The 72089-nt window shown below is 43.5% G+C and overlaps 1 protein-coding gene across 1 annotated transcript; it reads left to right on the top strand.

Annotated features, from left to right (window-relative positions):
• Window positions 1–36460: 36460 nt before the first annotated feature.
• Window positions 36461–70518, top strand: Tnfaip8l3 (TNF alpha induced protein 8 like 3). The gene is made up of 2 exons (XM_016004717.3): window positions 36461–36738; window positions 68103–70518. The coding sequence occupies exons 1-2, from the start codon at window positions 36660–36662 to the stop codon at window positions 68663–68665; spliced, it is 642 nt and encodes a 213-aa protein (XP_015860203.3). The 5' UTR covers window positions 36461–36659; the 3' UTR covers window positions 68666–70518.
• Window positions 70519–72089: the final 1571 nt, after the last annotated feature.

Genomic DNA, 72089 nt, shown 5'->3' with positions numbered 1-72089 from the left:
GATTTTAAACAATGTACCATACCTTATCACCATCATCATTGTCGTCGTCGTCGTTGTCATCATCATCATCATCATCATCAGCAGCAGCAGCAGCAGCAGTTATAGGGATCAAGCTCAGGGCCGCATATGCACTAGACAAGCACCATACCATTGAGCTACATCCTCAAACCCTTACTACGTGTTTAGTTGCAGGCTAGTCACTGAGCCTCAGCACCTTTTCGTGTTTCAATCAGACGTATTTCCTTTTTTTTTTTTTTTTGGTGATTTTTTAAATTCATCTATTTATTTTACATCCAGGCCACAGCCTCCTGCCGCCATCTTCCCCTCCCAGTCCCTCTCCACCATTCCTCCCTCCGACCCTCCAACCCCGTCCTCTTCTGTCTCCATCGAGGAACGTGCAGGTCTCCTCTGAGTGCCAACAAAACATGGCATATCAAGTTGCAGTAAAACTAAGCACCGGTCCATGTATTAAGTCTCAGTAAGGCCACCCAGAATGAGGAGTAGGGTCTCAAAAACTAGTAAAAGAGTCAGAGACAGCCCCTGTTCCCACTGCCAGGAGTCCCACAAGAGACCAAGCAACCCAACTGCGACATATATGCAGAGTGCCTAGGTCAGTCCCATTCAGGCTCCCTGGTTGTAGGTTCAGTCTCTGCAAGCCCCTGTGAGCCCAGGTGAGTTGACTGTGTGAGCCTTTCCGTGGTGTCCTTGACTCCTCCAGCTCCCACACTCCTTCCTCCTCCTCCACAAGATTCCTGAACTCTGCTGTGGGTCTCCGCATCTGCCTCCATGAGTTGCTGGATGAAGCCTCTCTGAGGACACTTGGGCCAGGCACCAATCTTGTCACAGGAGATGGCCAGTGCAGGCTATTTATCTACTATTCTAGTTGTCTAAGCTGGGGTCCTCCCCCATAGACTCCTTGGAGATTCCCCTGAGCCAGGCTTCCACCCTGACCCTAAAATGCCAACCCCCTATCCCCACCCCGGTCCCCCTCAGCACTCTCCTCCCCTTCTGCCCCCCTCAACCTGATCACTCACGTTCCCATCCCCACTTGCCCTCAGTCCACTCATAAAATCTGTTCTATTTCACCTTCCCAGAGAGATCTGGGTGTCCCTCATGAACTTTCCTTGTTGCCTAGTCTCTCTGGGTCTGTGAATTGTAGCATAGTGATCCTTTATTTTACAGCTAATATTTTTGGCAACATTTTTAAAAGCATTTTTTCAGTTCATATTTCCTTATAGCAGAGTTAATGTAGTAAGGAAAAAGATTACACAATAAAGAAAGATGTTGTGCTCTCTAGTTTTTATGTCAACTAGACACAAGCTAGAGTCATCTGAGAGGAGAGAACCTCAGCTGAGAAATTACCTCCATAAGATCAGGTTGCAGGCAAGCTTATAGGGCATTTTCTTAACTAACAATTGCTGTGAAGGGGCCCAGTCCATTGTGGGTGGTGCCATCTCTAGGCTCATAGTACTTGGTTCTATAAGAAAACAGGTTGAGCAAGCCATGAGGAGCAAGCTAGTAAGCAGCACTCTTCCATGGCCTCTGCATCAGCGCCTGCCTCTAGGTTCCCTCAGTGATGAACTGTAGCACAGAAGCAAATAAACTCTTTCTTCTCCGAGCTGCTCTAGGTCACAGTGTTTATTCACAGCAATCAAAGCCTAACAAGACACATTAAGGAAGATAGTTCTTCACCAGTTTTACAAGCTTCAACATCGTCCCCAGATTTGTGTTTGCCCTTTCTTTTTAAATTTTGAGTATTATTCTATGTATATGTGTCTTAATGACTGTTCTATTGCTTTGAAGAGACATCATGACTAAGGCAGCTTATAAAGAAAAGCATGTATTTGGGTGCTTGCTTACGGTTTCAAAAGGGAAGCCCATTTCCATCGTGGCGGGGAGCATGGCAGCAGGCAAGCAGGCGTGGTGCTGGAGCAGTAATGGAGAGCTCACATCTGATCTGCAAGTTGCAGTCAGAGGGAAGGGGAGACCAGGCCTACAGTGGGCTTCTGAAACCTCAGAGCCCCCCCCCCCTCCCCATTACACATCTCCTCTAACAAGGCCACACCTCCTCCAAATAGGCCACACCTTCAACTAGGTCACATCTCCTCCAACAAGGCCATGCTGTGGGATGCCTTTCTGTATACTGTGAATATGTGTGACTCCCATTGGATAATAAATAAAGCTGTTTTTGGCCTATGGCAAGAAAGCTTACAGCCAGGTGGGAAATCCAAGCAGAGATACAGAGAGAAGAAGAGCAGAGTTGGGAGAGATGCCGGGCACCACACAAGGAACAACAAGATGCCTGCAGACTAGTAATGCCATAGCCACGTGGCAATATATAGATTAATAAGAATGGGTTAATTTACGATGAAAGAGCTAGCTAGCAAGAAGCTTAAGCCATAGGCCATACAGTTTGTAATTAATGTAAACATCTGAGTGATTATTTTATAAGTGGTTGTGGGATCTCAAGTGGGAGAGATTTGTCCAGATTGCTGGGCAAGACAGGGCCAGAGAAATATCCCTCTACAAGACCACACCTCCTCTAACAAGGCCATACTTCCTCCAACAAGGCCACACCCCCATCAAGGCTGTGCCTTCTAATCCTTCCCAAAATGTTCTATTAACTAGGGACCAAACATTCAAATATATGAGCCTATGGGGGCATTTTCACTCAGACCATCATAATATTGGTCCACCATCATATAGTAGAACTTACCATCACAATATGCATCTACCATCATGTAGTAGAACTTACTTATTTGTCTGTGTAGTTTCTTAGAAGAGTTTTCTCCATTCTGATGTTAGTAAGGCCTTATTTTATTATTTCAAATTTTATATTTACATATGTAATTGATATGAAATTTGATCCAGTTGTTTGAGCGATCTAGTATCAACAATATTATTGATTTAATATCCAAACACAAATCTAGGTCGAGTTTGTACCACCATGTTTTAATTACTAATGTTTCAGTATCTGGTATAAATAGCTCCTTCCCACTACCCTTTTTAGTTCTTATCAATTTTCTTTCCAAGAATGTGCTTGCTTGTTTTCCCATGTGAACTTGAGATCCAGTTTACATGTTTCCTACTGGATCAGTGGGCATGTCAGTACATACATGTAACCTCGGCATTTGGAGAGCTGAGGCAGAAGGATTTCTGCAAGTTTGAGGACAGCCTGATCTACATAACAAGTTCCAGGCTAGTCAAAGCTATGTAGCAAGACTATTTCTAAAATATAAACAAATCTAAAAGAAAGACATCTGAATTAATTTAGAGAGACATGGCATCTTTATGATGTTGAGTGTTTACCAGCTTGGAAACTCAGACATAGGAGGTCTTTTTATTGTTTAAGTTTTTTTTTTAATGTCCCCATTTTTTGTGTAGTTTAAAATATCATCTGTGATGGTTTATACTGATTGACCACTTGAAAGGATCTAAAATCACCTTTGAGACAAATCTTGGGCATGTCTGTGAGGGATTTTGTATATTACATTAATTGAGATGGGTAGATTCAGCCTAAATGTGAGAGGCATCATTCCCTGGGCGAGGTCCCTGATTGCATAAAGGAGAGGATGCTAGCCAAGCACGAGCATTCACGGCTCTCTGTTTCCTGACTGTAGATGCAGCAGAACTAGCTGTCTCCTGACTCTGCAGGCACACCTTCTCCCCATGACAGACTTCTGCTTGAACCATAGCCCCAAATGAACTCTTCCATCCTTCAACTGCTTTGCTCAGGTGGTTTGTCAGGAAACAGAAGGAACTAATAAAGCATTTTCAATGTTTTCACATGAGCCAACCACTGCCCAGTCTTGCCCTAGTCCCTCAGAGGCAACCCTGAGAGAGATGGAGAAGATAAGGGGGAAAGAGGAAGCAGGCTCCCTAAGATGGGGCAACTTCTTGTTCCCAGATGAGGAGAGAGAGCAGGAATGCACAGGGGCTTGGTGTCTAAATGGGACCAATAGGGAAGAAGGAGGACCCAGATGCCCTAGAAAACACCCAACTTAGAATCTGTTCAGCAGACTCCCACCCCTCGGGGAGCTGTTGTCTGCTTCAGTTAGCTGTTGTTTTTGCTGGCCCAGGCATCTAGGTCTTGTCTTCCCTTGACCTTCAATTCTTTGTCTGTCCCACACTAGCACCCCCGTTATGGTACCTATTTGTTGCCTGGACATTCTTTTTTCAATAATTCAACATGGGCACAAATTTTTGGATAATTAGTTCTATAAAAAGGTAGACATGTACTACTGTCCCTCTTCATCCTCTTGTGTCCTGAACATGTTAAAGCGTAAAGTAGGAAAATAATATCTCTGGTGACCCTGAGAAAGTTGGTACCATTTCCTGGCATGCTGGGCCTTCGGCAGACACAGGTTATTTGGAGGATATTTCATCTGTTTCATCATTACAAAGTGTTCTTCTCTCCCATCACATCTACCTCGTCGTAGCTTGCGCATACTTAAGTGGATTTATAGGGTCATGACTTAACGGGAGGAAGAGGGTTTGTTCCTTTCCTGTGTCAATCAAAACCCCACAATGAAATTAGTCTGTGGGTTAATAGCAAGCATGATGAAGCATACCTTTAATCACAGTAACTGTCAGGTAGAGGTGGGCAGAGCTTTGTGAGTCTGAGGCCAGCATGGAATTCATAGCATAGTGAGAATCTGTCTCAAAACAAACAAACAAACAAACAAACAAACAAACAAACAAAAAACCAGGGCTGCATACATCAACCCTAGGTCAAACCATGCACACACCTCCCTACCCCCGTGATTAAATGAAATAGAACATTCTACAAACTGGGTTTGGATTGCTCTTACAACAGTATGTAAACACTTTTTAAAGTGTTTGGCTTGCAACAACTGTATCAGCCCTGTTAAAACCAGCCAGGAGATAGTGAGAAAGGGAGAGCCCCAGAGGTGAAGCCTGAGTGACTTTGAACTGCTCCTCGGTTTCACACTGCCACTCAGGTCATAGACGGCATTGCCCTTAAAACAAAACGGCAATGCATAGTTCCCACTTGATTTTTGAGATCATAATGTTATTATGTCGTTTCTCCTTCACTTCACTCCCTCCAACCCCTTTCATCTATCCCTCCTTGATCGCTTTCAAATTCATGGCCTCTCTTTTCACTAATTGTTGTTACAAGCATATATGTGTAACGCACAGTCCATATACCGTTCCTTGTATGCACGTGCCTTCAGAGCCAGCCATTGGTCCTGGATAACCCAGTGTGTGCTCTTCCCTGGGGAAGACTCTCTCTCCCGCTCTCAGCATTCCGTAGTGGCCATAATTCTTTGTGTAGGGTTGAGGCCACCTGGTCTTTCCCCCTTCCATTTTGGCCTGTCTGTTAAAAACTACTCATCCAAAAGGAACATTTCTCACGTAAGACTTTGAAATGAAAGGAGGAGACGTGTGAGGAAGTGAGTCCACGCAGCCTGAGAAGTGGAATGGCTGTTGAACAGATGTAGCTGGAGACGAAACTGGAGAGTCTGGGAAACTGGAGAAAAACAGGAAATAACGAAAGCACTGCTCTTCCTAAACCGAGAGTCATCGCTGCGGCCCCGACAAGTGTCCTCAGTCCAAGTGCAGAGTAAAGGGACAACGTCACCTTGACTCTCATTTCTCTCAAAGGTGGCAAGGAACTCTTTAATACGGCCTGAGGATATCCAGTCTGGAAGAATTTAAAGAAGAGAGAACCTGGAGCTAGGCGTGGCCCCTGGGAGGATCATCAGGATTCCAAGGTCATCCTCAGCTACATGTCATTTCCAGACCAGCTTAGGCTACATAAGACCCCACCTCAAAAAAAAAAAAAAAAAAAAAAAGACCACTTTTATACTTGGCACTGTGTTTAAATGGCATCGGAAAGCAATCAGGTCTATTGAACACTTCAAATATGTATGTCCTTTGACCCAGACATTCTCTTCTAAGAGTCTAGCGTATGGGAAACACACATTCAGGAACACTGTACAGAAATATTGGCTGTAACATCGATCCTGGTGTATGATTGGAGGCGTGCTCAGCATCTAGGAGTAGGGGAGCTGTTAGATACAGTTCTGAGTACTCATGCTGCACAACTCCACAGCCTCCATCAAGGGATGACACAGGGCTGTGTGGAATGTGGCTATCATGGGTGAAAACAGCATGCTGCAGAACATTATTTATAAATTCATATTTGGCTTATTTTTCCAGAATGAGATTAAAGTGTTTTGAACTAAATACACTTGATTTCATAATCATCAATTACACAGTTAATTTTCATCAAAGTGGTTATGCCTGCCTGTTTGCACTATCCCGGCACTTCCAGGACCTGCTGGGACATTACTTGAACAACCTTCCTTTAAACAGCCCGCTGTGTTGGACTTGATGACTTTGATGGCCTAAGATCCTCTCTTTCCGTGGTTTGCTTCAATTTGGAAAAAAATGGAAGCCCCACAGTGACAAAATGGTTATAACTACACTTAGTGATATTTTTATCTCCAAAAATTGCCAAGTGGCCATGTGCTAAGTTGCATCCAGCTCAAAAGGCAAATTTCAAAGAACATTAACAAGAGAAGCCAGTGCCGGTAATGTTCACAGTGCCCCAGAGACTCAGACGCTCTCCACAGTGTCCTCGTCATCAGCCTGGCTTCCAGACAGCTCCATCCCACACATCTGCCATTAAAGACCCGCCGAACAGTCTCCTCCAGTCTATCTTGTTCACAGACTCTAAGTTCATAGGAGAGGGGACCACATCTGTCAGCCACAGTCTTTGGCAAATACTAAGTGCTCAATTACTATGTTGGGTGAATGTGTGTGAGATCATGCTTGAGGACTAGGGATTAGACTAAGAAGTGCTAAAAGACTAAGTCATTCTTTTTCAATGACCTTGCTCTAATCTAAGTTTAAAAAAACAACTCATGGATTAAGCAACCACCATCTAAAAGCAGGACTGACCAGCTTTGTGGCAAGCATGCTACTGCCCAATGGAAGATGTGTTTTCAGGGAAGTTACTCCTTCCACCAAGGAAACCGAGTACAAAGGCCCCAGTACCACCACCTGAGAAGTCTGACAGGGAGTGTTCAAATTACAGAGACGTTGAAGGAAGACTGCAGGGTCACAAATAAGAAAAGAAAAACCATCCAGGACATAATAAGTAGCTAGCAGTAACCAGTTACCAAAATCGTATTGAAAGTTGCAATTGCTTATAGATACTAGCAATAGAGGCCGCTTTTAAAAGAAATTTCAAGCAAGTAAAAGCAAGTTGTTTCTAAATGTTTTTAAAAGCAGTTTCTACCATAATTTTCTATATTTGTTCCTTATTTCCTTTTATACGTTATTTATCATGACTTGAGGTTGTTCTAATTATTTGTCTACCTATGTTTTTTTCTTTCTCTCTCATAGACTAAAATCCATAGACATAGGGACCATATCTGTCAGTCACTCTCTTTGTCAAATAATTGGTACTCAGTTAATTTGTTGGGTGAATGTGTAGATGGATTAAAAGCATTGTAAGGATCCACTTAAGATCTCAGACCAGCTAAGCGTGAAACAGAAATAGAATGGAAACTCATTAGAGATCAAAAAACCCTGCAGGTCATAAAAGAAATTTATGCCAGAAAGGATGGAGCATGCTGATGCCTTTTAATGGTTCCTTCAGAAAGAAAAATTGCAAATTAATATCTTAATTTGCCTGATTAAGTCAATCCGTCAAATCTATAAAATGTTATGAGCAAATATATGCATAAGTCACAGAGGGTCTCTAGCTCATAAGGTAGGTTGAGTGTACGCAAAGAGCACAGGTTGCTGGGAACATTAGTCTCACTATGGATTTTTGATCAGGTGAACATGTGCGGTCCTGAGTCAAACAAACCATGCACAAACACTTAGCTGAGGTTGAAGCTCTATATCATATATGATATGAAGTATATCACGTAGGAGTTGCTCATTTGGGTGGTATATGCTTTAAGCAAGTCCTCACTGGAGACACATGAGCATTGGGTGGGGTGGGATGGAGTTTGCAATTTGCTTTAGAGTAATCAGGGTCCAGGCTGGCTAGCATAACAAATAAAACAAGGCTGATGGTGAGCTGCTGGCCCCGGAACTAAGATTGGGTATGTGGTCCTTCACTAGTGTTCCATCTCTAATGCTGGATAGTTAAAATTTTTATAATCAAAAGCTAAAAATAAAAACAAGTCAGTATGTATATATAGGTTAGGTTATCAGTACCTGAACGGTGGGGTAAGTTTCTAAACTTCTCTCTGCTCTGCTTCATCTGGGATGATAATTCTTACCTTACACGTTGCTGTAAGAGTTAATGAAATGCTGGTATTTGTGAAAGCTTGTGAATATTATCAGAGAGGGAGACACATAGATAAAAGTCTTCTTGAGGCAACTACTTTTCCCAACATTTTTACATGCCATAGTCCAAAGGCAAACCCCAAACCCACATCTCCAGTCCCCACATCTATCTGTGCTTTCTCCTAGCTGCCTGGGGTGTGGGTTGAACTTGGCATACCCACTGTCACCTGAAGTTAGTTTATCCACAGTGGTATACATCCTTTTTCTCCCCCACAGTAAAACAACAGCTCTTCTCATCCCTTGGCCTCCATTCTCCAGCATAAAATCCTCATGTCTCCACCCAGAAATCAGTTATATTAAGCAATATCTATGCTGTAATCTCTCAGGTGGCAGGCAAATGCGAGTTCAGTCAAAGAACATTCCAGGCAGGAAGGCTGGCATGAGCATTTGATCCTGAATGCTCTTTGGCTGAACTTGTATTCACCCTTCAATGCCCAATCTTTGTGACATTTTTTCCGAGGCCTCAACTTATAACCTATTGCCTTATAAAAGATAGCTACTTATTAAAAAAAAAATAGCTACTTGGTAGGGAAGAGACGGCTAACTGTCCTTCAGTATTTTCTATCCTTTTCCCCTACAATAATAGAATCTCTAAGTGTCAGCCCGAGAAGTGATATCCCAGAATAAAGAATACATTTCCCAATCTCCCTTACATTGCTTGTGACTGTGTGAACAAATTCATTCAATGGGACATAGATGTCTAGGGAAGAACTTGAAGGGAGGGGTTATGAGCAGCTCTCCTCTCTGTCCATCCTTCTGATTTGAGCAGAGTTATAGCAGTAAGCCACGTAGGTTCAAGCAGATGAGGACAGCTGGCACCCAGAAGGGAAAGGATGCTATGGCAAACCTGGGTGCCTTGCTCTTGATTGTTAAGTAAAGATAACAAGATGTTTGATTTAGGCTACCCTTGTTCTGTGTCTCTGTAACACACAGCTATATCCATTTCTTAAACTATGTACTTGCCTACCTCCGATCCACACTTCATGTCTGCATAATTCTTGAAGGGGTTATGCATGAAAATAGAGTCTCTGAATGATAAGATGAAGAACATGAAGCATGTGCTATAATTCAAGATATAATATCACAAAACTGTCAAAACCCTCAAAGCTTATCCGTGGTTCTCAATGTTCCTAATGCTGTGACCCTTTAATACAGTCCTTTGTGTTGTGGTGACCCCCAACCATAAAATTATTTTGTTGCTACTTCACAACTGTAATTTTGCTACTGTTATGAATCATAATGTAGATATCTAATATGCAGAACATCTGATATGTGACCCCTGTGGGGCCACTGGCTTAGATTCATGAAACTGTATGATCAAAATAGGACAAATTCAAAGAAAACCACAATTATCAAATCAAAATAAGACTGATGAAAATCCAAAGATAAGATCTTGATGGCAAAAAAAAGAAAAGAAAAAAAACTTACTTATTTGCCTAGTGCTTGGAAATAGAGCAACCCCCAAAGAGATATTTCTTCAATGAACAAACAATGGCTCATGGGAAGTTTGGTGGAGTAAGACTGCTTTGTTGCCCAGGCTGCTGGGGTAGACAGTGCTGAAGTGGGCACCAGGAGGCCCGAGTTCTAAATCCAGCCTGTCTTAATTAGCAGTAAAATTAGACTACTGACTTCTCCCTCCAGGCCACTCTGTCCTTGCTGCAAAATGAAGGCACTGGACTTTGCCCTCAAAGATGGCAGAGTAGTTTATTGAAGATCAACCTCACAGAGGCCTGAAAATGCTAGACAAGATTACAAAGCCATCAAAAACACTAAGTTAAAGGCAGTGGAGAGATGCAGGCAGCTGACACCGAGAAGACGAAGTCTCAGAGAGAAGGGAGCATGCAGGTGTGCACTGGGTATTGTGGGTACGCACTGGGTATTGTGGGTACGCACTGGGTATTGTGGGTGCGCACTGAGTATTGTGGGCACCTTCCTCCACAATATAGTTCCTGATCTGAGTAGACAGGAAGCCGAGGAGACATGGTACCAACAGTCCAGCAGCTAAACTTGGCTTTCGGCAACTTCACAGGTGCTGAGGGAAAGCTAAGTGTGTGTTCTTAAGTATTTTCCTTGCCCTGGAAGCAATAAATGTATTATTTTATGTACAATCTAAGAAGCTAGGGATGTGTATTGGTAAGCTCTGAGATAATCACTAGAAGAAAAGCAAAATAATGTATAATTAACCAGCTGTTGGGGAATGGAAAAAAACCACTTGATTTATCTATAATCCATAGAAACACTACAGATTTGTGGTTACCGGGGGCAGGGAAGAGGAGACTAGGAAGCAACTGCCCAAAGGAAAGTGGGGTGCGGTGGCCTCTGTATATGATACCAGCATCCCAAAGACGAGTAGCAAGGCTGAGTTTGAGGCCAGCCTGGGCTACATAGCGAGGCTTTATCTTACAACACAAAGGGCTAGGGATGTAGCTCCGTGGTAGAGTGCTTACTCAGTCTGTACAAGGCCCTTGGTTCCATTTTCAGTACACAAAAGTGGGCTGGATGTGAGATCTCCTTATGGGATGATGAAAATGGCCTGGAACTAGACAGAAGTATTAGTCATAAACACAGAGAAGGTACCAGACGCTGTTGGGTTATTCATTTTTAAATGGTTCAATTTATGTTATATAAATTTCACTTCAATGAAGATTAAAAATATAAAAAATAATATTAGCGCTATCCAAAAGAATCAAGAAGAGAAAAGGGGAGAAGATGGCAGTGGCCATAGGCGTTGAAAAGTCTCTGAGACTGAGGCTGGGGAAGCAAGTCCACTGCGCAGAACAAGCTACAGATTCCAGTTCTACAAACAATGGTCCATGTCTAAGGGTGTTGACTACCATGGCGACCCATCCAGTCAAGCAAAGGGATAAAGAACCCTCGCTGGGGGTGGGGGGGGGGTACCACAGAAGAAGAGGCAGCAGTTAGGGTACAGGGTCTCTAGGACAGACGGACACTCCAGTAAAGACGATCCCCACACTCTACCCAGGGGTCTTAACTCCTATCTCGAAGATAAAGGATGCAACTTTATCTCGGCGGAAAGCTACATACACTACATACAGGCTCTGTCACTTTGTAGTTGGCCTGATGGTTCAAGAAAAGGAGAAATATGCAGTGTGTCTCACTGGTTTTGTCATGTTCAGCCTTACCCAGACATCAGGCAACATCTGTCTAGTGTTGTCTTCATCAAGAACAGACTGGATGCTAACTCCCACTCGAAGGCCCTGCTGTGCAGCATTAGAAGCATTACATTTTTAAATGTAAAAATTCAACTGTTATCCAAATCATGATCACTTTACAAATGATCTCATATTTATAGGTGAAATTTATTTTAATAAAAGTTGCAAATCAGAGGTTCAGTCTTTAGGAAAAAGTCACCCTGCCAGTGGTCCACATCTGGTTATTTACTTTTTTGTGTTTTTAAAATTCATTTTCCTCTTAGTTATTTGTGGTAGTTTATTAAGGCCTATGATAAATTATGCTGAGGATAGATGTGGTTTAAAAAAAAAAGAAGAGAAAAAGTAATACAGAACAGGTGGAATAAAATAGAAGAGAAAGTATGTGGGTAGCATTGAACTCATGTATCAGTAATTTTATTGAATTTAAATGGCCCTAATATAGCAATCAAAAAGGCAGAATTATCACAAAGTCTATGCTTATTAAAATAAGTTTCAATACCATCCACGTAAAGGAGGAAGATGACATGACATATAAATAGAAACCCAAGAAAAAATGCTGGAGCTGAACCAGTGTCAGGCAAGTTAGACTCTGAGACAAGAAGCATTTTCAGAGATAAAAGGGAAACACTATTTCAATAAAAATTCAGCACACCAGGAAACTCTAATAATTATAAATCTGACTGCACCAAAAAAAACACAATTCCACAAATGCAAAGCAAAACTTGACAGAATAAAGAGAAATAGACCCCAGAATCAGGAAAGATTTAACAAATCTCTCCAATAATTCCTAGGTGAAGCAGTAAAAAAAATTAATTAATTAATTAATTAATTTTAAAAAACTACTAAAAATATTTGATTTAAACACAATGATGTATAAACTTGACTTAATTAATTTATAAACTATGGATCTAAGAGAACATTGCATTCTACAACTTTAGAATACATATTATTTACCCCCTCCTTTTCAAATCCTTCTAAAATCGGAATTCATGAAGTCATAAAACCAGTCTCAACACAGTTCAAAGGGCTGAAGCCATGCAATAAATATGCTCTGACCATCATAGAATGGAGCTAGAATCAATTTTAAAAGAAGGCAAGTTTACGGATCTGCGGCAATCCATGGTGATTACAGTTGGTAGCACTGTATTGCATTCTTGAATGTCATTAAAGGAGACTTTGCATTTCCATCTTCAACACCATTTTTATCACTAGAGAAATGCAAGCCAAACCCTCCCTGAGACCACACCTCACACAGTTGTGCAGTCAGGTCATCCAGATCTGTGCATTCATCTAACCTCTGATTTGAAAGACTCTTTAAAAAGTGTCTATGTGAACATGTAAAGGCCTTTTTCGTCATTATTTCCTAAATAATTTTCATAAATAATTCCATAGCATTTTTACATTGTGTTAGGTCACACAGAGATGACTTACTTATGGTAGGATGTGCAAAGGCCCTCACAAACGGACACCATTGGGCAAGGGATGTGAAACTTTCAGATTTATCGTATCTGGCAGGTCCTGGAGCCAGTGCCCACAGGTAGCGAGGGAAGGCTATCCTCTGAGGCATATTGAGAACTGTGGGGGGCAGAACACGTGTGCATTGCTAGTGGGAATGTTATCGTGTGTCTACTGTGGCGATGGCTCAGTGGTTCCTCAAAAAGCTAAACACAGAACAAGAAAGTGTGACCCAGCAACGTTGCTATTAGGTGTAAACTCAAAAGGAATTAAAAGTAGAGGTGTGACAGATACATTTATGCCAATGTTCACTGCAGCTTAATTCAAAATGGTACCAGCCAGTTTTGATCACTGTGACAAACTATCTCAGCAAACCAGCTTAGTGTGGGAACTGTTTATTTGATCTCATGGTTCAGCCCTGATGGAATCCATTGCTCTAACTATAAGGTATAAGGTGGGCAGGATGCTGTGGCAGTGGGATGATGGCATGTCAAAGGAGGCTGCTCACCTCACAGGGCTCGGAAGCAGAAAGACGGACATAGGAAGGAATCAGGGACAAGATATACCCTTCACAACCCCTCACCCCCCCAGGGATTCACTACCTCCAATCAGGCTCCACCCGCCACCCGTTTCCACTTCAAGTATCCACTCAACTACAAACCTCTCAAAAGACTAATCCATTGATAAGGTCAGAACATTCATGATCCAGTCACTTTGCAAATCCTCCACCACTGAACATCGCTCTGGGGATCAAGCCTTCAACACACGAGCCTTGGGGGAGATATTTCACATTAACCCACAATAACCAAAAGATGGATTGACTTGAGTTCAATAGATGAGCAATTAAGAAAAAAATGTGACATATGTATATTATACAATGAAATATATTTATTTATTATTATTTTATATGTATTTATTATGATCACTTCCCAGGTCACTGCTGCACGTCCCCCATTTTCATCTGGGAGGCTTCCCACAGGACATGCAGCAGTGACCTGAAAAGTGATTTCTGGATGCCACACAGACATCTGTAATGAAGCCCCAGGTGACTGAGACCAGCAGACATAGACTATCATTCTGTTTGAACTCTCCTCAATAGGGCATATGTGGCTCTTTTGTTTAGGACTTGCAGGTATTTAAAACAAATCACACACCACCGACACCCCTGGATGAAGGGGTGAGTCTGGCATTGACAGGTCCCAGGATAATGGAAGCTTCCTGTGGTTACCATGTCCAGCCTTGTCACTTAATTACGTACTGGGAAAAACCAACTACTCTACAGAAAACATGGTAGATAGAGTTTAACAGGCACCTAAAACTCATGTCTTCAATATACATTTATTAAGGTCACTCCATAGACACCGTGGTGACAAGGAGGAATGTGAATGATTCATATCTAGGAGAATTATGCCTCCAGGGTTTGTGGCTAGTCTGTGGCTGTGTCTGAGGGCTGCCCTCAGAGCCTGAATTATGGGCAGTGCAGGAACATGAAAGGCTTACCACCACCCAGGACTCCTTCAAGGGCCTATCAAAGTAGACATGGGTACAGAGACACATGCATCTAAGGACAAGATGCAAAGCTACCACTCCCCACAAACTTGTGCGATGGTGTCATGTCAGAGTCTCCTTGTTCCAGATGGCATGCTGAAGCCTGTTGGGGACTTGTTCGTCATCCTTGAGCAGAGCTATCTTTTCATTCACAGGGGTCACAAAATGAGCGCAAGATTCAAGATCCTGCAGAAGAATGAGGGGGCGTGCTGGGCTTAGAGTGAATTCAGGTACATATCTGGGGGAGCCGAAGGGATGCCAAGCCTGCCCTGGGTCTTCTGGGCTAGCTCCAGACTCCCTTGATGGCAGTTTTGAGGCTGGGTGGCCACTGAGGCCACCAACCTCATGCAGCTGCTCTTTGATAATTCTCTGGAACCTCCTTCTTTTGATCATCCAGAACTCTCTGGTTCTGAGCTCCAAACTCAGGGCCTGCATGAGTCAGGGTCAGGCTGGCATCCTTGGCTCTGGATCCAGGCCACCCTCTAGGCCATACAAAACTGACACAAAGTCCTGCTACCCAGATGAGGCAGCTGAGAGCAAGGCCATGGGCTTCACAGAATGGTTGTTGAAGAGGTTGTTCAGCTGATTCCCGAAGCTTGTTGAAGAGGCCGGAGCAGAGGCTGAGCTCAGTTCTGGGCATCGTCCATGTGACAATTATTATTGGCTTCCTGATAACTGAAGATGGAGAGCACATGCCACTGGGACCTACAGAGGAGCCATCAATGTCCACTCCTCAAGTTAGGCTAAGTGTCCCCTAGAGACCAGGCTACCCAGAAAAAGAGAGAAATGCCTTTCTCCTCACCAGGTCTCTTGGGTCCCTGTGGAACCCCTCAGCACTATTCCCTGCCTGACAAGAACCCGGCACTACTTCTCAATACTAGCCTCATCACTAGCACCCCAGTTTCAGCATAAAAGATGAACAACAGTAATAGGGGAAAAACAGATGGGTGCCCCCATTTTATGAGATAGCCTTGGACACAGGCAAAGGAGAAAGATGTGAATATTTACTACACACTTGATAGGTGTTTTCACTCAAGCCAGTGAAGTGGGTGAGTTTTCTATTTTATAGAAAGCCAAGAGAAATTGATGTACAAAGATATTAATTCTGCAGTTTGCCCCAAAGCACAGCACTGCTGAGGAATGAGACTGAAATGGGAACTTAGGTCTCCCTGATAGACAGAAAATAAGCCTGGGACACCAAGTGTGTCTTTTGGAAAGAAATAGTATAAAGACCAAGCTACATGTAAAAGCAATATAGTAAGCAATCAGATTCATTGTAAAAGTTCAAAATTTTAAAGGTCATGAATGCATACAGGATATGAGACATTTCAGATAAGTTTTCAGAAAATAATAGAGTCCTCCATCCCTGAGCGAGCCCTTCTGGACTCCAGAGGCCCAAGCGCCTACTGTGAATCCTATGCAGCCTTGGATAAGCTATCTTGAAACCTCTGCAGAGTCAGGCTCAAGAGCTCCCAGGAGTGAGCTGGCAAAGTGAGGAAAATGGAGGATGTGGATATGAGGGACAAATTCTAGAAATGTAGATGTGGCTGAGAAAGAAGAAGCAAGTAGACATCTGGAAGAGAGACCAAGGCTTGTGGACCAGGCAAGCAGTGAACGTGGCTGAGACCTGGTAGGAGCAAGGAGCAGATCCCCAGAAAGATCTAGGGATAGGGAGGACACCTGATGATGACCTCCATGTGCTAAGACCTCTTCTGACTGCTCTACTGACTAATAGATTTTTAAAAATAAGGGCTGTTCTGTGATGTCAGGAAGAGCAGATCAGAAGGGGCATCTATCTGGTGCTCTGACGGTAAAGCTGAGGTTCCAGGCTGTCCCTTCAGAGCTGGTTTCTGTAACATTGAGGGATCACCGCAGAGTTGGTACAGAGATGATAAGTATCTATTCATTAGATAGACTAATAAATCAGGAGAGCTCGTTTCGGAGCCAATTCCACTTCTTCGTGAATCTGAACCAATCAGTGTGGCCTCTTGATACCATTTTCATTTGTCGATTGAAGAGCTTGGCTTGGACAGCCTCCAGCTCAGGTACTTAGTGGCCTCATGGCTGAGGTCACTGAGTCTCCGAGGCCCAGGGCCAATGATATTCTTGGAAAAAGAACAAATGACTGCGGAGCTGGAACGAGACAGGGAAAGCAGTGGGTAAAGGGTGGGCTGCCACACAAGAGTCACTAGACATCCGAGCTGAGGTCTGCTGTGGTGCTCCAGGAGATGGAAGAGCATACCTCATAGACCTGTCCTAACCTGGGGGTTGGCTGACTGGAGGCCGTTGCCAGGAGTAACGACTCCCAGACATTCCCACGTTGTTCTCTGTATGTGATCTGAGGGCGTTCCACTGGCCAAGACTGACCGTAGCCCCTGGCTGTGGGTGGCAGGTATCTGCAGAGGGCAGCCTGCAGGTGTGAACAGTGAGCGCGGAGGCTTTGCAGCCCTCACATTATTGATGTGCTGTCCCCAGGGTGGGGAAGCGAGGCCTGGAGCACAGCCACGGGTCTTAGGTGTGTGTGTGTGAAGTTTTCCATCCCTGTGAAGTGAAAGCTCACGTCTTAGTTTACAGATGGGGCTCTGTGAGTTTGGTTCCACTCAATTTCCAAAGCCTAATGAATAGTGTCCATTTATCAGCCTCTTAACCATTCTAGGCTTTTCAGCATATATTAAATCAGAACAGCTAAAGGAAACCTTTGTTATCCCTAATTTCCATATAATAACCAACTAAAAGCTATAGGACCAAGGTCCTAAAGCTACCACAAAAAACCAGAATTTGAGAGAATATGAAACAGGAGTCTTTGTGAGCTCCGGACCTCACATGCTTGCCCTTGCTTACCTCCTGGGGGCTCTGATGAATCAAAGTTCTGGACCTGCAGAGCTAGAGTGAAAGGCTGGCTGAGGCACAGGGCCACCCCAGCCAGGATGCAGATGCCCTGTGAGGACTAGCAAGCAGCCAGCCCCGATTTCTCATACCAGTTTTCTCCTTTGTTCTCATCCTACTGAGAGAATATTCCTACCAGGGCCTCATTAACTCCCCTCTGTTCTTGTTGAAGAAACTATTACACCCCTGCTTGTTAAAAAGAAGCACAAGGAATATTTTATTCAGGGCTGTCGTAGGAGATGGGATGGGGAGTGGTGTTCAGCTCTAAACACAGACTAGCGGTGACTTATAGCCAAAGACTGAGATGGGAACTGGTGGATACAGAAAATCACTAAGAGGAAAAGGCAGGGGTAGGTGGACCCTTGCTAAGCCAACTCAGAAGGGTTGGGGTAAGCCAACTCTTGCTTGGGGTAGGCCAGGGTGATCAGGTGTCAAAGGTGAAGCACCTTCTCTAGATTGACTTTCTAGACTTGGCAGTGGTGGATACAGACACAGGAGCCCAGAGTCAAGACCATTGAAACGAGACTCAGAGGAGCTCGCCAGAAGTCTGGTCTAGGAGTCCTTGTCACGTGACACAATGGTCCAGCTAACACTGACGAAGCCACACACTTGGGTTTACCGCCCTCCCGTGGTGACCTTCAAAATAACCCTGGAGTGCAGGACCGGTTGACACTAGTTTGTTTCACCAACTGAAGATCTTCCCAAAAGAAAAACTGCTATTGGAAGCGAATGAAAGGGGTGGAATTTGAACCCAGAACGTCTTGCTTCCCACCCACAGCCGTAACCACCAGAAGACACAGATTCCCATCTTGCTCATTCTCTAATGGGCTTAATGACTCCATCCCTCACCAACTTAGGCCTGAAAGGACCCAGAGAGATGGGCTGTCATAGGACCACGACCACCCCTTCACACACTTCCGTTTCTCTGAGGCTGCTAAGGAGACAGTGCTATGATGGATACTCCATGATGTGATCTGACAAAAAAGAAGAAAAAAAAAAAGGCATTGTCATACAAAGGAGGAAATGGGGGCAGACTCCTGCGTTCGCTTCTATTTTCGTTGTGCTCTGCTTTTGTTTAGTAATAAGGGGGCGGAGACCAAACCAGAGCACTCAAGTGTAGCAAAAATTTTTTATTCCCAGGAACTAAAAACAAGACAAGTTTTAATTCATTTCAGTTTTATTTCAATTTTGCCAGGGGACATCTGTGCTTATGGGCTTGGAAGCTGTAATACATGGCTAGTTCTTTCCAATAATTTTCTTTTGATAATTCCTCTGAAAGTGTGAAGCAAAGGGTCCCAAGCGTGGATTAAATCTCTTATGACAATACTTTCCCAGATCTGCACGGCAAGCTGCTCCTTTTCTTTTTATGCTAAGATAATAGGAAGGAAAATCACTCCAATTTATCAGAGGGAGAAGCAGCAGAGGAAGCATTAGTGGATCTTACATTTCCCTGGCTCTGCTACCCACTGGCTAACTGCAGCTGGGGCAGATGACCCGACCTGGATGAATTTCTTGTCCCATGATGCAAAATACAATGTTCTGACGGCTTGATCTTCATGATCCTTTCAAACCTGATGTTTCTGGAGTCTCTCATACAAAGGGGCACCAGATGACTTTCAGTATGTTAGCCCTATGTATACACACATACAGAAACACACACACACATAACATACACACACATAAATACACACACACATACATACACACACATAAACACACACACCTACATACATACACACACATATACATAGACACAAACACACACATAAACACACATATGTATACACACACATAAACACACACATACACACACGCATACACACATAAACACACACACATACACATACAAACACACACACATATACACACACACATAAACATACACACACATGCGTACACACATACATACATAACCATACATAAATGCATGGGTGTTGGCAGCTTCATGGCATGCCCTCAGAGCTTTCTTTCATACATTCCTTCTTCTGCCTTCTCCATTTCCTTCACTACCTACACCCTGAGAAAAAGACACTCCTGCTTTTCCCCAGAGCACCTCCCATTGCTCTCCACTGCTCCCTACACTGGGCTCCTCTCAACGGACAGGGCCTCCTCCTTTCATTCCTAGATCTCTCTCTCAGATACTTGGTTTCCCTCTATTGGAATTATATCACTAGCAATCCTCAGAGTCTATTTAATGAGCAAAGGAATTTATTTGGGAGTTAACTCACAAGACAGAATCAAGGAATTGGTCGCAGGATCTTGGAAGGGTGAGGCACGGTCCAATGCTGTTCTCTGGCGAGCTCTGCCCTGGTCCGTTCCAGCATTCAAAACCACGAGGTAGCAAAGAGAGAGCGTGTACATGCATCCCAGGTCTTAAGGGTCCCCCAGTGGCCACGCCCCGGGGCATGTATCTCAAGGTCATAGGCAGGTGTAACAGTCACAGCTGCTCACTGGGGCGGTGCTTCAGGGCACGGCTCAAACAGCTCCCACTACATCCCTCCAAATGGACTCCCGACATCCTCTGTAGCGTGTTTCCAAACTCTTTCCTCTCAAGTCCTTCCCAGTCCATCCAGCTAAAGCTCCCAGACTGCCTTGACGCCCTCACGAGCCCGCTAAGCCTTGAGATGATGGCTCTCATCTTAGAGGGCCGTGGTTCTCAACCTTCCTAAGGCTGCGACCTCTTAATACAGTTCCTCAAGTTGTGGTGACCCCCAACCATAAAATGATTTTCATTGCTACTTCATAACTGCAATTTTGCTACTGTTATTATTTGCAATGTAAATATCAACTTTAAAAAAATTGTGTTTTCCAAGGGTTTTCGGTGACCCCAGGGAAAGAGTCATTCAACAACACCCCCCCTAAGGTTGCGGACCACTGGTACAGTGTGTCCAGTGCTAGCTCTTTCTTTTGACTCTGTGAAGACTCATGCAGCATCTGCCATGTCCCTCTTGTCTACCCTCACCCCCAGCTTCTGGGTCAGGCACAGATCTGAACTCCCTCGTTCTTCTCGTGTTCTTCTCCAAACCCTCCCCGGTGGGCTGCTCTCTGGAGTCCATCCTGTGCTTCTTTTCCTGTCCTCCTTTTTCAAGTCCGTCCCTCGATGATCTCACCTGCCAGCCTCTGCAGCTTTCTCCAGACCTCCAGACTTCCTCTTCCAACTAATCTCTCTGTCACACCCGCCGACAATACTGACACTTTCCCTTCCCTTGCCATTTACAACGCCATCCCTTAATGCCTCTTGTCTCTGTTCTGTGTTTTGTAGTCCTAGGGATCAGATCTGGACTATGTCAGCAAAGTGTTCTACCACTGATCCTACTCCCTTTGAGTTCTCCATTATTTTGGTGCTACTATATGGAGATATAATTAACAAATGAAAATTACATATATTTACTGAATTGTCCCTGATCAGTCCAGTTCTTCACTCACTTAGAGTGTGACAGCAAGCTCTTCCTCCTTGGTCTAATCGTTCGGCTTTACAAACTAGCCCTCAAAGTGTCACCACAGCCCTTCCTGAAATACAGTTTAACTATGTCATTTTTTTTCCAAACCAACACTCACATTTCTCAGAGCAGGCTTCTTCCACTGCATTTTAATAGCTGATAGGATTAAAAAAATCAAAATTGAAAAATGAAATGTGTTTATCAAAACACATTTCATTAAACATTTCTTTACCGTAGACACTCAAGACAAGTTAACCATCACTTCGAATCCCCAAGGCAGTGTGAAAGTAGATTACTTCTCAATTTCATCTAGTCTTTAGAGCATTTGCATTTTAGGAAAGATGCTGGAGTGGCGGAGCCAGCAGGTCCCCAAGTCTGCTTGGAGAAGAGCTCCTCAGGACAGTTGCTCCACTAGAGACACCTGGGCCATTAGGTAGCCAAGAATAAATCATTGTGTTCAGCCTTTAAGCCTCAGAGTTGTTAGTTAGAGTAGTTAGTCTATGGGTTCAATACAGAATGCTTTCAGGTTAAGTTGCATGCCAAGGAATAAATGACCATTTTCATCCCAGCCTGCGGGGGGAGGGGGGTTAATAATAGTAATAAGTCATGTGAACGGCACTCTTAAGTAGTACTGTGATAAACTAATGTTAGCTGATTTCATTCTTTTGACCAGTACGGTATTGTCATTGTCCCATTTCACAGATAGAGAAACTAAAGCTTAGAGAGGTAAGTAAGTCGGAGACAAGAGACTCAGAATTTGAACATAGGTCATTTGGCTTCTGGTCCTTGACATTAATCCCATGAGGTCCCTATCTCCAGGTCCAAGTGATAAGATCAGAAACGGTGGACTTCTGACATATCTTGGGTGGTTATTAGGTTAACAACATCTGGATGATTTACTCCCAGGGTTTTTATTTAGGCATTTTTGGTTGTCAAAACTGGGAGGTACCCCTGGAATCTAGTAACTAGAGACCAAAGATGCTTCTAAAACAGCCTACAGTGCACAGGGCAGCCCTGAGACAAAGAGCTGTGTGGTGGTATTGTTTTCCCCAAAATATTGTGTACCTTAATAAATTTATCTGGGGTCAGAGAACAGACAGCCACTAGATACAAAGGCTAGAAAATGGTGGCACTCACACCTTTAATCCTAGCATTCCAGAGATAGAAATCCCTCTGGATCTCTGTGAGTTCAAGGCCACATTGGAAATAGCCAAGCATGGTGACACACACCTTTAATCCCAGAAAGCCAGCCTTTAATCCCAGGGAGTGGTGGTAGAAAGCAAAAAGATATATAAGGCGTGAGGACCAGAAACTAGAAGATTTTGGCTGGTTAAGCTTTTGGCTGGTTAAGCATGTGGCTGGTTAAGCTTCAGGCTTTCCAGCAACACAGTTCAGCTGAGACCCATTCTGGATGAGGACTCAGAGGCTTCCAGTCTGAGGAAACAGGACCAGCTGAGGAACTGGTGAGGTGAGATAGCTGTGGCTTGTTCTGTCTCTCTGATCTACCAGCATGGACCCCAATAACTGGCCTTGGGTTTGATTTTATTAATAAGAACTTTTAAGCATCCTGCTACAGAGCTGTCTATTCACAATGCTATCATGCTAAGGTTGAAAAACTTGGACTAAACATTTTATATATTTAGGCAACAGAGCTCCAAAGATTCAGAATAAATTCACACTCTTATTTAGAATAATAAGTGCATTAGACACTCTGCCTTATACTTTAGTATCCTAAAGAACAGGACAAAAAATTGCTAATCAGTACCTTTGGTACTCAGAAATGTTGAGCTTTGGCTATTTGGGGAGGGAAACCAGCTCACAAAGACTGGCCACAGACGAAGAATTTGGTTTGGCAGGACTTCAGGAACAGATTATGGTAGCAGAATAAATTCTCCTGAATGAATGCCAAGGCTTTCTGGTTTCCTAGTAACATAATTTCCCTGAGATTCCTGTCATATTTGAATTTTCAGCATCCTGACACCTATTTTACAGCAAAGCAACAAAAGAAATTTTAGGAAAAGGCATTGGCAGAGTTTCGGGGAGAGAGAAAGAAATGTAGTGAACATCTGCTCCAACACCTGCCCACCCCGTCTGGTGTAAAATGCTCATACTCCAACATCATATGATGCAGAGATGTCCTCATCACAAGAGTCCCAGTCCATTTCCAAAAGTATCGAGTTCATTTTGTGTTGGCTAACTACTCCTGGGCATGGAGCCTACCCAGAAGCATGGTTAGTATACCTGGTGTGACTCCGTTGGCCAAAACTAATTTTATTTATTTGTTTGTTTGTTTGTTTGTTTGTTTGTTTATTATTGCCAACAGGTATTAGTTGCAGAGATCTTCTTGGTTAGGGATGGGACCCTGTGTCCACTTCTTCCTTGCAGTATTGAGACATTGCAGGCCCTGTGCATGCTGCCATAGTCTCTGAGTTCATATGTGCATCAGTCCTGCTCTGTCTAAAAGAGTTTCCTTGGAGTCATCCATCACCTCTGGCTCTAAAATCTTTCTACTTCCTCTTTTGCATAGAGCCCTGATCCCTGAGGGAAGGGGTAGAATAAAGACATCCTATTTATGACAGGGTGCATGCCAAAGTCTCACACTCTCTGCACACTGTGGGTCTCTGTTTTAGTTCCAATCGACTGCAAGAAGAACTTTCTCTGATGATGGTAAGTGTGGCACTGGTCTATGGGTACAGCAGAATGTCATTAGAAATCACTTTATTGCTGTGTTCCTTTATTAGAACAATAGTATTTAGCTTTCTGTGGCCCGTGATCTATCCAGTCTCAGGTTCTTGGCCACTCTACCAGTGTCGGGCCTGGCTCCATCTCATGGAGTGGGCCTTAAATCTAATCAGAGTGGCTTGTTACTCCTACCATATCAGTACCACTAGTATACCAGCACACCTCGCAGGCAGGTCAAAGTTGTAGGTCACGGGGTCTGTCGGTGGGTTGATGGTTACCTTTCTCCTCTGGTAGCATGCAGAGTACCTTCCAATACCACACACACTCGTCAGTAGGAACGAAGACTGCAGTGAGGCATCAGCTCAGATTCTCATTGTTCAGTGTATAAGTGCCATCTTCACCAACAGAACCTTCCCATCAATTTGTGGAGAGTAGCCCCAGATGTTTGCGGTTTCCATGGGACCCCTTTGGCCAACAACTCAACAATACGTAATCCATTCCTGTCCCTGGAGGTCTTAGTTGGTGGGATAAGGTGTCTAGTTGGGGCATGGTCTCCCCATTATTTTGTGATTCCATTCAGATTTTTTATATATGTATATATCTTAGGAATCTTCTACAGTAGCAAGTTTCCATATGGCCCTATAAAAGTTCCCTTCCTGTTAGTTATCCATCCCCACATTCTCTCCTTCTCCCTCCTCCCCCTTTAGTCCTCAGGTCCCGTTTCCCCCTCATCTCTCCATAGCAATATATTCTATTTCCCCTTCCTCAGGAGATCCTCTTCTACGCTCTAGTCCCGGACTAGTTACCTAACCTCTCTTGTTACATTGATTGTGGCATGAATACTGCTTAAAAACTCACATGTACCTATAAAAGAAAACATACAATGTTTTCTTTTGGGGGCTGGATTGCCTCACTCAGCATGCCTTTTTCTAGCTCCATCCATTTTCCTGTGAATTTTATAATTTATTTTTTTCTTAGCAGCTGAATGATACCCCACTGTGTAAATGTTCCACAGCATCATTATCCATCTAGGCTGTTCCCAACTTCTGGTTATTATGAGGAGAGCAGCAATAAACATGGAGGAGCAAATGTCTCTGTAGTAGGATGGAGAATTCTTTGGGTAGATGTCCTACAGTGATAGAGCTGGATCTTGAGGTAGCTCTATTCCCAGCTTCCCGAGGAACTGTCACACTGATTTCCACAGTGGCTGTACAAGTTTCCCACTAGCAATGAATAAATGTTCCCCCTCCTCCACACTCCCACCAGCATGTCCTGTCAATTGTTTTATTATTACCACCATTCTGACTGGTGAAAGATGAAATTTTAAAATAGTTTTCATATGTATTTCCCTGATGGCTAAGGATGTTGGACATTTCTTTAAGTGTTTCTCAGTCACTTGTGCCTCGTCTTTGGAGAACTCTCTGTTCAGTTCTATATATCATTTTTCAATCGGTTGATTGGATTTCTTGGTGTCTAGTTTGTTGTTTTAGTTCTTTATGTATTTTAGATATTGCTACTCTGTCAGATGTGAAAGTGGAGAAGATCTATTCCCATCCTGCAGCCTGCTACTTTGCCCAAATGATGGTATCCTTTGCAATACAGCAGCTTTTCATCTCTATAGCTTTGTAGTACAACTTGAAATCAGGGATGACGATACCTCCAGGAGTTATTTTTATTATTCAGGTTGTTTTAGCTATTCTTTTTTTCCTGTTTCCATATGAAGTTTAAAATTGTTCTGTGATTTCTGTGAAGAATTGTGTTGGAATTTTGATGGGATTGCATTGAATCTGTAGATTGCTTTTGGTAAGATGGTCATTTTTACTAAATTGATCCTACCAATCCATGAGCATAGGAGATCTTTTTATCTTCTGACATCTTCTTCAATTTCTTTCTTCAATGTCTTAAAGTTTTTATTATACAGGTATGGTATGTTGTATATTCATTTTCATTCAATTCTAGAAAGTCTTTCATTTCTTTCTTAATTTCTGCCTTGACACACTTTTCTTTCAGTAGAGGGTTGTTCAGTTTCCATGAGTTTGTAGGCTTTCTGTGTTGTTGAGATGTAGCTTTAATCCGCGGTGGTCAGATAGCACGCAGGGTGTTGTTACAATTTTCTTATATCTGTTGAGACTTTCTCTGTGTCCAAGAATGTCATCAGCTTTGGAGAAAGTTCCACAAGTTGCTGAAAAGAAAGTATATTCTTTTGTATTTAAGTCAAATATTCTGTAGCTACTTGCTCTTTGACTTACAACATTATAACACCAGCATTTCTATTTAGTTTTTGTGTAGATGCCTGGTCTATTGGCAAGAGTGGGGTACTGAAGTCACCCACTGTCACTGTGTGAGGATCAGTATGTGGTTCCAGCTGTAGTAGTGTTGTTTATGAATGTGGGTGGCCTTGTGTTTGATGCAGAGATGTTAAGAGTTGTACTGTTCTCTTGGTGGATTTTTCCTTTGATGAGTATCTGGTGTCCTCCCCTATCTCTTCTGATTAGTTTTGGGTTGAAGTATGTTTTGTCGGGTATTAAAATGGCTTTGCCTGCTTGCTTCTTGGGCCCATTTACTTGGAATTTCTCCGTCCTTTTCCCTGCAGTGATATCTATCCTTGGTGGTGAGCTGTGTTTGTTGGATGCAGCAGAAGGATAGATCCTGTTTTCTGAAGTTTGGTGGGTGGCAGAGAGGAATGGAGATGGCCTGGGGGAAAAGGCTGGTTCTTGTTTGTCTATTTTGGAGAGCTGCTTTTCAGGTGATAGCTTGCTATGTGGCGCAGGCTGGCCTCAACTCCTAGATTAAAGTGATTCTCCTGCCTTGGTTTCCCAAGTAACAGGATTCACCATGGTGCCTGGAGAGGGTGGGCCTCTTGTGACTGGATTAATGCACTTACAAAAGAGACAAACAAGGTCTGCCTCCCCTTCACACCTCAGCTAACAAAAGGAATGCCTTTCACAGAAAGCTGGAGTCTAACTCTCTAATTCTGAATTCTGGCCTCTTAAGACACTTAGTCTGTACTATTTTAATAGGACCTTTTTGGAGTGGCTCCCAATATTTTCAGACTATTAGTTTCCTTGCAAACCTTTTTAAGATTATAGCTAAGAACCAACATAAAAAATGGTGGGGTAGGTATGGTCCTAGACATGTCAGCATTCAGTGGGAGATAGTGACAACCCCTGAATGTTCCCAAAATATCTGGAGTCTTTAATCAAATAGACAAATCTCCCATACATGTGAATTTTTCACTTTCTCTCCATCTTAATCCCACAGCTAAAATTCTAGGCAGAGATTATGGCGTAGATATAAATAGACCGAGAGCATCATTATATGTAATTTGGAAAGTGTTTCACTGGCATACATCTGCAAGCACTTCAGGGACACTTTCAAGCTGTGTTTACATGATATTAAACATCTGGATGAAAACTGAAAAAAATAATCAATTTGGATTGAAAACAAAACAGAAGTACAGATTTCAGAGTCCTGGCCCCTGGGATTCTGCATGCAGAGCTGACCTCCACAGCCCAGGAATGAGATCATGAGGCAAAAGAAGAGCCATTAAAATGGCCAAGGGGCAAAGGGGGCTTCTGTGGGCAGGCAGACGTTTTAAAAAGAACTCTATTGTGCAAGCAAAAAAGGGATACAATCAAAAACTAATATGAAGAACATGAGCCATAAAAATCCAAACTTCTGGAGTCCAGGAGGTTTTGAAGCTTGAAGGCAATGACTTCCATTCAAATGAAAATCCAGCAAATCCTTGTTACCAAGGGAGGGTCTTTGAGGAAACTCAAGCTTCCAGCTAGTCAATGAATTCTTCCTTAAGATACTTCAGTTTTCACAGTTGGTTTTGACTCTTGATGTAGAAAGCTCTTCTAGAACTCTCTGAAATATATTTTACCATGGTTGCTACGTTGGCGCAGTATGTTACATATGCTTGTGATTCAGTGGGCCCTGGTAATGGACTCAGTGTTAATACACTTCCATTACTCTCTCTGTTTGTTAAGAGCTTCTTCCTTTCTCTCATTCCTTGGCTTAGTTCTTGTAACTTGTGTTAGGATAGGCTCCATCAGAAACAGACCCTGACATAAAGACCTGGTAACATATTTTCTAGGGAGGTAATCCCAGTATGTCCCAGTGGGTGCTGTCACAGGGCAGAAAATGGGAAGTCTGTCATCACTGATGGATTAACTAGAGGCCATTTACCTTGAGGGTATCTGGAGCTCATTGTTCTGGACATCTATAAGACTGTATAAGAGCTGGTCCTCACTGGGGGAGGAATGTGGGCTTATTCTCCGCTCTGCCCACTGTTATTTAAGGGATCTTCTTTTCCTTCTACTTTCAGAGGCCTGGAGTTTCTTTTCAGTAAGAAGAAAGCCACCCAGGTCGCAGGAAGATGAGTGATAGTGTGTGGGAAGGAATTATTGCACCCAGCTGTGGTGCCCAACTACACCCTCTTGCTCTCAGACCTCACAGAGCTTGGGGTAATGAAAGAGAACTAGACAGTAAACGAGAGCTGAAGAGACTTCTCAGTGATATTTTCAAGTAGCTTGGGACCCTTTGGTCCTGATTTCACTCTGGGTCTTGGCTATAGCTGCAATAAGTTTTACAAAGAAACGAATAGTCTAAAAACATTGGGAGTCACTCCAAAAAAAGCCAATCAAACTAATTTTATTTATTTATTTATTTATTTATTTATTTATTTATTTATTTAGGAGACAGGGTTTCTCTGTGTAGCTTTGGAGCCTTTCCTGGAACTCACTCTGCAGCCCAGGTTGGCCTCAAACTCACAAGATCCATCTGCCTCTGCCTCCCAAGTGCTGGGACTAAAGGCATGCGCCACCACTGCCCAGCCCTCAAATTAATTTTTGAAACAAAGTGAAAGTACACACAGTGGTAGCTTATGCTAGGCAAATTCTCCAGAGGTTTATACTGACTTCTTTCTGTTATTTCAGGTGATAGGGAATGGCCAGATACTAGAGTATCAAGGTACAGGTAGGCCTAAGTTTCCAAGAGAGATACCCAAATGAAAGTAGTGAAACATAAATCACTGTCTTACACTGGAAGGTGAATTTTGGATTAGAGGATGTATAAGGACCCTGGGCACAAAGCATTCTGGGTTACAAACAAGATATCTCCTCCCTCATCATCTAGAGGAAGGGAACGTGATCAGAACTGACTCAGGATCACACAGACAATTTGGTCCTCAGAACTGGCACCTGAAGAGATCCAAGACAATCAGCTGTTGAATTACATCCAGTTCATGAAAAGTTAGAATAAGAAACATAGGCTTTAAGCCGGGCGGTGGTGGTGCACATCTTTAATCCCAGCACTCGGAAGGCAAAGCCAGGCGCATCTCTGTGAGTTCGAGGCCAGCCTGGGCTACAAAGTGAGTTCCAGGAAAGGCGCAAAGCTACGCAGAGAAACCTTGTCTCGAAAAACAAAAAGAGAGAGAGAGAGAGAGAGAGAGAGAGAGAGAGAGAGAGAGAGAGAGAGGAAGGAAGAAAAGAAAGGAGGGAAGGAAGGAAAGAAAGAAAGAAGAAAGAAAGAAAGAAAGAAAGAAAGAAAGAAAGAAAGAAAGAAAGAAAGAAAGAAAGAAAAAGAAAAAAAGAAAGGAGGAAGGAAGGAAGGAAGGAAGGAAGGAAGAAAAGAAAGAAAGAAAGACAGGCTTTAGTGTGGTGTTCCTGGACCAGAACAAGGTTGGTTAGAGTAGTGCCAGTGAAGGGGTGATGTGACAGCGTGGAAATGTTTGAATCTATGGCTCCAGTCATGCTAGAGGTTGAGATGGGAGAATCACTCCAGTCCAGTTAGGGTAACATGCAAGAATCCATCTTTTAAAAGTTGTGGTCAAGAGCTATGAGGAGCTGGATATAGGAAGGAAAAAGTAAAATTAAGAGACTCATGGAAGAAATGGTGTGAGAATCTGATAGAATTTTGGCTGCCAATGTAGGAACAATATAAAACTAAGAAAGCAAACCTTATGAGCACGAGTCTGGGAACTCAAAGCCTTTGGCCACAATGAGGACTTTAGAAAGACAGATTGCTCAGGGCTGAAGAAATAAGCCCACACCACACTGACCATACCCTTCACACAAGAGGACAGGAAGACGCGCCAGACTGTGCTCTTGGGTTCCCAAAGCTGTCCTTTTCCTCTGCCAGCGATTCCCCTTCTTGGTAACAATGCTGAAACATCACTTGTGTGAACAGAGAAAGCAGATGTCCTGTATGCTTTTTTCCAAATGGAACTTTAATATTTGATCACTGTAGTTAACCAGATTTATCAAGAGGAATTAATATATGAATTACAGGAATGCGGAAGATAAACTGAGTTCCTGACATCTCAACAATTATGTGCCTGAGACAAAATCCACATTGAGGAAAGCAACAAAATTTAGAAGGCTAGAAGAACACAAGCCAACTGGAACTATGGTGCCAATACTCTCTGCTCTGGGGGAGGGCTAGCACACTTGAAGAAGGTCATTATCTTGAAAAAGCTTTAATAAATCCAACCTCTCGTAAATGTCTACATAATACAAATTTGGCAAAGATCTAAAACCCAGCTAAGATTGTTACTAACAGCCAAAAGAGAAAATTGCTGAAGCACTGAAAACTTCCATGGATGATATATTTTGAAAACTGCATGTGTGTGTGTCGGGGGTGGGGTGGGGTGACTGTAGGTGCCTGTGCATGCCAGAAGAAGGCATCTGATTCCCTAGAGCTGGAGTTACAGGAGATTGAGTCACCAGATAATGAATGCTGGGAACCAAATTCAGATGCTCTTGCAAGAGCAGTTCATGCCCTTAACTACTAAGCCATCTCTCCAGTCCTGGATAATACATCTTAATGAAAATAAATGTGATGTTTTTGGCTAAAGGAGGCTAAATACACACCTACAGTCATATTTGAGGTGTAAAGATGTTCACATCAGCAGCCAGGAAGCCAGGCAATAGTAGAGACGGTCCCAGAGATCCTGCTAAAAGGTTATGATATTAACTTATGGCCTTTTTCAGAACGACCAAGTGTTCATGGCAACCAGAGTTCAGACCCAGGGCTTAGCAGCTTCTTCCAGTAGAAGTATCCATGGCTCCCACCAGACAGACTAGCTTTGAATCAAAAGGGAGGGATCAGTGAAGGGACAATGCCAAGGGAAGATTTGGGAAAGAAAACGTAGGCTAGACTGAAGAGGAGACTGGACAGTTTGAAAACTCAGGAAAGAGAAGGGAGAGAGGGAGAGAGAGACAAGGGCACTGGAAAGAGGTCTTGGTTAACCCCTGCTTTTGAAAACAGGCTGGCAGCTGAGGTAAAACGAGGGGAAAGACCAGCACTAGAGGAAGAATATGCGACGCCAGCTGAAAGTTGAGAGCAATGCTGGCTGGTAGGAGGCCCACAAAGGAGGATGGTAATATGATGGTGCATATTAAAACTAGGTCAGCGACCTGGGTTCTAGCCCTACCTACCCCTGGGCAGGACACTAGTGTTAGATGTGCTTCTTCCTTTCTAGGTTAGGCTGACTGACCTTGAGCACCCTTTTTTCTGCTCTCCACCCCTCTATTCAACATAGACATTATGAAATCGGAGACTTACATAAATGAAGCCTTCCAGATTGGAACACGTATTTAGCTTTCCTAAGGATAAAATTTTTGAAGAGGAGAATAAAAGGTTCCACACAACACTTGGCAAGCAACATTTGTTCTGTATAATAATTAGCAAGTAAGCATTATTGAACTAGTTTGTCATATAATTATAATAAAATTAAAATGGGAAAATTTAGGGCATTCAGTTTTCCTTTCCATAGATCAGGGGGATGATTAACATAAACCATGGAGAACGGTTGTTAAAGGCGTATCCAGGGGAAGGAGCCAACTTCAGATGAAGACTTATGGTCAAGAAAACCTCAGGAGCTCTGGGTTCCAATCTCACCTGCCATTCCCAGAACTTGGACATGCAATTTCTCCTGTGCTTCAATGGGTATCAATGCTGGGGACCAAATTCAGGTGCTCTGCAAGAGCAGTCCATGCCCTTAACTACTAAGCCATCTCTCCAGCCCCGGATAATGTCTTAATGAAAATAGATGTGATATTCTTGGCTATAGGAGGATTTCCCACATCTGCCGTAGTATTTGAAGTGTGAATCCAAAGGAATCCTAAAGATCTGGAGCTCCAGCCTCCCACAATATCTCTGCCCATGAGTATCCCGGAACCATTATTCTTATGACTCGGTCCTAATGAAGTCAGTCAAATTAGGAAAGCATTTCATACATTTTCAAAGAAGGTGAAGTAATTTGGGGACTCGGTTGCACAGGTAATGGGAGAGCAGAGAAGTCACACGGGGGCTTGTGAGACGATCTGGACATTAGTTGCAGCAGCAACTATTGCCACTCTATGCTGGAGGTCCATAAGACAGGAGATGCTGTGACAGCGACCAAGCTGCCGGGATCACCTGATAAAAGATGGAGGTCACAGAGGAGACACAGCTGCCATCAGAAAGTCAAGGTTCAGGGATCGAGGGCTGGGAAGAATGCACTTGATACTCATTTTCTTGCCTCACCCCCCACCCCGCCCGTCAGTCTTCTGCCAGCTTAAAAAAAGAAAGAAAGAAAACAAACAAACAAGCCTACAAAACCGGAATGCTGTCCAGACAACAGGGGGAAATTCTCAAAAGATACACACTCCAGTTTGCTTTCTGCCACTGTAGGAAGCACCATGACAAAAAGCAGCTTGAGAGGAAAAGGGGCCTACTTCATCGCATGGTCACGGCAGGAACTCCGGTGGGCTAGGAGCTTGCAGCAGGAACCATGGAGGAACCCTGCTTACTGGATGCCTCCCAGGCTCAAGCCCAACCACCGTTCTTATACAGCCCCTGCCCCTTGCCTAGGGATGGTACAGTAAGCTTGCTCTTCCTGCATCAATTAGCAATCAAGAAAATCCTCCACAGACATGTCCACAGGCCAATCTGATGGATGCAAATCTCCAACTGAGGCTCCGTTTTCTTGTGTGTGTCCATTTGATCAACCATCACAGTCCATTAGCAGTGACTACAACTAGTGGAATTATTAAGGATGTTTAAATTTTTCCTCCTTTTCCCTTATTTGTATTTTCCTGGTTTCTATAGTCACCGTGCACTGCATTTGAAAGAAGGGGTGGAGTTATAAAAGCCTATTTTTGCTGGAAAGGAAGAAACGTGAAAAGGCCCTCTCCTCTTGCAAGGCTGTCTTCCAGCCCCTTGTCCCGTTAGATGAACACAAAGCTACCTTCAAGCAGCAGCTCCTATGAGTCATGATGGTTCTAGCAGAAGCTGCCTTCTGCCTACCTTGCGAAAAGTTGTTAATAATGAGGCTGTCTGGGACAAGTCCTCGTCTTCTGGGTCAAGGCCACCTCAGTCCAGAGAACAGCGCACTTGAATCTGGAGTCGGAGCGTTAGGAACCACCTTCCTTGAAGTCTCCCTCCCTTCTGCTGTCAAGAGGTTTGCAGACACTCCCTTTCCATCCCACAAGAGGAGACAGGCCGATGAGTCACAGCCCTGGCTCAGCTTAAAGGAGTAGTATTTATTGCCTTAGCAGAAATGGATCTACTTTACTTTCTATTTCATGACACCTTACAGATAGATAGATATTTTCCCGCAGATAGGCAGTTTCTATTAAAAAAAACAAAATGAACAATTCTGTTTGCCGATGTTAAGAAATGACCAATGGGAGTTAGACATTCCCCTGTCTTAAGAGCTGTCGGGAGCCAAAGATGAAGTGGAAACACGGAGGGAGGTGGTTTGTAATGCTCCGACTCTAGATTCAAGTCTGCAGAGTGATGCCATTCTTCTAAAAATACACAAAGGCACTACTGAAATCTAGTTCCCCTTCAGTTCCCAAAGACTTTTATTTTTTTGGTAAGGAAAAAAAAATGCCAGGATGGGTTTGTAAAGAGAAAAATCGCACCTTGGATTTCACTGTCTTCATGGGGTGATGGTCATGAGATATTATTTTAAGGGTTTCTCTGGCATGGCTTTTCCATCTGGGGACACAAATAATGTGTGTTCTATTAACATTTCTCTTTACACCAGAATGCCAGCAATCAGTTCCCTTTGTCTGTCCCATGACAACACACTGCACATCATAGGAGACTAGAGTGAAGACATTATTTAGTCTGGATCTCTAGCTTCCGTTGTTTAATTACATACAATATTTCATTCTACATCTGTCTCATTCCGCAGAAATAGGGGGCTGGGAATGGCTAACTGAATGGGGATTACTATGTAAAGATTTACCTCCTGCACTTTTCAGGGTACTCTGATAGCTCTTCCTTCTCTGTACCCACAAGCACTTATCTCTGAGTTCATACAAGCTGGTATTCCGAGAAAGTCCGGGGACAGGCGGGCAGATAAGTGTCGGGAATACATGTCCCCGGGACTTTCCTGCTGCTCTCAGCACGAGAAAGTTCCTGTTAAAATTTTGCTCTTAGACATCGATTGTATCCGCATAACTCTCATAAGGCACCAGTTCACGAAAGATATCCAAACAAATAAATAAAAACAAAAACAGACCTACCAAGTATAAGGAAACAAAGTATACGGCACAGAGAAGAACTTGTATTCCTGTTGTTGAATTTAGACTTGGCCTTTAGAGATGCTGTGTGTTTGTGTATGTGAGAGAGAGAGACAGGCAGACAGAGACAGAGACAGAGAGAAATCTGTGGTGCTGGGGACTGAACTCAGAATCTGAGACATGCTCAGCAAGCAGTCTACCCCTAAGCCACAGGCTCCCCATTCCAAATGCCTTCAGCCCAATGCTCTCCGCTGTGTTAAGTCATCATTACACTTTTCTTCTGTGAAGTGGCTAGAGCAAACTTGTAAAAATTCTTTACTCATTTTTTTTTTGAGGCAGGGTCTCACCCTTCAGGACAGTCTGTCCTGTAACTCACTATGCAGCCCAGGCTGGCCTTGAACTTGTGGCCAGCAGTCCTGTCTCAGCCTCCCAGTGCTGGGATTATGGGTGTGAGCTGTCAGATCTGGCACAGCAAACTTTTAAAAATGACGCAGCCAGTTTCTTTTCTGAGCATTCACTTGGACTCAATTTTCCATTCCCTTTTGATTTTCATTTTAAAATAGGGTTTTGTTTATGCTTTTTTTCTACATGAGACCCATCAGACCAAAGAATTTATGTTCTTCCCCTTAGGAAGCATTAACACTGTACCAGCATTGGGCAGTTGCTTCCACACCCACCACTTTTACTCCTTCACAGGGGACTGTGAAGAAGAGGCCGATACAGGAGACTGAGGGAGGCTGGGGCATTTGCCCAAGAGTATACTTCTTATATAGGGGCTTTTTTTTTTTCCCCAGAATTTCATCAAATCCAACTTTCATCACTGAGGCTAATGAGTCTAGTCTTCCAGAAAACTTTCCCCTAGAACATAAAGTAGAGCTGTAATGATGTTCTGTGAGGTCTACCTCTCCCTAAATGAGCTAGTTCCCAGCTAGACGAGACGCCAAAGCTCGCCTGTACCACTGGACCACGACAGAAAGTAGCAGCTGTCCACTCCACACAGCCTTGATTAGATTCCTCTCTCGTGTTCTTACTGGAGCGGAGACGCAGATTCTGCATTTGTAAAATGGGCTTGACTATAGGTTGAATCCATACAAGAGCCAAATTCCAACTGTGCTTCCCATCTCCAAAATGCAATTTCAAATGGTTCGACCTAAATTCATCCCTGGGTCTTAGTTCGGAAGAAATGAGTGCTTGGAGGACACACTGGGAATCCGCACCTCTAAGTGGGTGTTCTCTTCCTGGTTTCTTTTCTCTCGGGTCAATAGTTGGCGATCGCTGTAGGCAGTTTAGACTCAAGAAAAACAGGCTTGAGGTTATGTGAATTTTCAAGCCTATAATAAAGGAATACAATGAAAGCCCGCACGTGCTCAGAAATTAACAACGGCTTTCCTGCTCAGTGCTTCTCCTCCATGGCTTGATCTCTTGATTAGATAATAAATTAACTTTTTAAAAAAAGAAAATGAAAGGAGATGTTGAAAAAGTTTAGTACTTTGCATTTAATCCCATCAGCAAGAAAAGGTTCTTCCTCAGCTCCCAGGCCAGAGGAGGACACCAGGTGTCCATCATTCTCTTTCTCCTCACTCCCTTCAGATAGGATCTCTAATTGAACCTAGAGCTAGGCTGACAGCCAGCGAGTCCCATCCTCCTGTGGCTGCTCTTCTTGGGGTTACACACAGGAGGCCACGCAGGGCGTTTTAATTCAGTTCCCCAAGTTTGAACACCAAGCGTTCTTACCCCCAGCCGCCTCCCCAGGAAAAAAAAAATTTAAAAATCAATTCATGCCTCTTGAGCTGGAGGCAAAAATTGGCGCTGGAGCATGATTGGCAGGGTGGGTCCAGCCTTCCAGGCCAACTCAGGCTGGGCCCTCACCCAGCTCTCAGAACCAGCTCGACAGGCCACGCCCACGCCGAGAAGAGCAAGAACTGGGAACTGCAGGAGTTATCTCTACCTGACTAGTTGTTTACTCCCTCACTAGGCGTAAGGCCCGCTGCTTGCTTCCTTACCAGTGAACCGGCATTATATATCCCAAAATATTCCTGCAAGACCATTCGCCCACTTTTCCACGCGAGGAAAACCGACACACGGAGATTTCACTCAAGTGTCTAAGGGGTGAAGTTGCACTAAAACGCCTGCAGCCTCACAACCCTAAACCCTAACAATAACTCCTTTTTTAATGGTCAGAAGTGATTTTTCACTGAAGAATCTTGCAAACTTTGCCACACCCAAAGAAAGGGACTTCTGACTTCCAGGACCCGCACCACCTCGCCAAGCTCCCATTCCAGGGCTCTGAGTGTAGAAGAACCCAGGCTACTTAATCCCAGCCAGGAGCCGTGGGGCACTGGACACTCCTCCTCCCCCTCCCTCACGTCCTACCCATTCCCGTCCCCCTCCTGCTCCCCCCCCCCCGCCCCACTACCCTCGCGTGCAAGCACGGGCGGGCGGCGGGCGGGCCACAGGAGCAGGCTTGGCCTCTGCGGAGCCGCCCCCTGGCCCTAGTGTCTGGCCACACACTGCCCACTCGGCACCGTCCCGGCTCCAGACTCTTTGCAGCCCATACCGAGAGTGCTGCGCGGCCACCGGAGCCGGGACGCCGGCCCCAGCGCCCCGCAGGCGGGCGGTGGTGGATGCGCGGGCGGGCGGAAGCCCACAGTATGGATTCAGATTCTGGAGAGCAGAGCGAGGGCGAGCCTGTGACTGCTGCAGGTAGCGAGGGGCAACCCTGCCGGGAGGGCTGGGGTTGGAGAGGAGGGGAGGCCAGCGTAGGAAATAGAGAGTATTTCTCGGAACTGCGGGGCAGGAGGCCGGTCCCCCTCGCAGCCTGAGCTCTTCCAGACCGAGAAACTGGGAACTGGCTTTGGGGCATCCTCCTACCCCACTGCACTTAGGTGCGTCGGAGGGACGGGAGGGACATTTGCCCATGGATCGCACTGTAGCGGGGTCTTCAGAGGCGGCCTTGAAGCGCACTGCCGGGTGGGGTGGGGGAGGGCTCGAGAAATCGGAGTAGTTTTCTGCGGAAACCGGCGCAACCCTTTTGAAGTAACTTTCCGTGTGTTGCCGGGTCCTCCATCCTGGGGGCTGTGTGGTCATGCATGCTTCAGAGTCGGTGGGAAGAAAAGACCCGTGGGTAGAACTCAGGACTCTTGGCTCGGCTTGTGTCTGCGGTTCTTGAGACTGCTGGGCAAGTCGGTGCAGAAGTGTTAGCCCATCCCTGCGGCGGCGGGCGGCGTGGCTGGCGGAGGAGGGCCCTGGACGAGGGGTCCCTGATACGCAGAGCTGGCCTTCCCCTTTAAGAGGCGCCACGGGCTATTCATAATCAATAGTTGTGGAAGCGATAGGATAGGTGGCTGCTTATTAGGAAAGAAATGAATGTCCTCCTCCGCCTTTCCCCAGTACTGAGCAACAGGAGGAAGCTGCCCACGACCGTGGGTCTATTTTCCACCAGGCTTAGCCTACCTCCACCAGCCAGCTCCGCCCCTCCCGGCCCTCACCCAGGGTCCAGGCTCCGGATCTCTCACTTTCTATCTGCAAGCATAGTTCTGTGCACCTAGGACAGCCCTGAAAGTTTGCTTGCCCCGCAGACTGTGACTGCGTGCTGGGAGCCTCCTCGCACAAACCTATGCACAATCTTGACACTTTCCAAGGCATGTTGGAGTGCCAAGAGTGGGGACCGACTGGTGGAAGGCCTGTTAGATCAGGCGTGGGTGTAGGAAACACATGTTTAGGAATCAGGGTAGGATGACCTCTAGCTGGGGGCTGGGGGGGTTGTTTTCATTTGTTTTTAAATTTTTAATCTCCATTTTGCAGAGGTCGAGGTTTATTAAAGGGCTTGTTCAGAGTCCTCGCCATGGGCCCTGGAACTTACCTTTCTGAGCTGTGCTTACTCCTAAGAGGGTGGCTGTGGTCCACAACTTAGAGTGCGTAGGTTTCATGGGGCAAGGTACGCAGAAAGGGAGGTGCGTGAGGATTCCAGTAGCTGTGTGAGGGCCTCCTGCTTGGTGTAGTATGTGTGGATTTCGTTCCTGCACGCCATCCTTTTGCGTGCATGTGTGTTTCTGTGACTTTAAGGCTCCAAGATTTTGCTTCACAGGTGGCTTTTGGATCTTCTCTAATCATGTAATCCAATAGGAGTATTTAATAGGTATCTGTGAGTATCTAAGTATATTTCCAGAGCTTGGAGGAGATGGACGCCAGACGTGTTGTCACGGGCACTTCAGCAATCTCCGTAACTTTGCCACGGTCCACCACGGTCCACCAACTTATTCTGTGGGTGGAAGATAGGGGACGGGGGGGGGGCCAGGGAAATTCCTAAAAAGGAGGAGGGGGCAGGGGAGACTCCAGGGCTCTTGGTAGTCAATGGAAAAGGGAGAGAAAGCGTACGTGTCCATGCTGGTATGCCCCACCACCCCGACCTGCTGCAGTTCTGAGCTCTGTCCCAGTGACTGACAGTCTGTGGGAGAAGGCCACTGCACGGTAGCAGCGCGCATCATCATCACTCGGGTCAGATGCGCCTTGAACAGCAGGACAGCCAGCTCCCACAAGCTGTCACCATTTGTTTGCACCTTACCGTTTCCTGCAGTCACTTCTTTCCTTGTGTGCTCGAATCTCACGACTTGAACATTTATTTTAATGTCATGAGCCATTATGCTAAATGGCATTTAGTCTCACTCATTCTTTTCAGTCTGAAAGTGTTCCCCTTTGTGTCAGAGCTCCAGAATTAGTGTTGTTTCTCCATCTCGCTTTGCTTGCATCCTGTCAAAGGGACAGTGTTTTTGCAGAGTCAGGAACAACTTCAGTGGCAGACACTCAGCCATGGAGGCTGACCCTGGTCCTAAGGAGAAAGTGGATCTCCTCCAGGTGGGAGCCTGGGACTGGGGAGGACGGCAGAGTGAGCGCCTGTGCACACACACATGCCTGCTTTGTAGGAAGTTGAGCTCTAAGGACTGCCACTCTGCACGTAAGATGTCCTTGATAAGGTCAAGAAAATAAACTCCAGAATGAGAAAGACCTTCGTGTCACCCTCGGGGAGAGGTACTTCTCTTCCCACCTTAGCAAATAACACCTGGAAAGTGTTCTTGGCCATTTCAGTAAATGGCAGCTGTCACTTTACCTAACTGGGTTATCTCTAAGGACCCCATTAAATAATTGATCCTAGTGCCTTGTAGAGGAAAAATTGCAAGATATATATATATAATTATACATATTTGTATATGTCTGTGTGTGTGTATTCAATATATATATTCAATATAATTGTCATGATTCCACTGATTAGCTCACCACTGCTCAGGTGGCAGGAGATACAGGAGGTATTCAGGTCCCTCTTGAACTTGACTGTGGTGGTCACCTCTCAGCAAGGAGCAAGGCAGTTTCTGTAGACTTCTTGCCTTTTACAGCTTTAAGAGAGACTCTTCAAAAGCTCCTCCCATTTTATTCGGCATAGACTCATTGAGTAACAGACACCCTGGGCTCGGGAGGGTTGGGGAGAAGAGGTTTGAGGGTGATATTTGTAGAAACCACCCTCCAGGAGGCACAGGGTGATTCTATGTCAGCCTGCTGTCTGCATCCCTCCTGCTTTTCTGTCATTTTGTGGTTCCTTCTGTGATTAGGAAAGCAACAGAGATTATGGAACACTGGATTTGCTCCCGAGACTCAACTTGGCAGTCTTCCGGTGGGCAAATCTATCACCCATCGCTCAGAAATCCTAGGTTTGATGTATTAATTCTAAAGGGAACAAGAATCGTTCCTAGAAGCAGCAGGGGAGTAGCATTAGTGATATCAGTCTTTTCCTTTCTGGCTTGGAAAACCCAGAGAGTTTGTCTACTCAGCTAAAGGCAAAGGGCTTCTTGAAGCCCCGACTCCCTGGTCCAGGAGAGTCAGGCTGATTGTACCTGAGGAGGTGCTGCAGAAAATCATTTCCATGTGATGGAGTCTGTGTGGGGGATGGTTGCTTCTAGAAAAAAATGAACTGGGACAATGGCAGGCCCCAAGTGCCTTTCCCGTTTCGCTGGCTCCTCAGCTCGGTCCATGTAATGAGCAATAGGTAGATGCAGTAAATTGTCAGGAGGAGACAGACACTCCAGGAGCAACATAGTTTGAGTAGAGGAACAGGTCAACAGGGAGCAGCTGGAATCCTGGGAGTTCTCAGGAAATAAAACAAAGTCAGTCTAGGGCAGGCTAACTAGAAAGTCTTGAAGACTTGGGAAGGGGTGTCCCATGATTGTTGGACAGAGGCATGGCCAACAGAAAGCTGTCTCCAGACATCACTTCTTGCGGAGATGAAGAAATGCAGGGATCACTGAGACTCTGCTTTCAGAGGATGAACCCAGCACTGGAGAGGGCGGTGGCGGGGATGCAGGACACAGAGGGGGCTGCAAATGGCCCTGAGGGGCAGCAGCAGAAGGTAGTTACAGATGGCAGCAGAGCAGTGGAAGGAGCCGGAAGGGAGGCAGTGCTGGCCTGGCCTGAGAGCGGGCGGGTTGAGGCAGAGAAATGCTGGGGACTGACTCTGGACCCCGCCAGTGTTCTCCAGAACCATGTTCCTTCAGGCACTTACGTTTTGTTTGAAGGATCTTTTCTTTGGATCTAAAGGAAACTCTGCAGGTGCATTTGTTTGTGAGTGTTAGGGGGGTCTGCTGGTTCCCAGTGTTGGGTTAATGGTGGAGGCTGTTAACTACTTTGCCGACAGATTAATGATGAGTGAACCGGCCCGCTGATGGCAGGGATGGCCTAGGCATGCTGCACCATTTGGCTGTTTGTCAAGTTCCTTTTCTTGTTCCTGTTTTTGAAGCCTGCACTGGTTTCTGTCCTGCCCACACAATGAGCTGTAGCTCTTTGATGGTCAGGAACTTGTCTTGTATTTCTGCATATCCTCAGTTTCTGTGGATGAAGTTTTAATAGACATCTGAGCATCTGGAGGGTCTTCCCGGGAGCTTTACACTGAAGGCCGGGCCAGTGGCAGAAGCCTTCCTTATACAGTAGTACTGTTGACTGTGTTGTCTTAGGCTTTGTTTACAGTGTGGGGCTATTTCTGCACTGTCTTGGACTCTGTTAGTAATGATGAGGAATTGTGAAGAGAGTCTGTTCTGTCGCTCAGGGTTGGACATTGCATGGGGAAAGCATGTTAGAGATCCTGGTGGCTATAGTATGTGAAGATTCTAGATCGCTCTTGCCGGGATTACATCCCTGGCTGTCTCTTTTGTAGTCTTCCTTAGCACTGGCCACAAAAGTCAGTATTTTATGATTGTTCCTATACGGGGCTGTTCTATTCCAGAGCTCCCTAGGGGTGAGAACTGGTTCCTTTTCATCTGTATCACCCAGCCCCAGACCACCTATGTGCCCTAAACCCAGTGGCAGGTTACTAGATGGCTGGGTGGATGGAGTCATGTATGTGTGCGTGGGTAGTGGGTTGTTTCTCCAGGAAGCAGACCACAGAAGCTGGCAGGGGGAGGGCTGGTTTGGTTTGATTTGGGTTTTGAATTTCTTTTGGGATCCATATCTGTAGAAGAAGGGGTGAGGGGAAGGGAGAGAAGAAGCTGTTTGCAGCATGCCAGGTGGAGGAAGGACTTACTCCAAACTGAAGCTGTGAAAGTGGGCAGTCCCAGCAGGATGTGGTGGAGGATTTGTTCTCAGGGGAAGTTTCTGAAATAGTGTGTATGAATATGTACATATGAAACTGTTTCCTGCGTTAGTTTTCACTTTAAGGAACTATGGTAGCTGTGTTTTCATTTGCCAGCCAGATGAAATCCTTGTCATGCTCTCCGTTAGCACTTTCTCTAATGGGTTCATTCTCCTCCACAGTTACCACTAGCTTCTACTTTAATCCACACTTAAATCTCTAGAAAGACACTCTATAAATAATTGTGTTTAGTTTTCCAGTTACTTGGCCTCTAATTTATATAAAATGTCTGTGTAGGTGGGTGTTTGGGGTGTAGTCTACGTAAGTCTGCAGAGAAAAAAATAGGGCTGAGGGTGTATCTCGGTGGTAGAGTGCTTGCCTAGCATGAATAAGTGCTTGGGTTTGATTCCCAACACCATAGAGAGGAAAGGGAAGACGGGGAGGTGGAGAAGGAACGAAAAAGGAGAGAATTTAAAGAATAAAACTTCATTTAACAACCCCTCCCAGGACAAAAGCCATAGAAGATGAATGCACACCCTTCCACTCCCGTCTCTGTTGAGGCATAAAATTATGCTACTTTTGTTTTCCATCAGAAATGTTCTTTTTGGTTAAATGCTTACTGAGTTTCTTAGACATCATTGCTTGGGAATAAATTTGAGGCTGTTCATGGAAAATCTCCCCGCGTACTGACTATAAAAATGGAAGGCTTGGCAGCACAGAGAGAGCTGGACACACCCTAATAGAAACCAGGATTTTCTCATTCAGTTGTCTGGGAAGAAAAGGAGGCACTTCTTGGTGTCCAATATTGCCTAAACTAGAGAAACCACAGAGGCCGCCGCTGGCTGCTAGATTCTATTTCAGAAGTAAAACATGCGTCCTGTGAACTGCGCTAGACCGAGATGGAAGAAATTTAGTCACGGCACACAGCTTTGGGGGGAGACCTCCTGCTTATTTCTCGTGTGGTAGAGGCAGCCACTGTTCCTGTGAGACAGGAAGTGCTGTGACTGGTGAGCACACATGTGTGTTCCCTGTCCCCAATGTGGGGCCTGCAGCTTAGCGGGAAGGCTGTAAAATAGGGAATCGAACTGGGGATGGGAGGAAGGTGCTGTTTCTGCAGCTGTCTTTTGCAGCTGCCTTTGCATCCTGCTTCCTTGGTTTCTGTGGGATACAATGGAGAAAGGTAGCGAGCAAAGGCTGGCATGAGGGATGCTGTGGGGAGAGAAGCGTGGACCTGAAGTGGTACAACAAGAGGCAGACAGGAGGATGGTTTTGGCCACCCCAAGTCCAGCCCTAGAACGGTACTTAATTTTTAAATTTTACCTAAGTCCTTATAATGTCTTAGGGATGTGGTTACTTATTCCTGTGGCATTCAGTCTTAAACTAACCCTCCTTCTGGGTTGAATACTAGGAACAGCCTGATTTTCTAGGCAAGGAAATAGAGGTACAGAGTGTAAGTAACTGTCTCAAAATTGTGCAGCCTGTGGGTGAGGTGAGGCCAGACCAAGTCCAGGACCATGTGTCAGATTGGCCCTAAGTCCAGGACCATGTGTCAGATTGGCCCTAAGTCCAGGACCGTGTGTCAGATTGGCCCTAAGTCCAGGACCGTGTGTTAGATTGGCCCTAAGTCCAGGACCATGTGTCAGATTGGCCCTAAGTCCAGGACCGTGTGTTAGATTGGCCCTAAGTCCAGGACCATGTGTCAGATTGGCCTTAAGTCTAGGACCATGTGTTAGATTGGCAGGTGTCACTAGGTTGCTTTGCACATCCTGCTCAGTTCCCTCAGTACCCAGAACCCTGACAACTGGGCCTCCTCTATTAGTTAAGACATTGTTCCTCCACAAGCCCCGCTGTACATTATAGACGTACTCTGCATTAGTCATAACACATGGGCACATGGATAAGGATCAACCCACACGGGCTACAGAATGGACTGGTGAAGGCTGTCCCAGTGGTCTGCTTTCTGTTGCTGTAATAGAATGCCTAGAACTGGGTTATTTATCAAGAAAAGGAGCTTATAACCTAGCTTTGGGTGTCTAGCACTATAGTTTAGTTGCTAATTTTTAGGAACATTTTTTCCAGGGGTCATAGGAATGTAAACTCACACTAGATTGTGTGAGAATAGAGCAAAGAGGAATATTCGACAGGACCTGAAGAATAGATATGCTTCCCCCAAGAAAATAGTTATCCCAAGGCAATCCTGGAGAGCTGAAAGACAGATTTATTTGGGAAGTGTGTTTATATGAGAAGAAGGGTCCCTGTTCTTTAGTGTTTACCCATGCATGTAAACACAACAATAAAACACCAGACCTGATCTGGTTGCAAGCCAGGCAGGCTGAGAATTGGGATTGTAGGCTAGGTCCTCTGACTCCAATATTCTTCCCTAAAACTATATGTAGTTGTGTGTTTTACCCAAAGGCTTGTAATTATTCCAAGGTCTGAGTTAGCAACGTGTGTCCTACTTTGCTTTCTGTTGCTGTGATAAAACACAGACAAAAAGCATCCCGGAGGAAGAAGGCATTTATTTGGCTTACAGGTTACAGTTCACTATCGAGGGTGCCAAGGCAGGAGGCAAGAGCCTGGAGGCACCAACTAAGTCGGAGACCATGTAGGAACATGGGTTACTGGCTTCTTCCTTCTGTCCTCAGTTGCCTTTCTTATTACACAGCTCCGTATGTCTAATTGTCATAATCTGGTGAGAGTGGCTGATCAAAGTTGGACAAGGACTAAGAGCGTCTGACCCTGTGGTTAGGAAGGGGGTGAGTGGTATCGGAGTGCTTGCACATACCATGGCACAGATGTGGAGGCCAGAGGACAACTTTGCAGAAGTGGTTCTCTCCTTCCACTACATGAGTTCCAGGAATTGAACTCAGGTCATCGGGCTTGACAGCGAATGTCGTTACCAGATGAACCATCTGGTCAGTGTATGTCCCCCTCCTCCCGCACCACTGGGCTTTTCTTTAAGAAAGGGTTTCATTATGTTTTCCAGACTGGCTGGCTTTCAACTTGTGATCCTCCAGCCTCAGACTCTCAAATCTTTAGATTACTATAGATGTACTGTCTCCTTTTCCTCTACAGCATCTCTTGCCCTCCCATTTTCTTGACCCTGGGTTCCTACACAGCCCCACAAAGCCCTCCAGTAGAAATAAAGGAGAAGAAGTAGAAACTCCAAGTACAGTGGCTGGTTCTGGAGACTGGTTCTGAAGTCACAATCCTAGCCTACCAGAGAATAAAAACAAGACTATAGCACTGTAGTAGTTTTTTAAAACATGACCTTGGGAGCTGGATGGTCCTTTGTACGCTTGAGGTAAATGAATTTTGATAGACTTCTGGACCCATTTAAATCATCCATCAAGTGTGGAGATGGAATAAAGTCATTGTGAGACATGCTAGATCTCAGAAACAGAGGAACTTTCCATGACCCCTTTCATGGAGAGCCATCAGAGCTTGGGAATCAGCCAACCAGGTCCTCAGGTGCAATATAATTTCTACTTTTTTGTGTGCCTTTACATTTAAATGGTTACAGTTTAAATGTTTATTTAAAAACCTACATAAAATTTTATATTTTGCCTTTTGAAACTTTGTTCTCTGGCTTTTTAAGGTGTTTGCTGGTATGTATTCTGGACAAAGTGCCTATTGTGGTTTGAAAATAACATGTCTCCTACAGGCTCATGTATTGGATGTCCTGAGCTGGGAGCACTGTTTTTGGAGGCTCTGGACATGTTAGGCGGTAGGGCCCGGGTAGATGAAATAAATCATTAAGGCTGCATCCTCAGGTTTCTCTTCTTCTGCCCTTTCCTTTCTCTTTGCTTCCTCTCTGCCTGTAGATGAACAGCCTGTTTCTTTACCCTATGCCCGCTCCTGCTACCATGATGCTCTTCCCAAGTTCCTGGGGCCAAGCAACTATGGACTAATCCTCTGGGCTGAATAAATCCTTCCTTCCTTGTGATGTTTCTGTGCTGTATTCACAAAGATGAGAAAGTAACAAACAGAGCACTCCACTGGACCAGGAAGTATACTGAAAAGGAGAAGTCATGAATCTGAGAACTGAGACAGAGCCAAGGAGAAGTGGTGAGGGGGAGGGAGACGCCAGGGACGGAGGAAAGTGTGCTCAGATCTTAGCAGCAGACACAAAGCTTCCAGAGGGGCATCCAAGACAAAAGGAGAAGTAGTTGATGGATTTGACCAACTGAAAACTTTGTATCTCTTAGGAAGGAATTGGGGGCAGGGAGGGGGGATTAGCTCTTGATAGATAGGAAATGAACCAGAAGATAGACAAGCTGTGTTAACTCCTTGGGAAACAAGATGAGTAAGAGAGGAAATGCAGTCACAGAAGTCAGAGAACATCCTGACTAAGCTATGAATGTTATCTAAATCATAATAATATAACTGCCAAAGTGTGATTTAACCAAATGTTGACAGAGAACCAAATTAGAAGGTAGACGGAAAAAATGAATAGGGAAGACAATGAAATTTTCACCTTCTGTAGGATGAGGTTAAAAGCAAATAAAACAGAGAACTAAAAGTTTAAGCATATAATTTAAATAGTGGAGACCATTAGTCATGGAAACAGCTGAAATAGCTTGAAGTGGTTTGTCTCTAAGGAGCCAGCATCAGAGATGGGTCAGGAGATGTTTCATTTTGTTATAAGTTTTGTAGATTGGTTTGATTTTGAAATAATATACCTGTATTATTTTGAAATTAAAAAAACCCTAGCTTATCAGCCTAGAGAGTCATGTGACAGCTACAACCCCCTCACTGGCTAAGGAGCACAATGCAGGGACCTCTGACCCTGGGAGGAGGAAGTAGGCTTCAGTATCCCAAGTATATGCCAGCTGCAGGTTATCATTGGTGTTCTTATGTGATTCTAATACATGTCAGAACCAGAGACATTCATTCATGTAACGGTAGTTTTCTATATTTCAAGTTCTGGCTGTAGCTGTTGGGAGCATGAACCATGATTTCTGTTCTCAAGGAGTTTAGACTGGTGGGAGGTAAAGTTGTTCATCCAGGTGATGGGTGATTAGTCATGATTAATGCCTAAAGGCAGAGAATTGCAGGAAAATTTTTTTCCAGAGTCTGAGGTCCTTCAAGTAGAGCCCTTGAGGTTGTGTAGGAATTGGGTTGAGAAGAGTGTAGGATGTCCTAGCACAGGGGACAGAATGGGTAGAGTCATAGAGGGGGCCCTGGTGTGAAAGGTCATGGTATAGTTGAGAGTATGATGCCAGGTCAAGAGCTTGGAGATAGACAAACCGAACAGAAGATAGGCCATTAGCTCAGAGTCCTGGCTGAGCCAGGCCTGGGAATCTGCATAAATCTGTGAAGAACCTGGAGAGCTGGGGTGGCAGAGGCAAAGACCCTAACCCTAAGGAGGGTTCCATGCTGCTGGTGGCCAGCACAGTCAAAGACTGAGGAACCTATCTTAGGGAGCCCTTGGCGTTTCTTGTCCTGGACAACGTGGTAATTAGCGGACCTGCCCAGGAAGGCCTGTAGCACTCCGTACTCACACACAGTGACAAGCAAAAGTGCCTCCCTACTTCAGACACCCCACATGGACAATTAAGATGATCTGATTGGCCAACAAATATATTTTAAAAAGTGTTCAATATTGTTAGCCATTAGAGAAATGCAAATCAAAACGACAGTGAGAAGCCATCTCAATACAGCTAGAATGGTTGTCAAAAAGCCAAAATAACAAATACTGGCAAAAACTGTGGTAAAGCATGAATTCTCATACACTAATGGATGGAATGTAAATTACTATAGGTACTATGGAAAAGTTTATGGAAGCTCCTTTAAAATATTTTTTTAAAAAAATTGGAGCTGGAGTGCTGTGGGATGGTCTGTATGTCAAATTGCTCTGATTGGTCAATAAATAAAACACTGATTGGCCAGTGGCCAGGCAGGAAGTAGGTGGGACAAGGAGAGAGGAGAATTCTGGGAAGTGGAAGGCTGAGGAGAGAGACACAGCCAGCCGCCACCATGACCAGCAGCATGTAAAGACGCCGGTAAGCCACCAGCCATGTGGCAAGGTATAGATTTATGGAAATGGATTAATTTAAGCTATAAGAACAGTTAGCAAGAAGCCTGCCATGGCCATACAGTTTGTAAGCAATATAAGTCTCTGTGTTTACTTGGTTGGGTCTGAGCAGCTGTGGGCCTGGTGGGTGACAGAGATTTGTCCTGACTGTGGGCCAGGCAGGAAAACTCTAGCTACACTGGAGAGATGACTTGTAGGTTAAGAACATTTGCTGCTTTTCCAGAGGACCAGAGGTCATTCCTAGCACCAACATGGTGCCTCAAAACCATCTATAATTCCAATCCCAGAGGATCCAGCCTCTGAACACACTTGGTGCACAGTCATACATGCAAGGAAAACTCCTAAACATATAAAAAAATAATTCTAAAGATAGATCCACCACCATCCAGCAGTCTAATTTCTACTTATATGTCCAGTGAAAATGAAATCAACATGCCAGATATACCTGGATACCCATGTTTTCATGGAATTGTTTTTCACAATGGCAGGATAAAAATCAGCCTAGGTACTCATCAGCTGATGAATGGATAGAGAAAATGTAATGTACACACGTGTGTGTGTGTGTGTGTGTGTGTGTGTGTGTGTGTGTGTGTGTGTAGTAATTTTCCCATAAAGAAGAATAGAATTCTGTCACTAGCAGCAGAAATAGATGGAACTAGAAGACATCATGTTAAATGAAATAAGCCAGGTACATTAAGGCAAGTGCTATGCACTGTGTGTGTCTCATACATGGATTTCAAGTCCACTTGAACGTAGAATATTGAGTGTTAGAAGTTGGGAAGCAGGGTACTGGTAAAATGAAGCTGGATTTGATCAGCACATGCTGCTCACATGTACTAAAATATCACACTGATTGCCATCAAATGAACAATTAATAAAAAAAAAACCCAGAAAATTGGCTATAACAATTAAATTGTATTTGACGATTGTATTTTTAAAAGGCTATTTGTGGCCCTGGCAGCAGCAGTTACTATTGAATTTGGAGTGAAAATGAGGAAGTACGAGACTACTTCTCCATGAATATCTTCTTGTGCTGACCAGTCATTATTTAATTTTTGAGGTTTAAATTTATTAAGTGTTTGCCATGTGTCAGGGATATTCCTCTTGGAACTGCCAAGGAACAAATAAACGAAAGCCAATGGGAATTCCCTGACTAGGCTCTATGCGGGGGGTGGGGGTGGGGGGGGTGGGGGGGGGTTGTTCAGGGGAGTGCTCAGAAGGGTAGCAGGACTTGTGTGGGCCTGTGGAGAAGATACACAGTGCTGTTATGGTGAGTTCATAAACTTTGATTTAGGGGAGACGGGGTGCACCGTATAGTGGGGTCTAACAGAAGGAACTAGAGCTGAAGTTTATATGGTCCGTAGACAGCACAGGGCAGCTTGCTCAGGCCACAGGCTGGCAGAGCTGACTGTCTGTGGCTTCGTCTGTGGGTGCTGAGGCTGGCACAGGAAGAGTCTTCAGGAGAGATCCTGCCAATTGCTTGTTCTGTGGTTGGCATATGCTGAGGTCTGCTGGGGGAGTTAAGAGCCCAAGGAAAAAATGGGAGAAGGCCCTCTGGAGGGAAGCCATAGAAGAGGAATGCTGTAGGCTCTGAGGTACATGTCCCAGGGTTTTCAAATGAGGAGGCAGCATCCCATGTCTAAAGACAACAGAAGGAGGAGGAGTCTGGACAGTGCGAATCCGACTTTGAGGGAAGGATGGCTGCTTACCCACTCCACCAGGAACACCCATACTTAGTATGTACCCAGTGGTGGAGTTTGTGGCTGAAAACTCAATTGCTGATTCTGAAGGGGATCCCTATTAAACTGAGAACACAGAACACTCCGGGCTACTTCCCTGTTTAGCAGACCAAGAAACCAGGAACATGAGGAGACTGTCACCCAGGAGAATTTGGGGGGCTCGGCAGGGGACAGGAAGCCAGCTTTCCTCTTGTTTGCCACTGTTCCTGAGTCAGGTGAACAGTCGGTGTTCCCCGTCTTTGAGGAGTAACCCCATGACCAGCTCTGGCCTTTCGACTCCATGGAATAGTTGTTCTTGGTGTCCTTGAAAGACTACCTGGTAATTCAGCTACACAGTCCTTTCATTCGTACTATTTTGTATTACTGTAAAGTCTACAAATATTTTTCTGGACCACTCACTGTCCTAGAAACAGAGGGAGGGTTTGATTTAGAAGGGAAGCCTCAAAATACTGGAATACTGCTGAGAAACTTTCAGGGAGAAAGGCTTCTACTACCACAGAAATGCGAATGGGTCAACCCTTTGAGCCAGTCTACAAAGTCCAGGACCCCAACCTCGGACTGTGGATGATCATCTCTCTCATCTTCCACTATGAACTACACCCCTCGGGGCTGTTAGTCTGTAAGTCTGATGTTGACAGGGCTGACCATGAATATCCCAATGTGGCTTTTACTCCAGTTCCAGTTTTACTGCAGCATATACACGAGGGATCTCATAAGCAGTGTGTGACAAGTGCCCCTTTCCTGCTGTTCCATATCCAGCTTTTGACAGAAACAAAATTTGTATTTCCTTAAAAGAACAAACTAGAGTGAACGTTAAATAAGATGCACTGTTGTCTATAAGACTGTCTCGCTTCTGGCTTCTCCTGCATGTGTTCCAGGCTCTCTAGTTCAATTTACAGAGGTGTGTGTGTGTGTGTGTGTGTGTGTGTGTGTATTAAACTGGGGGTCTACATGTTGCTGAATTAAATCAGATTATAGGGTCTTTCAGGATCTTCAGTTTTATGAGCTTAAATTCCCACCACCTCAGGCTATAATTTATTTTCTCTAGAGTTTGTTCCAGAAAAATGTCAAACACTAAATCTACTAATAAAATTCATCAGCATATTAACTACATACATCAGACCAGGTAAGGATTATTATGGGAATGCAAGGATGATTTATGTTTAAAACATTTATGATTGTTCAAGGCATGTATTGTGAGATAAACAATCTCAACAGACACAAAGAAGGCATTTAATAGAATCAGGTATGCATTTGCACTTAAAAGCAAAGATCCTTGGTAGAATAAGGAGCAGACTGAAGATTCTTTAACCTGGTATTGTCTGTAAGGAACCCACAGCAGGGAACATGGAATTTGGGGTCATCTAAATCTATGTTCCCAGGGCTATGGTCACTCAAAATGGCTCCATAATAAACTCAGGTTCCCTATAAGACAAGAGCTGTGTTTTGGGGGTCCACAGTTATGTGGGGTGCCATAACGTGGGACATGAGAATGATCCACTTTTCACTGGAGGAACCACCTGAGTGGAAGCCAGGTGTCTGCATGGACCCATTGAGTCCAGACCATCTGGTGCTAGTTCCTCAGATGCATTGTTTCAAGTTCCTACCAGGGCTCAGGGCTGCCCTGACAGGCCAGTTTGTTTATTCTGAGCTGATTAACACGGGTCCTACTTTGATAGACACCTTTTTGGTCTACTTCTAGTGTATTTGAGTTAAGAAATCTAATGAATTTGTTTGCCTTGGAAACATTTTGGTGTACATATTTGGCTTGGTTTGGCTGGTTTGCTTGCTTTTGGTTATCTCTAAAGGCGTTTTAGTCAGTGTCTGGTTGGCTTTTGAAACTCGGAAGGCATCTTGGTATTTGTGTTGTTTGTATTGGTTTTCACTGTCTTTGAAATGTTTTGACTTATTAACCTTTGACTCCTAACACTCCTCTAATGCAGAATTCTGCCCTTTTTTCCATTGTTTTTCTTCTGACCTTGCCAAGCCTTTGGCTTAGGGGTTTTATGATACCTGATGATAAAGACACCAAACAGAAGAGGCACCTGTTCCCTCCCTCCCACTCAAAGGTGTGGGGGTACCAGAGTGACACCCACAATATTCCACAAACTCATAGGGAAACCCAGCAAACAACTCCCATTCCTGGGTCAGAAGGAACTGTATTAGCTCGCTTGGGAAGACACCCATGAGGGATTGGTCCCCCAATGTCTTCAGCCCCCTTGTGTTTGTGTAAATGTACAGGAGTGAGAGAAGAGGACCTCAGGATAAAAGCTGAGAAAGGCAACCCCAAATGCAGCACATAAACTGACCTAAAACATAGATTCCCTACCCAGCATAGACAGGGAACTTCAGAAGAAAGAAAGAACACACACACACACACACACACACCCCGACACACACACACACACACACACACACACACACACACACACACACACACACACACACACACACAATAAGATTTGCAAAAAGGAGGAGGAGATAGACTTCCATCAGGTACTCTAGCTGGCTTTATGTGTATCAACATAAAAACCAAAGCTCTCGTCTTAAAGGGAATAAGAGAAAGTTTATTCTGGAGCTACTTGAGAGGCCATGGCCTGGGGACACAGATTTAGGTCACCCCAAATTCCATGTTCTTATGTAGAGGCAGTTTTATGGTTTGTTGTAGTTTTACAGAACAAAGGAAGTCATAGACCAAGGCAGGTTTAACTACATTGGTGAGCACACCAGAGAGGCAGGTACAGCGAGATGGGGGAGCTATTTTATAGGCATAGGGTGCTGTGGGATGACATTCTGAGCTCTTGGGTTGGTGGAAGCTAGTGTTCTGCTAAGTTAACTGATAATATTGGTAATTCATTATATATATATACATATATATATATCTTAAAAGATACATATGAGCTAAATGAGATGCTAAAACAGAAAATTAAAAGTCTTTTTAGAGGCGCTATCGAAACTCAGGCTAAATTCTTAAGTTACTGCCACTCACCTGTCTCGGACTTTGCTCATCCTAGAGTTTTCCTTGAATAGCTTTTTGTGCTCACAGTGAAGTGTCTTTATCATACAAACCAGTCCCCAAATTCCTTCCAGCCTCAAAGCCCAGAATCTCAGTTTGGCCCTCATTGAGATTCCTATAGATCAGGGGAACTCCTCAGACTGTTAAATGAAGGTATGTCTGCAGACCCTCAGCGATATTCCTGGGGATTTATGCTGAGACCCATCTTCAAGCTTCTTGGTGAGTTTCCCTGTGTTATTTGACAGGTCAATCCTGTTAGATGTGGGTTCTGCATTCCTTCACTTCTGTTTTTCTAACAAACCCACGAAATATTTGAGAGCCACTGACACCAAAACCAGATACTTTCTGGACACATCTCATCTGCTCCTGGGTCATGTATAGTAACGCATGGCTTTTCTGCCGAGCAGCTTTGTAAACTGATCTCCACCTCCTCCAGTTGTATGAAGATCAGACTGTTGAAAGAATAGGTCCTAAGGATGATGGAGTTCCCCAGGAATCTCATTCTGGGAAAAGGAAGGGATACAGAAGGAGGGGCAAGTTGTATCTCTGAAAGAGATTTCAAACAATTCTAGCAGCTGGTCAGACCACCTCACAGATGAGACTAAAACACAGATAATGATGAGGTACGTGGGTGTAATCACCCGGACCAGGGCTGCTGGGGTGTGCCTGTCTCCGGACCAGGGCTGCTGGGGTGTGCCTGTCTCCCGACCAGGGCTGCTGGGATGTGCTGGCCCTCTATTTAAACTTTTTCTTACTTCAGGACCCTAAAGGTGGACCTGAGAGGTTTGCGCCGTCTTTGTCGGCCCTTCCCAATGTGAGCACCTTGAATAAATCTTTTTTTTTTTCTGCTTTCTACTTTTAATGTGGCTCATCTAATGGGCTTGTTGTGGAAGGATGGTCAGATCTGCTTGGCACAAGTTGTGACCTCCAAGTTACCTGCTAGAAATCAGTCTAGGACACACACACACAAAACTCACTCTCCCCCTCAGCTCGAGAGAGAAAGAGAGAGGGTTTACCTTAAGTCTGTAGGACAGACATTACCTTTGACCCTCTGTGGCTAAGCCTTTCTCACATCTTAAAGAAATAGGATAAACATTCTGTTTTTTCTAAAGTGGGTGCACCTAATTTCACGTGATTGTATCATGTGTCTGTGATAATTGTTTTTATATTTTTTGGTTGTTTTCATATATTGTTTGTGTCAAAGATTTTTTTTTAACACACTGGGGCTGCCTATCTCAGTTCTGTCTTTAAAATTAATTTTTGTTATGTGCTAAAATTATTTTTTGGTATGCCCAACTAAATTGCACGTGCAATTATGATCATATATTAAGATCTGATAAATACATACTATTTATACATTTAAATACCTATTTAAATGATCTTTGGGAATGTTAAATGTTTCATACAAACCTTTATTATTACATATATAGATTTTGACAAGGATTTCCTTCCAAAACAGATCTTTATTTATATAATGGGTACATAAATTCAAATGCTTTTTTTTTTTTTTTTTTTTTTTTTTTTTGTGGTATGAGTGCTCTGTCTGCATGTATGCCTACATGCCAAAAGAGGGCATCAGATCCCACTATAGATGGTTGGGAACCACCATATAGTTGTTGGAAACTTAGGACCTCTGGAAGAGCAGCTAGTGTTCCTAACCACTGAGCCATCTCTCCAGCCTCCTCAACATGTTCTTAACATAAAACTTAAATGTAAGGTTTTTATTATGGTTGGACTACCTATAAATTAATAGAGATATATGTTTGCTGAAGATCTCTGTGCCTTTTCCTTTTCATAATGAAGATTATAGAAAATAAAATCCCAACACAATTATGCTGAAAATCTTGGTTTACTGAAATCTACCTTATGTATGATTACAACTATAAACGGTCTATCTTGGGTTATGTTTTATTTTTACATAATGTATTTATTGCCAGATTGACTTATAAGTCAGTGTTCCTGTAAACTAACTTGGCTTGACTTCATTTTGGCTCACAGTAAACTAAAATTAAAATAGATAAATATGGTAAAAGACATAAAGTATATTTAATCAGTGTAACACATGGACAAAACAAATAGAGATGACTAATAGTCCTAAATCTTTCCATGGGACAATCAACAAGAGTTTTTCAATTTAAAACATTTCAAACTTCTTTTAATGACAAGATAGGCATAACCCTACAATTCCGGCCAAGACGTTCTCTTCTTGGTCTGTGTTCCAGTTCTGGGTCTGCAGCATGGTCTGCGTTGCTTGAGGGTGTAAGTTAGCTTGAAGAGGTGATTGCTCCTACTACAGATGTGTTCTTCCTACTCACAGCCACCCTCCCTTGAGATTCTAAACTGTTTATTCCACAGGTTGAGAGGATGGCTCATGTGTGTGTGTTCAGATATGCTGCATAGGTGTATATATGTATAAATACACACATTCTAAGGATGTTAAGGATATTTTTGACCACTACTGCCTCTTTAAAAATGAATAAATAAAAAATGGAGTTCTCAAGACCCTTACTTTAGCCAAGCCTAGGTAAGAGAAAACTCTAAGTATTTTTAAATTGTCATTTTGAAAACCTACTTTGAGGTTTATGTAAGACACCTTAGAATTTACATATCATCTTAATATGTTGCCCCATAGTGATATATATATATATATTTAAAAATAGTCATCTCTATTTTTATATTATTTTATAATAATAGTAAAAAATGTCAAACATTTTATCCTACTTTTGATGCTTCAAAAACATTAATAAAAGGTAAATACTTTTTCTAACAAAAATCCATTTCAAGCTATATGTTATAACATAATCTTTAACAAGTAACTGATTTAAATTTGATTAAGAAAACAAGAACTATTACGCACTTTACCTATGTTTATAATTATTGGATAGCTAAGACACCATATGTTTTGTTTCAGATACAGTCTCCTGAGTTTTCATTTAAAATTACCTCATTAAAATTGTTTTCTAAATTTTGTAATAATAATGTGATTAAAAAGCATGTTATAAACAGTTATGTAAAAATAAATATGGGTGTGTAACTAAGTTAAAAATAGTATAAAGGCTATAAAATTTTTGAAGGTTAATTCAATACCCTGAGATAAAATTAATGCCTGTTTTTCTTTTTTTTTTCAAAATTTTTTTCTTTTTCTTTTTCTTTTTTTTGTTTTTGTTTTTTTGAGACAGGGTTTCTCTGTGTAACAGCCCTGGCTGTCCTGAAACTTGCTTTGTAAACCAGGCTGGCCTCAAACTCACAGAAATCCACCTGCCTCTACCTCCTAAGTGCTGGGATTAAAGGCATTCACCACCACCCCACCCCCTGGCTTTTTCTAAAAATAATTTATTAATTTTTACTTAATGTGCACTGGTGTTTTGCCTCCATGTATGTCTATGTGAAGGTGTCAGATCTTGGAGTTATAGACAGTTGTGAGCTGCCATGTGGGTGCTGGGAATTGAACATTCCAGGTCCTCTGGAAGAATAGTCTTAACCACTGAGCCATCTCTCCAGCTCGCCTGTTTTTCTATAATAATCTTTTCTTAAATATTAAATTGTTCTTCGTCTCCTTTTGCCAAATGAACATTTAAGAGCTGTGATTAAATATGTTTTCTTATTGGACAAAGCCTTTGCTTTTTGAATAGTCAGTCTTTGCCTTAAATATATAAAAAATCTTGTTTAGAAAGCAATGCCCCCTTAGAACAGTCCTATTGAGTCACATAGTGATTTTAACACTTGTTCTAATGGACAGATATTTAAATCTGTTTATAAAATCTGGTCTTTTAGATGAACCCATAACACATAGTATTATAAAAGACTTTGGGCTATGCTAACTAGAGCTTAAATTAGTTAGAGATTTCTTCTAAGTATTAAAAACAGATGATTTGGTCAACTAAAAGAAAAAAAAGGACATCCCATCAAAGACTCCTCTCTGATTTAAAGATGAGGACTGTGCCAGGTACTTGCACCTCACTCCTAGGAGGGCTGCAAACATTCCCACATCCACTGACAGCAAACATTTTTCTCACCTTTTATATTTCTCTCTCTGTGTCTCTGTGTCTCTGTGTCTGTCTGTCTCTCTCTCTCTCTCTCTCTCTCTCTCTCTCTCTCTCTCTCTCTCTCTCTCTCTGTTTTGTTTTGTTTTTTGAGACAGGGTTTCACTGTGTAACAGCTCTGGCTGTCCTGGAACTCACTCTGTAGGCCAGGCTGACCTCAAACTCACAGAGATCCACCTGCCTCTATCTCCCAAGTGTTGGGTTAAAAGGCATGTGCCAACACCACCCAGCAACCTTTTGTATTTCTTAAATACTTTTGTAATTAGATTTTAAAAATTGTTTATGACATCTAATATTACACCTAGTATATTTGAAATTGATAAAACACTAGTCTTGGTTTTAATGAGGGTACAAATGAAAATATCATGGTCTTACATTTGACCATACCTTTTTGTTATGACTGTTTGGTTACACTAAACCTTATATGAAACTAATGTTTGAAAGATTCAAATGTTTTCATTGTCTATATATGTCAGTATATTTGGGTAAAGCAAAAAAAAAAAATCTAGGTTTCAAGTTAAACTTTAACTCTGCTAGAGATACCTAAAGATTTCAGTTAGTTTTTCTTATCCAAATTATACAAAAGACATCAGTGTCTAATAACAACATTCATGATGTTTTATACCTTAAGTACTAAGCTTTTTGCTCTTAATTAGCATCTAAAATGTTCTATAATGTAATTAATCTTGCTTTAAAAACTAAACAATATTTGTATTCAATAATAAAAAATACTACAGTAGTGAGTTCTTTAAAAGTCTCATATCTAACCATTTAAATACAAGTAAGATAGTTCATAGATTACAAGTAACTATAAATATAGGGAGAACTATATAGTCAATCTCACTAAAATATATATAAATTCTGGTTATTTTATATGTTTGATTCATCCATAAACTTCACTCCATTGGGCCAAACTATGTTCTTGATTACTTAATTTTAGGTATAATAATCTGTCACATATGTTATGTCAGATGCAGAGGGTATAGAAATAATTCAGATCCAAACCACAATGGCTAATAGTTTTGATATGATCCAAGGGTTTCATTCTTAATTGCCTTTACCAGCTATTCCTCTCTGCCGAAGACTGCTGTCTTGTCCGCTACTCAGTCTCATTAGCATCAGATCCCAGGAATGAGCCTCCCTAACCATGAGGGACCGTAATGTTTAATAAATAATATGTGACCTTGCATGCACAAAGTGCATTGTCTAACAAGTGTGAACACAGTCTCCCGAAGAAGCTGTGTCTGCAGAGACCGATTGGCTGATCAGATGTCAGTGCTGTGGAGGGGCGGGCATGATGCAGGTGCAAAGGTTAGCTACCCTAGCTTAGGCTAGTTCTAGCCCTCCAGAACAGCCATTCCTTGCCCACCTCTGTGTCAGAACTAAGTCTGTGACTAATAAATTAAAACCTTTTGGAACCAATTAATTTAGCAGACTACTAGCTTCCACGAACCAAAAACTAAGAATGCCATCTGACAGCATCTTGGGCTCGTGGAAAGCTTCCCCATCTTGCTCCAACGTTCTCTCTGATGTCTCTGTGGATTTGTTACAAAAACAGAAGTGAAGGAATGCAGAACCCACATCTAACAGGATTGACCTGTCAAATAACACAGGGAAACTCACCAAGAAGCTTGAAGATAGGTCTCAGCATAAATCCCCAGGAATATCGTTGAGGGTCTGCAGACATACGTTCATTTGATTTAACAGTCTGAGGAGTTCCCCTGATCTATGGGAATCTCAGTGAGGGCCAAACTGAGATTCTGGGCTTTAAGGCTGGAAGGAATTTGGGGACTGGTTTGTATGATAAAGACACTTCACTGTGAGCACAAAAAGCTATTCAAGGAAAACTCTAGGATGAGCAAAGTCCGAGACAGGTGAGTGGCAGTAACTTAAGAATTTAGCCTGAGTTTCAATAGCTGCTCTAAAAAGACTTTTAATTTTCTGTTTTAGCATCTCATTTAGCTCATATGTATTTTTAATAGCTCATTTTTAAATATATACATAATGAATTACCAATTTTATCAGTTAACATAGCAGAACACTAGCTTCCATCAACCCTAGAGCTCAGAATGTCATCACACAGCACCCTGTGCCTATAAAATAGCTCCCCGCATCTCACTGTACCCACCTCTCTGGTGTGCTCACCAATATATTTAAACCTGCCTTGGTTTATGACTTTCTTTGTTTTGCAAAACTATAAAAACTTCATGAAAACCACAGCAGACATCATATCTTATGGGAAAAGTGTAGAGGTCATCCTTTTGAAGTTAGGAATGAGACAGAAATGCCCAATAATTCTTATTTCCCAAGACCACACTGGTGGATGTTCCTACCATTGTAATAAAGCAATAAAACAACAAATAAAGAAGAAAACACGGGGAGAAGATGACAATTTGTGTAGGCATCGTTGGCTACATCACAATATCCAAGAGATGTGTCGTAAAATCTTCTAGAACTAAAGCAGAGCCCAACAAGCTAAATCATGGAGAAGCAGAAGTGAGGTCATCATCTTCCATGTGGAAACTTCATATCCAGTAAACACTATTCTCTCACCATTTGGTCAGATCTTTTCTGTCCTCTGATAATATAGCTTATAGTTCACTTTGTGATTATTAGTGTGTGTGAGAGAGAGGGGGGAGGGAGGGAGGAGAGGGAGGAGGCTTGTGTGTATCACAGTACATGTGCAGAGGTCAGAGAACAACTTCCTAGTTCTCCACTTCCACACAACTTCTGGGGATGAAACGCAGGTCATCAGCTTGTACAACTATCTTGCTGGCCCTTTCTTACGGTTAACTACATGGCTGTTAATGGTTGGGTTCGTCTGTATTTATCTCCAAGTGACCTAGCTTGCTGAACTCTCGTTAGTTCTAATAGAATTTATGCATTTGAGCAAAGACTTGAAAGTTCATATAGGAAGGAAAAGAATAGTTAAGACAGTTACTGAGCAGAATAAAGTACTTACCCACTGTGTGATTAAAATGTGTGCCATTAAGATGTGATATTGTTATTGAAATGCACCAACAGACTGAAGAACACACTAAAAAAAAATTCAGAAATATGGAAACTTGATACAACCAAAAGAACCCTGACAGATCGATAGCAGAAAGGATGTGCTAGTTAACCAAAAGAATAAATTGTGTGGAGGCAAATAATCCAAACCTCATAGGATATGCACAGATATCCTCCAGGTGGGTTGAAGGCCTAAACGAGGAAAGCAGATGCTTAACATTCTAGAAAATAGAAGAGTCTTCATTACTTCATGGCAGGAAAGGCATTTATAAAAATCAGATTAAAAAAATCAAGGGAATGATCGGCCTATGTATGTTAACATTTTAGTCTTCTGTATACCAATGGCTGAGAGCTATGCATGTTAAAAACAAAATACCACTTTTTGTGCTATTCAGGTAGATAAAAATTAAAGAAGTGGGCTATTGATGAGGAAGTTTCACCTAAGGAACTCACTACTGATGGGAGTGAAGATTAGTGCAGGCTCCTTGGAGAGCAATCGGCATCACTTCTGCCGGGACTTGGCAGGCAGGTTCCAGATGTAGAATCTGCAGACTGCGGTGTGTGCGCAGGAGGTGTAATGAATTTAAATGTCCAGCAAAGGAAATATGCAGACAGAGTCACCTAGGTAAAGCTTGAAAGCACGATGTTGAATGAAATGTTTCTGAAGGGCTTATGTGACACCTTTTATGGAAAGTTTAGAATCATTCATCTACAAACACTAGAGATCAGAGATCAGTCTCCAGAATAGATAAGATTCAAGGGGAGAGTAGCAGGAGAGAAGTGTAGCTAGAGTTTTCCTGCCTGGCCCACAGTCAGGACAAATCTCTCACCCGCCAGTCCCACAGCTGCTCAGACCCAACCAAGTAAACACAGAGACTTATATTGCTTACAAACTGTATGGCCGTGGCAGGCTTCTTGCTAACTGTTCTTATCTCTTATATTAATCCATTTCTATAAATCTGTATCGTGCCATGTGGCTCGTGGCTTACCGGCATCTTCACATGCTATCTATCCTGGCAGCAGCTAGCAGTGACTTCTTCTGCTTTCCTGTTCTTTCTTTTCTCCTCTCTGTTAGTCCCACCTATACTTCCTGCCTAGCCACTAGCCAATCAGTGTTTTATTTATTGACCAATCAGAGCAACACATTTGCCATACAGAACATCCCACAGCAGAGAAGTTGAAAACAAAAAGAATTTCACTTCCCTCTGTCTTATTATCTGAGGACAAAATATTAAGAACTGTTCTTGCCAGGTAAAGTGCTCGCCTCACTATGACCTGAGTTAAATCCCCAGAAGTTATATATAAAGGTGGAGGAGAGAACAGACGACACAAAGTTGACCTCTGACCTCCGCAGGTAGGCTTTGGCACATGTACATACCCACAACCCCACATCACACATACTCAATAACAATACATTTTTAAAATAATTTTTCAAGAACTGTTTTTTCTGTATATTGGCCATATAAATGTTATATTTTCTTCTATTTTATCTATATGCTTGAAATGCTTTGTGGATTGAAAAGTTTGTTGTATTGTTTGTGTGTGCATCTGTGCATGTCTGTGTGAGAGTGTGTGTGTGCCCATGGAGGCCAGGCGAGAGTGTCTGGTCCGTTGGAGCTGGAGTTACAGGTGTTTGTGAGCAGCTGATGCGGGGATGGGGATCTGAACTCGGGTCCTCTGACAAAGCAGTGAGCACTCTTAACCACTGAGCCATCTCTCCAGCCCCTGTTTTTGAAAAACTAATTTTCCTGAGGGAGATAAAACCTGATCAGTCTTTATTTTAAAGTGGGCAGTAATTCAAAAAAGCATTTAAACTAATTGGTTTATCACTCGTGCATGGAAGTTTAGTACATGTTGAAATGTGTGCCTGGTGGGGGTGAAGTGCCGGGCAGTGGGGCAGAGTGCAGAACCCAGCTCGGCTACCGCCTGCATGGTGGATTCAGAGAAGCAACCCTACTTTCCCTTGTGTTGGCTTCCCTGAGAGTAAAATGCTGCTGCTGTTGTGTATATCATAGAATTGCTGGGAGAATATGATCAGTTATATGCATAAAGTACTCCAATCAGCAAGACCACCCTATCCAGAGAGGTTGCCTCGGCTCTGTGTAAAGGAAGTGTGTAAGTAGACGCTGGCTTTTACTGATGCTCTTCTGTGGTATGAACGTCTCTCTCGGCTCATCAGAATCAGCCTGTCAAATTGGAAATGAGTCATTCTCTAATGACTTCGTAAATATCTGCTTCGGATAGTTCTGGCAAAGGAAAGTGATCAGGTTCTCATTTACTTTGCAGAGCTAACTATGAAATCAATCAGAAAAACAAAATCCATACATAACTCTGTTAAAACAGACATAGTTCTGCCCAAAAACTGAAAACTAGGCTGGGTGGTAGTGGCGCATACCTTTAATCCCAGCACTCAGAAGACAAAGCCAGGCAGATCTCTGTGAGTTCAAGGTCACCCTGGTCTACAGAGCAAGATCCAGGACAGGTACCAAAGTTACACAGAGAAATTCTGTCTCGCAAAAATGAAAACAACAACAAAAAAACCCACAACAACCAAAAAAAAAAATCCTGAAAACTGTATCTATCTTTAGCTTATGGTAAATGTGGTGTCATTCTTGTCATAATGCTGTCCTTTTTCTTTTTCTTTTTTTTTTTTTTTTTTTTTTTTTTTTTAAAGATTTATTTATTTATTATGTATACGAAAGAGGGTGCCAGATCTCATTACAGATGGTTGTGAGCCACCATGTGGGTGCTGGGAATTGAACTCAGGACCTCTGGAAGAGCAGTCAGTGCTCTTAACCTCTGAGCCATCTCTCCAGCCCCTTTTTTTTTTTTTTTTTTGGTTTTTCAAGACAGGGTTTCTCTGTGTAGCTTTGTGCCTTTCCTGGAACTCACTTGGTAGCCCAGGCTGGCCTCGAACTCACAGAGATCCGCCTGGCTCTGCCTCCTGAGTGCTGGGATTAAAGGTGTGTGCCACCAACGCCCGGCCTGTCCTTTTTCTATTAACTGATGAGTGTTAGCTTTCCAAGCTAAATTGAGATTTAAATTGAGGTCCATTTAATGTTTCACATGGGTAAGAAGTGAAGAGACACCATGACCAAAGCAGCCTATAAAAGCAAGTATTTAATGGGAGGCTTGCGGCTTGCTTACTGTTTCAGAGGCGAGTCCCTGATGATCCTAGCAAGTAGCGCAGTGACAGGCAGGTGGGCGGGGCCCTGGAGTGCAAAGGCTTTGTTCAGAGTCTTGTGATCTCGGGCCCTGGAGCTCTGCTGCTGACTAGCCACACGTCTTTGAATGAACTGCTGCAGTCCACTCTGCCTCAGTTTCTTACTTTATGAGCTGGAGCACCCAGGCCTTCTCTTGCAGGACTGTAGTGATCAGATACATGGTGCACTGCCCCTCAGGTACAGAATCACGAGTCGAGTTACAGATTGCTCAGTGGAGGTTGGTGGTTAGCTGGGGATGGGTAAGAAAAGACATGGTAATAAACGAAAACTTCGACAGCTGTCTCTGCCAGAATCTCTTCATTTCACCTAAAATGATAGATATTGGGGGGAAAGGCCAAACAAGCCCCACACCACCCCCAAAAATGGCTATAGTTACAGATATCTGACTTCTTATCAGATTATCTCAGATCTTTGCTTTTCCCTTTAAAACGTGTCTGTGGAAGAGCTCTTGCCAAGAGGAGACCAGTCATCCACGCTGCCTTCTCCCCTCTGCTCATATGTACTCACATGCTAAAAGCGTAGCTCCTGGACTTTGGATCCATGTCTTGCAGACAAGAAACTTTTTGAGCTCTCTGCGGAAGGAAGTGGAAGTTCAGAGCTGTTTATGAGCATGTCCTGCCCAAAAAAAACATGGTCATGTTGCCTGGTCCCTGGACTAAAATATGAGTGACTGGTGAGCAGAAACGTGAGCTCTTCTGAGCTCCTCCACCTGGGTCTTGCCTTCTCCATGGCCGGGGTCTTGCCCCCCACCTTCCTTGTACACTTGACTCCCTGCCTTAACAGATGGGCTCCCCAAACAACACACACTGCTCCCACCCAGATACCATGTCCATTTATAACTTCTCCTTAACAGTCGCAGTTAATTTTTCCTCTGCTGTCATCTTGGGCTGTCAATAGAAATAGAGTGATGCTGTTTGCTTGCTCTTACAAAGATGTTAATATGTCTCTCTGCACGTCTGTGCAAGTTCCGCTCACTTTTTAGAGACGCAACAGGGGTAGAGAATTAGAGTCCTGTGATGATGATGATGAGGAGGAGGAGGATAGAATAGCTGTGCTCTGGCCCCTCCACCCCCACAGCCTGGTGATGCTCAAGAGCACTTTCCTGAGCTCTGGTGAAAGCTCAAGGTCTGGTGTCTTTTATAACCATCATTTACTTCACCTCTCTCCCGGAGTTCATTACCTTAGTCTCACAAGGCTCCGCTGCCTCTTTCCTGCCCACTCACCAAGCTTGGTGAGACTTGCCTGCTCTTTGTCACTATGGCATGCCATTTCACCATCTGGGAGAGCTTCGTGTTTTCCGGAACTATGGAAGCATCACTTGGGCTCTGACTGAGCACTGTTTTGAAAGCAGCAACTCAGCATGGCTGCAGGCCTCTCCCACGCACTCAGGTGTCCACGTAGAGCATCTTTGGTGTTCTCTCTCTAGACTCATAAACTCCCATGACCTCACTGTAGTTACAAATCCCCAGGCCTAATAAATGGTCCCTTGCCCTTAATGGCTAGATAATGGGAACCTTCATCCAGAGGCAATTAAGGGGGTTATCTGTGGTGGTAATGCGTTCCCCAAAATATTGTGTACCTTAATAAACTTATCTGGGGTCAGAGAACAGAAAAGCCACTAGTTCAGCAGTGATAGCACACGCCTTTAATCCTAGCATTCCAGAGGCAGAAATCCCTCTGGGATCTCTGTGAGTTCAAGGCCACATTGGAAACAGCCAAGCATGGTGACTCACGCCTTTAATCCCAGAGAGTGGTGGTAGAAAGCAGAAAGATATATAAGGCGTGAGGACCAGAAACTAGAAGCATTTGGCTGGTTCAGCATTTGCCTGGTTAAGCATTCAGGCTTTTAAGCAGCAGTTCAGCTGAGAGCCATTGGGATGAGGACACAGAAGCTTCCAGTCTGAGGAAACAGGACCAGCTGAGGAATTGGCAAGGTGAGATAGCTGTGGCTTGTTCTGTCTCTCTGATCTACCAGCATTGACCCCAATAACTGGCCTCGGGTTTGATTTTATTAATAAGAACTTTTAAGATTCCTGCTACAGTTATCCACCGCCAAAAGCACTTTCCTAAGGTGTTCAGATAGGAATGAAAAAAAAAGTTGTGTCAATACCCCTATTCTGGATATCTTAGTGTTTCCCACTAGCCATAGTGAAGCTCGCTTTCCTCATCAGCTTGCCCATGACTTTGGCTCCCAAAACTTGACTCATGGTCTTCCTTCTAGTCTACAGTGTCTCTTCCTGGTATATTACCAACATGGTTCCTCTATAGAATGCTAATATGGAAGTATGAATAGAAAAAGTCAGAATTTCCGTGTGCAAAATGTCTCTGAATAGGACTGTGCCCTGGGGTGCACACTCCCTTAAATCGTTAGTAGCGTTGTGGATCTCCTTCCCCATAGAGCTCTGGGAGTTGTGAAAGTGTCCTGTTGTCCTGATTGTCTTGATGTGACTTCTACTAATCCTTTGCACTGTTTCCCATAATGCATCCCACAGGGTGTGTTTTACAGTTACATGTACATGTGTGTGTGGGTATGTGTGCCTAGTAAATTTGTGATTGGGTGACTAAACAAAACCATGGAATTATCTTTCCTGCAGGACTTCCTGAAGCCTTGACAATAGCTTATGTATTAATCATCAAGAGCAAAGATACCTGGTCATCTGAACCTCACTAAAGTGATCACAGAGCCCTTCCTCCCAGGGCATCTAAAGGATGAGCTGTGGGGGGCATTTATGTTGGGGCACATTCATGATCACTTTGAATGCAAAAAATCTGTGGTCATGTGGGAATCTACTTGGTGATATGGCTTTTGGGGTTTTTTATTAATTTTTTTATTTATTATACATACCAACCACAGTTTCCCCTCCCCCCTCTCCTCCTACTCCCTCCCCCCACCTCTTTTCTTACCTCCCCCACCCACTCCTCAGAAGGGTAAGGCCTCCTATGGGAGTCAACAAAGCATGGCATACCAAGCTAAGGCAGGACCAAGCTCCTCCCCGCTGCATCCCACCATAGGGGAGTGGGTCTTGCAGGTTACAGTGTCTATTGGGTGGTGGCGCTGGTGGAACAGCCAGCCAGCAGGACTTTTACCTCAGCTTTTTGTTCTGTTTTGTTTCTTTTCCTGCTGGTTTTGATGGCTCCTTCTGCTCCAGACTTGTGATCTTTAAGTGTTTGGAGATTTTCAGATTCCTACCTTTCTTGAGTTCTCAGAATAGAGGTTTGTAAATCCTGTTTATTTTCAGATAAATAATTCTTATATTTTTGGTCGTGAGCCTAGCCTTTAATGGCTGAGCTATCCCTCCAGACCCAGATAAATAATTCTTATTCAAGAGAGATGACCAGAAGCGTCAGGGAAGCCACCCAGGGGCTTGGTATCATGGTGGAAGTAGATAAGTTCAAGGCTTCGTTCCACCCACCTGAGTTAGCTTACTGTCCCCTTAACAATTCACCGTAAATGGAGAGACTTATTTGGGTCACAGGGATTTGGGAGGGTGTAAGGAAGAATGCTTCATCTTGCATTTTTAGCCTCCTCGGTGCCCCCAGATCCCTTGGCTCATGTCCTCGCCTCCATGTGCAGAGGCAGCAGTTACCCCAGCCTCTGTTCCTGGTCTCACACCTTCTCCTTTGCTCCCTTCCCCCCTCAGACCTCATACACATTCATTTGCTGGGGAGATAGGGGAGGCTAAGGCATGCTGATCCTCCTTCTTTCTCTTGTTCAATCTTGGCGTTTCCTCCTAGAGAGACGTTTAAAGGAACTTGTACCTCCGCAGTGGAGAACCTTCCCAGACAGACAAACAGCCAATCTGAAACTCACATCTTTTAGTGTGATACATCTTTTAATCAAAGTACCTTAACCCACTATTCCACATGTCATTTAGTTTTTAAAGATTAATAAATATTCAGCCCAGACTAGCCTTGGCATGCGTACTGTGCCCTGACAGAAGAAAATTATCAATCTATGGAGGCTTATTATCACCAGAAAAATATTCCTTAAATTTTGATTTACTTACACACTTTGGTTGCCGGTAATTATGATGGATTAACCAGGTGTTTTCAAGCATTAAGAATGTACATGAAATTAAAGTTCTGTGGGTGATCCAAGTATGGTAGCCCATTCTTAAAATCCCACCACCAAAGAGGTAGAAATGGGATATTGCAAGGTCAAAGCCAGCTTGGGCTACATAGGCCAGCTGTAGACTTTATAGAGTATTTCAACAAATTCAAGACAGACTTATGTAGACATTGTGTTATAGGATTAAAAAAACACATATATTCTCCTTCATTCACAAAGTGGAAAAGAACAAAACAAGTTGGCTGTGGTTTTCCTAAATTTCATTCAGTGTCCTAGTCATACAAAGCATGTTTAATTTGTCATTTGTAATTTGTGTTTCCCACACAGTGCCATTCTATGCCCTTGAGAATCAGTGACCTTGGCATAGAGACACACATCTGTCACCCCAACACTTCAGAGGCAGAGGCAGGAGGATCCAGAGTTCAAATCTAGCTTGTGCTACATAAGAAGTTTCCAGACCAGCCTGAGCTACATATCGAAACCCTGTGTCTTTGTGATTTTTTGGGGGGGGGGGGTATTTTTTTTTTCTGGTGCTGTGTACCATGCCCAGGGCCTTGTGTTTGCTGAGGAAGTACCCTCCCACTAAGCTGAATCCCCACCCCTGTGAGACCCCATCTCAAAAATAAAAATGAACAACTAAATAAGTAAATAAATGACCAGCAAGTAAACATGGGTTGGGTAACATTTCTTAACAGAGCTCTTTTGACTTTCTTTCAAATTCCTGACATCTGTTCTGTAAGTTGTACATGCAGGTAATGAATAACAGCTACAGCACAACAGCTTCCTGGCATCTGGAGCATGCCACAGTTTCCAAGACCTTGAAAGTGAAAATGTATATATACATTGTCCCTAGACATGTCCTATAGTCTGGGCATCATGCAATACTTCTTATGTAAGTGGCAAAACTGAATGGTTTCCATGGTGCCAGTGGCTGTAGGGAAACCTTTGGTAAGTAGTAGAGTTAGAAAGGAGTTGACTCCCACAAACTGTCCTGTAACCACAACACACGTGCCCACACATGTGCGTGCACGCACACACACACACACACACACACACACACACACACACACACACACGCATGCACAACACAAATAAATGTAATTTAAAATTAATAAAAATGTTGGTGACCAGGGCATGGTGACACATACCTATAATCTAAGCACTTGGGAAAATCTGGGGTGGAGTTCAGTGAGGTGGTTGTGGATATAGACATTAGTTTTTGTTCTAAGGATGTAAGTTCAACTTAATGTGTTTTACTTGTAAAAAAATAATAATAACAGTTCTCATATTCCTGCATTTGTTTATTTCTTTGCCATAGGTCCTAATGTGTTTAGCTCAAAGAGTCTTGCCCTTCAAGCCCAGAAGAAGATCCTGAGCAAAATAGCCAGCAAGACTGTAGCCAACATGCTGATTGATGACACCAGCAGTGAAATCTTTGATGAGCTGTACAAAGTCACCGAAGAGCACACCCATAACAAGAAGGAGGCCCACAAGATCATGAAAGACGCGATCAAGGTGGCCATCAAAATCGGTATCCTCTACCGGAACAAGCAGTTCAGTCAAGAGGAGGTTGTGATTGTGGAGAAACTCCGGAAGAAGCTGAACCAGACTGCCATGACCATGGTCAGTTTCTATGAAGTAGACTACACCTTCGACACAAACGTGCTGTCTCAGCTGCTGCATGAGTGCCAGGCCCTGGTCCATGAGCTGGTGCAGCGACATTTGACACCCAGGAGCCATGGACGCATCAACCATGTCTTCAACCACTTCGCTGATGTGCAGTTCCTTTCTACTCTCTATGGTCCTCATGGAAACTGCAGGCCCAATCTCAAGAGGATTTGTGAAGGAATCAATAAACTGTTGGATGAGAAGATCCTCTGACCGGCTTCTCTTCTCCTGGACTTTGCTGCTTCGAAGTTAAAACATCCAACCTGGTCCAGTGAGAATCAAGCAGCAACCCTTGTCCAAGATGCTCCAGTTATGTCCTCTTCATCCTTCTGATGCCGATTCTAACCCGGACTTAGTGTGTTGACTCCCTGTGCACAGGCATGAGGTCTCGAGTCTAAATGAACTATGTTTGCAAGCCCAAAGAATAGTCAACTGTTCTAAGCAGGGAGCCTGCTTTGCTCACTACCGTGAGCTCAGTTCACCTTAAAGTGGAAGGCATCCTGGATTAGGACACAGAAGACACCGGCTTAGATATCAGCCCTGCCACTATGAACTCTTATCTTCTGTGTTCTGTAGACGTGATGCTTCCTGACTACCTCACAGGGCTGTTGTGGGGACTGAACGGGGCAGCTCACATGCACCGTTTTGAGAAACCGAGACCAGTGACTGTATATAATAAATAGATGGGGTATTAACTATTCATAATTGATGTGTTTGCTTGTTGTCAGTTGTCATGGCATATTAGTAATCACAGTACCAGAGAGGCTGGGGTATAAGAACTATGATTTTTTTTTTTGAGAGTCTGAACCACAGAATAGGGTTGAGGTAAACCTGGCCTATATAGGAAACTCTGAGGAAATGAAAATGGAAAAGGGGGAAAGGAGGGAAAAAATAGAAGAAAAGGAAAAGTTCCTTGCCACCTTTGAGAGAAATGAAAGTCAAGGTGACCTTGTCCCTTTACTCTGCACGTGGACTGAGGACACCTGTCCAGGGCCGCAGCGGTGACTCTCGGTTCAGGAAGAGCAGTGCTTTCGTTATTTCCTGGTTTCGTCTCCAGCTACATCTGTTCCACAGCCATTCCACTTCTCAGGCTGCGTGGACTCACTTCCTCACACATCTCCTCATTTCATTTCAAAGTCTTACGTGAGAAATGTTCCGTTTGGATGAGTAGTTCTCAGTTTCCCTAATGAGATGATGAATTCTGTTTTGTGGGGTGTGAGGGTTCTGCACTAAAATTTTATTTATAATTGGGCTGTAATATTTCTAAGGCTCTGTTGTGGTGTAAAACTTCAGTAGATGTATATATTGTATTATCAAATCGGTGTAATTAGCATATCTATCATAAATATTTATTTTTCCTGGCAGGATTATTCAGAACCCTCTCCTCTAGCTATTTAGTAATATGGAGCACATTATTATTAGCTCTAACGACCCTATTATGACACCAAACAGTAGAATTTTCCTATGTAGATGTGACTGTCAACTTCTCACGTCTCTTTCCTTCTCCCCTTCTCACTCTGTAGTAACGGACATTCTACTTTTCATTTCTTAGAGATCAACTTCTGAAGTATTTCATGTTTGTGAATTACACAGTGTTTGTTCAATGTCTGTCTCATTTCACTTCACATAAAGTTTTGTATTGCTGCAAATGTCAGAATTTTTTTTTACAATAAAAAAACATTCTGTTCTGTTCAAATGTCATTTCTTTCTTCTGCTGCTCATCTGCTGATGGTGCTTTGGGTCTTAGCTATTGCAAATATTGCTACTGTAGTAAACATGTTTTCAACATGGCTGTTCCATTTACTTTGCACATATACCCAGGAATGTGGTTTCTGGGTTAGGTGGTCATTTTATCCCTTCCCTCATAGGGAACAACCACTCTGTTTTCTGCAATGATTCTGCTTTGTATCTACAGCAACATTATATAAAATTTCCATTTCCTCCACATTCCTATCAAAACATGTCATCCTTTGTCTTTTGGGTATTATCATTGTATCCTCAGAGAAGCAAAATCTCACTTTGAGTTTGATGTGCATTTTCCTAATAATTATTTTAATCGTTTTTACAAATATTTTGGCTGTCCATATGCCTCTTTTTGAGAAATTTCTATTCTTACCTTTTCCCTTTTAAAACTTGGATTGTATTTTAATTGCTTTTGAGCAATTTGACGATGCTAATAGTGATGTAGCGTGAATGAATAGAGCTGTGCATGCTGTGGATGGCAGACCCAGAGAAGTAGAGCTGTCCAGTGACAATCTAAGTCAGTTCCAGATGTGGGACATTGAGCTACCGGATTTAATTTCCACTGTGTGACTTTGATTTTGCTTTGATTTGACTGTGCCTGTGCCCTAGTTCTTACCTCTTGGAATAAGAAATATGTAACTTGCTGTGATTTTAAAGGAGCCCAAACTTTGGGATTTTAGAGAGACTTTGGGTACTTTAAAAAGAGACTGAATTTTTAAACACTGTGGGACTTTAAAGGTTATACCATGCTTTATATTGTGATATTGATATTAAGATGAGATCTCAGGGATAAGCAAAGAAAGGAAAGGCTATGGATTAATAGTAATATTTTAGTATGTCAGTGTTTAGTGTGACAAAGGGTCTGTTGTCTCGGTTGAGTATCTGTCAACTTGACATAAGCTCGAGTTTTCTGGGAAGAAGGTTAACTATGGAGAAAATGCAAACATCGGGTTGTAGGCAGATCTCTATGGTGTTCTCCTGATCAGTGATTGATGTGGAAGGGCCCAGCTCACTGGAAATGGTGTCGTTCCTGGGTGGACCATCCGAGGTTGTATAAAGAATCAGACTGAGCAAGCCGTGGGGACCAAGCCAGTAAGCAGCCCCCCTCTGGGGCCTCTACCTTAGTTCCCACCTCCAGGGTCCTGCTCTGAGTTTGTACGCTTGATCACCTTCATGAAGGACTTTAATCTGCGAGGAGAAATAAACCCTTTCCTTCCCAAGTTGCTTTGGGTCAAGATATTCTATCACACCAGTAGAAAGCAAACCAAGATAACAGGATATGGAGCCCTTTGAGTACATCCTGAGTGTAACTTGAAATGTGCGCTGGTGGAACCTCCAGGCATCCTTTTATGTTCAGGATCTTGGTTGTCATGAGTCTTTTGTTTTTTTTTTTTTTCTGTAAAGAATTGCATTTAAATTTTGATAGGAATTGCATTCAATCTTTAAGTTGCCTTTTGTAGGATGGCTGCTTTTATAGTATCAGTCCTGCCAATCCACGAGCATGGGAGCTCTCTCCATCTCCCAGTATAATCCTCAATGTCCTTTTTCAGTGTCTTAAGGTTTTTATTGTACAAGTCTTTCACTTCCTTAGTTAGATTTATTCCATGATTAACGCTGTTGTAAACTTAATTGTTTCCCTGATTTCTTTCTCAGTGTGCTTGTCATTTGTGTAGAGAGAGGCTCTGTTTTTTTTTTATTAAGTGTTATTTTTGAATCCTGCTATTTTGTAACTGTGTTTATGAGGTGTGGGATATTTCTCATAGACTCTTCAGGGTTTTTTATGTACAGAATGGTATCATCTACAAATATGAATACTTTGAGTTCTTTGTATCCTTTTTATCGCCTTCACTTGTCATATTAAGCTAAGGAAGACTTCCAGTATTATATTGACTAG

The sequence above is a fragment of the Peromyscus maniculatus genome, chromosome 7, assembly GCF_049852395.1.
Source record: "Peromyscus maniculatus bairdii isolate BWxNUB_F1_BW_parent chromosome 7, HU_Pman_BW_mat_3.1, whole genome shotgun sequence".
NCBI classification, from domain to species: domain Eukaryota; kingdom Metazoa; phylum Chordata; class Mammalia; order Rodentia; family Cricetidae; genus Peromyscus; species Peromyscus maniculatus.
The sequence above is the reverse complement of the archived record's forward strand: the minus strand, read 5'-3'. Positions and strand labels throughout refer to the sequence as shown.

Bases quoted from the DNA above. Each gene is read 5' to 3' on its own strand.
- Tnfaip8l3 (XM_016004717.3), top strand. From the start codon at position 36,660: ATGCGCGGGCGGGCGGAAGCCCACAGTATGGATTCAGATTCTGGAGAG. The intron at 36,739-68,102 runs GTAGCGAGGGGC...TCTTTGCCATAG, and splicing joins CGAGCCTGTGACTGCTGCAG to GTCCTAATGTGTTTAGCTCA.